Source organism: Arachis hypogaea, chromosome 2 (assembly GCF_003086295.3).
Source record: "Arachis hypogaea cultivar Tifrunner chromosome 2, arahy.Tifrunner.gnm2.J5K5, whole genome shotgun sequence".
NCBI lineage: Eukaryota > Viridiplantae > Streptophyta > Magnoliopsida > Fabales > Fabaceae > Arachis > Arachis hypogaea.
In genome coordinates, this window is record NC_092037.1 from 85,264,875 (window position 1) to 85,336,963 (window position 72,089).

The 72,089-nt window shown below is 31.6% G+C and overlaps 3 protein-coding genes and 1 long non-coding RNA gene across 4 annotated transcripts; 1 reads left to right on the forward strand and 3 right to left on the reverse strand.

The window, feature by feature from the left end:
- Nucleotides 1–10,583: 10,583 nt before the first annotated feature.
- On the forward strand, nucleotides 10,584–11,627 carry LOC112727279 (uncharacterized). The gene is made up of 2 exons (XM_025776962.1): nucleotides 10,584–11,194; nucleotides 11,384–11,627. The coding sequence occupies exons 1-2, from the start codon at nucleotides 10,584–10,586 to the stop codon at nucleotides 11,625–11,627; spliced, it is 855 nt and encodes a 284-aa protein (XP_025632747.1).
- Nucleotides 11,628–20,495: 8,868 nt separating this feature from the next.
- Nucleotides 20,496–28,281, reverse strand: LOC112748697 (protein NRT1/ PTR FAMILY 5.6). Its single transcript, XM_025796940.2, has 4 exons — nucleotides 27,824–28,281; nucleotides 24,030–24,247; nucleotides 22,635–23,188; nucleotides 20,496–21,535 (listed from the first exon to the last, which is right to left on the reverse strand). The coding sequence occupies exons 1-4, from the start codon at nucleotides 28,032–28,034 to the stop codon at nucleotides 20,659–20,661; spliced, it is 1,860 nt and encodes a 619-aa protein (XP_025652725.1). The 5' UTR covers nucleotides 28,035–28,281; the 3' UTR covers nucleotides 20,496–20,658.
- Nucleotides 28,282–46,276: 17,995 nt separating this feature from the next.
- LOC140177916 (uncharacterized) lies at nucleotides 46,277–49,358 on the reverse strand. Its single transcript, XR_011869558.1, has 4 exons — nucleotides 49,178–49,358; nucleotides 49,033–49,087; nucleotides 48,786–48,944; nucleotides 46,277–46,606 (listed from the first exon to the last, which is right to left on the reverse strand). It is a non-coding gene; the product is annotated as an uncharacterized lncRNA (long non-coding RNA).
- A 16,019-nt stretch (nucleotides 49,359–65,377) lies between these two features.
- Nucleotides 65,378–69,947, reverse strand: LOC112727287 (uncharacterized). The gene is made up of 14 exons (XM_025776971.3): nucleotides 69,914–69,947; nucleotides 69,779–69,811; nucleotides 69,189–69,318; nucleotides 69,081–69,116; nucleotides 68,792–68,898; nucleotides 68,103–68,211; nucleotides 67,524–67,595; nucleotides 67,054–67,197; nucleotides 66,884–66,955; nucleotides 66,709–66,780; nucleotides 66,527–66,601; nucleotides 66,157–66,225; nucleotides 65,808–66,045; nucleotides 65,378–65,632 (listed from the first exon to the last, which is right to left on the reverse strand). Exons 6-13 carry the CDS (start codon nucleotides 68,114–68,116, stop codon nucleotides 65,982–65,984), a joined length of 582 nt encoding a protein of 193 aa, XP_025632756.2. The 5' UTR covers nucleotides 68,117–68,211; nucleotides 68,792–68,898; nucleotides 69,081–69,116; nucleotides 69,189–69,318; nucleotides 69,779–69,811; nucleotides 69,914–69,947; the 3' UTR covers nucleotides 65,378–65,632; nucleotides 65,808–65,981.
- Nucleotides 69,948–72,089: the final 2,142 nt, after the last annotated feature.

Sequence of the window (72,089 nt, forward strand, 5' to 3'; positions counted from 1 at the left end):
CAGGTGCGCGCACGCGTGCATAGGCTTGTGCCTTAGGCCCAATGTTCGCACAGTCTAGGCCTAACTCTCGGGTTTTTGGCTGGGGTTGAATTTTTTGCATCCACGCGTACGCGTACAGTGCGCGTCTGCGTGGATGGTCGAAAATGCTCAGGTGCGCATACGCGTTAGGTGCGCGCACGCGTGGACGGTGTTCTGTTTTTCAAAATTTTCCTATGTTTTTGCACCAATCCAAGCATTCCAAACCTCCAAACAGCTACCAAAACGCCCTAGAACCTTATTCAACATACTATACTACTAACTAAACTTGATAAAACAATAAAAACAAGAAATTAAACTAATTCTACCAATATTTACAAAAGATAAAAATGAAAATGAGAATCTACCTATAATGGCAACTCAATTCACTTATTAACAAACTAAAAGAGTATGGAAAGAGTTTACCATGGTGGGGTGTCTCCCACCAAGCACTTTTATTTATTGTCCTTAAGTTGGACTTATGGGGAGCTTCTTATCAAGGTGGCTTGTGCTTGTATTCATCTTGGAACTCCCACCAATGCTTGGTTCTCCATTGTGCCCCAAGATTTCTCATGGATTGAGCCAAGTGTTGATGGAGTTCTTCACAAGCTTGGGGCTCCCAAAGTTGATCCTCTTCTTGTGATTCGGGGTCCCACACTTTGTTTTCACACCCGTCTTGAGGTTGATCATCATTATTAGTCCAACCGGGTGGTGAGTAAGGTGAATTCTCTATGAAGTGCCCAACAATCCTTCTAGACCCATCTATTTGAGCACTACTCCATCCTTTATATCTCATGTTTGATGTATCAACCATGATGAGCCTTGATTTGCAACGCCAACCACAAAACCTTTTTCGCTTACGCTTCATCCCACAAACTTCCCTAAGTTGGCCATCCGTTTCAAGCAAACCATATTCAAGTGGGATAATAAAACTAATAGAAATGAATTTCACCCACTCAAATGAAGGTGTAGATGGCAACCTAGGCAAAGATGCTTCCAAAGATCTTGACAAAGCATAACCAATCCTCGTTCTTCTATTTCTAGTGACTTTCACCTCTTCACAAGATCTCTTAATCTCAATCCTTTGCTCAAAAATTTTATCTAAACCTTTTCCTTTACTCAAATCATAATAGGGAGGGTGAGAAAAATTTACCTCCTTAACGCTTTCAAATCCAACCGGAGAAGGTTCTTCATGTTCAAAGGATTCTTCACCACTAAGACTTGATGCTTGATCTTCATCACCAAGGGAACTCAATCCTTGCTCTATCCCATCCAAGTCTTCATATGGAGTATGTCTTGGAAGGTGTGCATTTTCCTCCCTAGCATCAATTTCAATCATCTTGGAGGGGTTTTCTTCAACTCTATGTTCCCATGGGAGCTCCGCATCTCCTAAGTCTTCTACCACTTCTTCCTTGTCTTCAACAATTAAAGCTTCCTTCAATTGTTCCAATACAAAGCAACTTCCCTCATTTCCCACCGGAATTTCCAATCTCTCCTTCATGCTATGCTCTTCTTGAGCCATGGGAGTTCCTTGAGTGTTCAAGCATTGGGAGGCTAATTGATTTGTTACCGCATCTAAGGCGGCCATGAAATTTTGCACATCCCTTTTCATCTCTTCTTGTCCTTGAACAAGAACACCAAGGGTTTCATCCATTGGAGATTGGGGTGGATGGAAGGATTCCTCATTTTGGGGGAAGGGTTCATAGTAGGAAGATGGTTCTTCTTGGTAGAGTTGTGGTGGTTCTATGTTTTCCACTCTTTCCACTTGTTGCACAACACACTCTATGGTTGCTTGAAATTGATCCAATGCTTCCTTGAGACGATCCCTTGACTCTTGTTCCTCTTGGATAATATGATTAGGATCATGTGGCTCTTGGTTCAATGGATATGAGTATTCTTCCATGGGAGGTTGTGGTGGAAAGTAGTATTCATCTTGTGGTTGAAAATTTTCATATATTGGAGGTGGTTCATCTTGGTAATAATATGGAGGAGGTGACTCTTGAAAGGGTTGATATTGTGGTGGTTCCATATATGGCTCATATGGCTCAAAAGTTGGTTGGTGTGATGGATATGGATTAGGGTCATATGAAGGTGGTTGGTAAGAAGGGGCTTGTGAGTATGGTTGAGAATTATATTGAGGGTATGGATCATAGGCATATGGTGGCGGTTCTTGAAAGTCACAAGGAGATTCACCATAGCCATTTGATTGGTATGCATTATAGAATGGCTCTTCTTCATAGTGCATTGGTGGAGGTTGTTGCCATGAAGATTGATCATATGCATATGGCTCTTCCCACCTTTGATTATCCCATTCTTGATACACAACTTCATTATAGTTCTCATCACCTACAACATAATTATAACTACACTCATAGCCAAAGTGAGAATTCATGATAGCAAGAGAGGGCAAAAACAAAAATAGTAACAAATAAAGAGAACAAACTAAAAACTAACAAAGAAGCAAAAAGCAAACATATTCACAATATTCACATATATACAATAACCAATAACACAACACCATTGCAACTCCCCGGCAACGGCGCCATTTTGACGATTGGATTTTTGACGGTTTAGAATTTCACTAATGAAATCTCGTTGTAAAGTATAGTTTCTAAACCAAACAATAATCCTTTCATACAAAAAGTTATTTGTCACTAGTACAAACCCCTAGAATTTATAAACCGAAGTATTGGACCTCGGGTCGTCTCTCAAAGGACTTGCAGGGTAGTGTTCTTGTTATTGGTTATGGATTTATTTATTTTGGGGTTTTAGATGAGAAAAATGAATAGTAAATGGTAAGAAAACTTTATTAACAAAATGGTCTTGGCAAGATTTGGTTGTCAAGGGTCTTCATCATTATCACTAGCCACAAGTATGGTAGTTGCAAGGATTAATCCCACTTAGTCATCCTTAAATCAATTAACAAAGGAAAGTCAAGTGAGTTATATCAATCCTAGTCCATAAGTCCTAGCTTTCCACTAATTGGATTAATGAAGGCTAGAGTTAATGGCTATCAACTAGCAATCAATTGGACACTAGTGACTCAAGAAATCCTAAGTTACCTTCTCAAGCCAAGAACATAAAATCCTACTCTAACATCCTCTCAAGCATTTCATCAAACACTTGGAGGGTAATGAAAGAAAGCATTTTTATTTGTAAGAATAAAAGGAATCAACAACCAACAATTACAAAGAATTAACAAAACAACAATCAACAACATCACAATCACATGAATTATCTCAAATTGCATTATTAAAAGGAAACAAAAGAACAAGAATATCTCAATTACAAAACCTAGAGACAAAATAAGAGAAATTACAACAAGAGGATAGGGATAGAAAGAAGAACCAAAGTGTAGCAATCACCACTTGAAGGTAGAAGTAGAAGGAGACTTGAATTAAACCTAGAACTATGAGATCCTAATCTAACCCTAATTCCTAATCCTAGAGAGAAGTGAGAGCTTCTCTCTCTAAAACTAACTCTAACTCCTAAAACTAAGCTAATGATCAAAAGTACCTAAAGTATATTGATTTCTCTTCAATACTTGACTTAAATAGCATCAGAAATGAGTTAGATTGGGCCCACATGGCTCCTAAAACCGCTGGGGACGATTTCATTAAAGTGGGCCACGGACAGAATCGGCGCGCGCGCGAAAAGTGCGCGTGCGCGCCCCTGAACGCGAAGCAACATATGGCAAAATTTATATCATTTCGAAGCCCCGGATGTTAGCTTTCCAACCCAACTGGAACCGCATCATTTGGACCTCTGTAGCTCAAGTTATGGTCAATTAAGTGCGAAGAGGTCGGCTTGACAGCTTTCCGGTTCTTTCATTTCTTCATGAGTTCTCCAGCTTTACATGCTTTTTCTTCATTCCCTTGATCCAATCTTTGCCTCCTAAATCTGAAATCACTTAACAAACATATCAAGGCATCTAATAGAATCAAGGTGAATTAAATTTAGCTATTTTAAGACCTAAAAAGCATGTTTTCACTCTTAAGCACAATTAAAGGAGAATATACAAAACCATGCTAATTCATTGGGTAAATGTGGGAAAAAGGTGATAAAATCCCCTAAATTCAATACAAGATAAACCGTCAAATTAGGGTTTGTCAACCTCCCCACACTTAAACCAAGCATGTCCTCATGCTTAAGCCAAGAGAAAGCAAAGGGCATCAACATCTATTCTATGTAAATGAGCTATATGCAACCTAAACTATATGCAACTAAATGCAAAATGGTTTTACCTACTTGGTTAAAAATAAATCAATCCTCCAAGAGCATGTATAAACGGGTAGGGCTAAGGTCATATGACGATTCATGAATCCTACCAATTTAAGTATGAAATGAAGTTCAAGTAGACTTGCAAGAAGAACGCTCATGAAAGCCGGGAATCAAGGAATTGAGCATCGAACCCTCACCGGGAGTGTTTGCACTCTAGTCGCTCGGTGTTTGGGGTTGATTCTCTCAATTCTCCCCTAATCATGCTTTCCAAGATTTGTTTGTCTTCTAACAATCAACAATTATTCAATGCATGCATACATGTATCATGAGGTCTTTTCTTTAGGTTGTAATGGGGCTAGGGTCAAGGTAGGATCATATATGGCTAGTGGACTTAGGATTTGAATCTTTGATTAGCTTAAACCTTCCCACCTAACCTATATAATGACCTATACAATTAAGTACTAAACTAACTACCCATTCCTCACTTTTTCACATACTCATGCATTTCCTTTTTGATTCACATTCCATATGCATTGATTCTTTATTGTTTGAGCTTCACTTTGGGGCATTTTGTCCCCTTTATTGCTTTTCTTTTTCTTTCTTTTTCTATATACATTTTCTTTTCTTTTCTTTTTCTTTTTCTTTTTTTTTCTTTTTTTTAACTTTTATTTCTTTTTTTTTTCAAACTATATACAAGAACATCAATGCATAAGGTCTATACATTTAATCAATACATGAGCATGTACCCAATTCCCCAATATAAAAATACAAAACATAAGTACCATATCTTGAAAAAGATCTTGAAAAGATTTTATATGGATAAGTCACATCCATTTAGTACCCCAATGATCGTAAGATCTTTTGATGTGAAAAAGGATCAATTCCGCTCTAAAGAAGAAAATGAAGATATCCTTGGTCCTGAAGTACCATATCTTAGTGCCATTGGAGCACTAATGTATCTTGCTAATAATACACGACCTGACATATCATTCGCGGTGAATTTACTAGCAAGGTATAGTTCCTCTCCAACCAGAAGACATTGGAGTGGAGTCAAACAAATTTTTCGATATCTTCATGGAACGGTTGATATGGGATTATTTTATCCCTATGGATCCAAATCACAACTAGTTGGCTATGCAGATGCCGGATACTTGTCTGATCCACATAAAGGGAGATCTCAAACAGGATACCTGTTCACATATGGTGGTACAACTATATCTTGGAGGTCCACAAAACAGACGATTGTTGCAACATCCTCTAATCATGCTGAAATACTGGCGATTCATGAAGCTAGTCGCGAGTGTTTTTGGCTGAGGAGTCTGATTCAATATATTTTGTCATCATGTGGACTGATTGATCATAAGATAGCTCCAACTGTCCTGTTTGAAAATAATGCAGCATGCATTGCTCAACTTAAGGGTGGATACATCAAGGGTGATAGAACAAAGCATATTTCTCCCAAATTCTTCTTCACTCATGATCTTCAAAATCAAGGGACAATTGATGTCCAACAGATCCGCTCAAGTGACAATCTGGCAGATTTATTTACAAAGTCACTCCCAAAATCCTCCTTTGAAAGATTAGTACATGAGATTGGGATGCGCCGATTTTGAGACATCAAATGATGTCGGCAAGAGGGGGAGACTGTACTCTTTTTTCCTTGGTCAGGTTTTTTTCCCATTGGATTTTTCTTGACAAGGTTTTTAATGAGGCAGTCCCCATCACAAAGGATATTGTACTCTTTTTCCTTCACTAAAGTTTTTCCCATTGGGTTTTCTTTAGTAAGGTTTTAACGAGGTATAATCCTAAATGGTCATTCAAGGGGGAGTGTTACGATAAGAACAACAATGAATGACCATGGGTGGCTAACATTTTCCATACTAAAGTTCATTATTACCAAAGCCTTTGTATTTAATAACAGTTGAATAAGGTGGCCTCTTTACCTCTATAAATAGAGGCTAAACCTCAGTACGTGATACAACACAAGCAAGTAATAATAAAATCACTTCTCTCTTTATGTTACAATCAAATACTCTTCTCTTTATATTTCTACTATAATTCTTTCTCTTCTTTTATTTTATAAGTATTTTAAATTCTATTTTCTATTACTCTTTACATATAATATTAATAGCAATATTAATCATCTTTATTATATTGAGATTGTAACAATAAACAAATGCGATTCTCTCTCTCTTTATTTTTGATACTTCTTTCTATCTTTGTATATATATATACACAATACAACATATAATATTATTATATATATATAAATTATTATTGAGCTAATTATTTTAATACTAGAGTCTTCTATTTATACATCTTTATTATATATATATCTTTTATTTTACAACAATAATTTCAAAACTAATAAAAAAATTATTTTTAGTAGTCATTTTATTTTTAGTAACAACAAAAGTAATTATTATTAGATTTACTGATAATTAAATATTAACTGTTTTATGTTTTATCGTTAAAAAATTTTATCCATAATTATATAATTATCAATAAAAAATTTTAATAATCGTAAAAAGTATATAAAATAACGACAAATATATATATATAATTACCATAAAAACATAATTTAAATAAGACATGTAACGACTATTATATTTTTATCACTAGAAATAATTTTTATAGTAGTACTAACATACTAACACTCTCACTCTTAGATTCTCTCCCACAAAGAAGAACGACACCCTCCTCCATAATTGATAGTTCCGCTCTTCATCTCCTCCAGCTCGGTTACAACTCACCAGAGAAGAAGAGACAGAATGAGAATGAGAGAGAATGCAGAGAGAGAGAGAGAATAAGATATATAGAAGAGATGGAGCCGTGGGAGGAAGCGATGAAATGAGTCATGAGATGAAGCCGCTGCTGTTGTCGCCTGTTTCTTATATCACTACGGTCATGGTGTCAGTTGTCTATTGATGTTGTTTTATGGTGGTGTTAAAATTATTAATCGTGATATGGGTACTACAAAATTAGTTATCAAATTAGTTATTAAAATATAAATATATATTAAAAATAAATTAAATTATATATATATTTATGTATAAATATATAATAAAATTTTAGTATATAAATAATATTTTTATAAAATTATAGATTTTAAATTTTAAAAAATTTTGGAGTGGGCCAAGCCCGCTAGCTCACTGCTAGGAGAAGTGGTAATGAATTTTATAAAGATTGAAGACAAGAAAGGAAATATATGGTATTGTAGTTTTGTATATGGAAATCCTGTTTTTAGAAAAAGAAAGGAGTTGTGAAAGGATATCACATCAAGTAATAATCATAGAGACATGCCCCAACTGTTTATAAAAGATTTTAATGATGTATTAGCACAAGAGGAGAAGGTGAAACTACACCCGAAGCCACAAAATCAGATAAGGGAGTTTAGAAATTTTGTTGATGCTAATGCTCTAATGGATATAGAGCTGAAAGGAGGAAGATTTACTTAGTTTAGCAACCCGAGGAATGGAGTGATTACCAGGGAGAGAATAGACAGAGCGTTAGCCAATTGGGTTTGGAGAAGTATGTTTTATCATGCCACCTTGACAGCTATGCCAGCCATAAGTTCAGACCATTGCCCACTCATTCTAAATTTAGAGCCGAAAAACAAATCAGGGAAGAGCTTTAAGTTTGAATCGTATTGGGTTGATCACGAAAATTGTGAAAAAGTAGTTACCAAAAGCTGGAGCAAGGAGAAATCAAATGGAGATAATTGGAGTAAGATGTTGGAAAAGATTAAAAACTGCAGAGAGAAACTCAAGACTTGGAGCAAGGTGACCTTCAAAAGGGCAGATAGGAAAATTTAAAGAATGAAAGAGGAACTTAGAAGACTGCAAACATCAAAAATTTCAGAAGAGCAACAGAAAAGGATCCTAGAGCTAAAAGAAGGGATAGCAAAACTATGGAAACAAGAGAAAAAATACTGGGGGCAGTGAGCTAGAATAAAGTGGCTAAGGTGGGGCGACAAGAATACGGCATTCTTCCATGCGACTGCTATTCAGAGAAGAGACAGGAACCGTATAGAAAAATTAAAAGATAGTACGGGACAATGGCTGAATGGAAAATGGAAAATAATGGAACACATTGAGAGCCATTTTCAGAGCCTTTTCAATTCAACAAAAAGGCATGATTTTGAAAAAACCATCAATAAGATTCCAAGAATGGTAACTAAGGAAATGAATGATGAGCTATTAAAAGAAGTTACAGAAGAGGAGATAAGAAAGGCTGTCTTTAGCATGGGAGGTCTTAAGGCACCCGGGCCTGACGGGTTGAGCGGATTGTTTTATTAGAAATATTGGGAGATCATTAAGAACGACGTGTGTGCGATAATGAAGGATTTTTTCAATAGTGGGTATATACCTGAAGAGGTGAGTGAGACTACAGTGGTCTTAATTCCTAAGATCAAGAACCCGGAGAACCTGAACCAGCTGCGACCCATTAGCTGTTGCAATTTTGTCTATAAAATCTTAGCAAAAGTTCTAGTACAGAGAATGAAGAAGATGATAGAAAAAGTGGTATCGCCAACTCAAAGTGCGTTTGTGGGGGTAGATTCATACAAGACAATATTATTATAGTACAAGAGGCGTATCATAGCCTTAACAGAACAGGGAGAAACAGTTTCAATAATTTAGCAATCAAGCTAGACATGAATAAGGCTTACGATAGACTTGAATGGGACTTCCTAGAAAAGGTCCTCACAGCCTTCGGGTTTCAAGCCAGGTGGATGAGGTTGATGATGGCATGTGTTACAAGTGTTACCTATAGATTCAAAATTAATGGAGAGCTATCAAGAAAAATCAAGCCATATAGAAAACTTCGACAGGGCGATCCCTTATCACCGTATTTATTTATAATGGTAGCAGAGGTGTTAACAGTCTTAATGAGTGAGGCATAAAGAGAAGGTAGGATCTCAGGATTTAAAATAGCACCAACAGCACCTACTATCTTTCATCTACTTTTTGCGGATGACTGCATCATTTTGACAGAAGCAAAGGAGGAGGAGATTTTTCAGATCATTACAGTTTTGAATGAATATACTGAAGTTTCAGGTCAGAAAATCAATATAAAAAAATCAGGAATTACTTTCGGATATCAAGTGCCTTTACAGACTAGAGTGAACATCGAGGAGATTCTTGGTATGGCGTCATGGGATACTCCAGGAAAATATTTGGGGCTACCAGCCAACTGGAGAAGATCTCAAAATAGAGCTTTAGCATGGATCGAGGAGAAGGTCATAAATAAGCTTGAAGGTTGGAAAGAAAATCTATTAAGTCAAGCAGGGAAGGAAACTTTAATAAAAGCAGTTGTGCAAGCAATACCGTCTTATGCGATGAATGTGATTAGATTTCTAAAAGGATTTTGTAGAAGGCTGAGCTCAAGAGTGGCGAGATTTTGGTGGGCTTCATCAGGAAAAGAGCGAGGCATACACTGGAAGAGCTGGAAATCTATAACAACAAGTAAAAGAGACGGGGGGCTGGGATTTAAAGATGTTGAGATTCAAAACCTAACTTATTTGACTAAGCAAGCTTGGAGAATTATAAAAGATCCGAATGCAACATGGGTGCAAATCCTAAAGGCTGTCTATTTTCCGAGAGAGAACTTTTGGGATGCGAAGGCTTCAAGAAATGCTTCGTAGGTATGGAAGAGTATTTTACAAGGTAGGGAGCTGCTCCGAAAATAGAAAAAGTGGTGTATAGGAGATGGTACTCATGTTAGCATAAGGAAGGACAATTGGATAGCAGGGAGGAAAAGAGAACTTAATTTGGGGATAGCAGACGACAGGAAAGTAAAGAAGCTACTCAATGAAAGTGGCGAGTGGGACAAAACCAAAATTTACTCAATATTTTCACAAGAGATAGCAAATAGCATAATGAGAACACCAATAAGCGCAATAAAAAGGCATGACACTCTATATTGGTCTTGGAGAGAAGATGGTACGTATACAATCAAAACTGGTTATCAAGCAGCAAGGTTAGAGGTGCAAGAAAAAACTAAAAATGGTCCTTCAACAAGCACTGATAGAAGGGGACTATGGAATAAGATTTGGAATATGAAAGTTCTCCCAAAAATCAGAATGTTTTTATGGAAGGCAGCCTAAGATATCCTGCCCGTAAATACTAACTTATATAAGAAGAAATTGATAGCAAGTCCTATTTGCCAAGTGTGTAACACGGAAATTGAAACTACAGAGCATGCCCTGCTTCTCTGCGAATGGACGCGAGCCACCTGGTTTGGGGCTGAATGTCAATGCACACCCACAGCAGACTCAGTAAAATCGTTCTGGGACTGGTTGATCGAATATTTAGAGAAAATAAAAAAAGGGAGGAGATCATCAAGAGATGAGAATAAGTAGAATAGAATTTCTAGCTTGGGAGGTGTGGAAGACAAGAAATCAGAAAATATTTCAACAACAGAATATTCAACCAGAATGGACAATTAAAAGAGCTAAATTGATAGAGAAGCTATTTTGGAACACAATAGACCAGCAATTTATAGAAAAGAAGAGCGAGAAAAATAGAACAGCACACCTGATCAGATGGAGGGCTCCACCGGAAGACTGGTTAAAGGCTAATGTGGATGCTGCTTTTAGGAAGGAGGATGGAAAAGGAGCAATATCTGTGGTCATTAGGAACAATAATGGAAAAATTGTGTTAGGCTTCTCTGGAAAAATTAGCACATATTCAAGTATAACAGCTGAAGCTATAGCTATTAGGCAAGCCCTTATTATTATTGAAAATTTGAATTTGGGAAAAATATTAATTGAATCAGACAATTTAAAACTAATCCAAACCATAAAATCAAATATCTCCATTGGAGAAACTGAAGCAATACTACAGGATATTAGAGAGCTAATAAAAAGATTACCAAATTGTGGTCTAACTTGGACACCCAGAGAAGGAAACCAGCTTGCTCACGAACTGGAGTATGCAACCACCACGGGAGATGCGACGTATTATCAATATGGAAGCTCAACGTTGATAACAACTCTTGGAAAAGGAAAATCAATAATAAAGTTAGGAACACAATAATTCAAAAACAGCGGGAGCGAAATCTCAACGACAACAACAAATTGAATTGAGACAAGACATGCAATTAATTTGATATAACAAACCTTATTTTGAAGAAATATGAAATGCAGGTTGACTACAAGAGAAAAGGGAGCGGGCTCACTGCAGGAAATGAATTTCAAGGCAAATAGGCTGCAAATCGAAAACACAGCATCATCAAACTACAAATTCAGAGAAGACGAAGCGGAAGCTTCCATGTTTGTGCACCCTCGGCGTTGGAGCTTCATTCGGAGCGCAGGCAGCAGAGGAGACCCAACTGAAAATCACAGTCGCAATTACATATTAATATTGGTTTTGGAGAGAGCAACCGCGTAGCAAGGACTTCAACATACTATTTGCCTAAATGGAGATGTATATCTGCACCGGTAATTGGAGTGCTGAACAGGGAAAGGATAGGAAGCAAAATTGAATGAATTAGGAAATTTAAATTGGGCTGGGATTTGGTTGGGTAAGTTGGGTCTTAATGGCCAATGTCCAAAAAAAAAAAAAAGAGATTGAAATAGGTGGGGCAAAACTGGCTAGCTCTCCTACAAGCGAATTTTTGACGGGACGGAATGTTTGCCATCCTATAAATATGTACACCTTGCAAAGCTAGCATTCCTATGTGAATGTGGCATCTCATCAAAATTGAGTTACTAGCTCGAATTCCAATAATTTTATTGGGTTAAACTATTTAACCGGATTAGGATTAAAGTTCGAGTCATCCGATCCAATTCGGTTAAAAATCAAATTTGAAAAATATGAATTTATGCTTTCATAGTTTGATTTTTATTGGTATGTATTCATTTATTTTAATTATGATATTTAATACATAGGAAATTTTAGGGTACAGATCTAAATTTATAGATGTGCTTACGTGGCAAAACCCATACCACACATCCTAAAGACACATTTTTTATTTAAAACCGTAACTCTTCACAAAGAAAAGCGTTACCTAATGGAAAAAAGTAAATTAGAAGATTTAAGAGAAGAAATAATTAAGTTATCAAAATTAATAGATCAAAAATTAATGATTTTAACTAATGTTAACTGTAATGACACCGAATTCTTAAAATCAATACAAAATGATTTTTTTCAAAATCTTTATTTTACTATAAGTTTTATTGAAGGACTTCAAAAACCTGAAAAAACTTATTTCTCACACGGAATTTCTAAAAAATGTTACCATGGAAATGATTCACCACATCTTTATCATACCTTTAACCCACAATTAAATTCTATAGTAGACATGCTTGAAGAAATATTAGTATCCATAAAATTTCAGAGAAATAAGGAAAAAGAAAATCCCAAAGAAGAAAAATTTCAAAATATAATCAACATAACAGATTTAAAAGTAAAACACCACTAAAATTATGAATATTGAAGAAAAATTAGAAGAAGTTACAATGCTTTTTAAACAATTAAAAATGGCTCAAGAAAATAATGTTATGGAACAAAGATTTCAAATAGAAGAAGAATTAGTAAATTCTGAAAATATAGAAAATGAAGAACACATCCTAGATTATTCAAGTGACGAAGAACCAGCAATTCCAATACAAGTAAAAAATGAAGCTGGAACATCTAAGGATAATCAATCTCAATTTAAATGGGAAACAGGTTTTGATAATTATGCCTTTAAAAAAGGTTTTATATATAAAGATTCAAAATATACAAAAATACCATCAAAATACATCCCTAAAATCCAGGAAATGGAAGGAGATAGAATGCTCGATTTAGACTGTAAAAAGAATGAAAAAGAAATTTTCGAAAACTGGTTGAATTCCTTCTTATTAGAAGCCTTTACTAATCCAAAACTTAGTGAATTGTCTGGAAGAGACATTTGGAATTACATAGGGTTTCATACTAAAGGAACTATAAGAGATTATATGACATCAATAAAAACCAAATAATAGAAGAATTAGAAACAAAAACATCAGCTTATGATAAGATATTATATATAATGATGATTCTATATAAAGAATTTTTTGGAAAAAGTATTATAGATCATAGACAAGAAGTCTATAATAAAGAATATCAAGAAGCAAAAAATCATTTAGCTAATATTCAAATATATGATTTATGTAATGTGGAGTCTTATATATGTGAATATAGAATACATTATTACAAATTAAAAGAAGAGGATAAAAATCATTATCTTAGTATGTATATAACAAAACTTCCATATCCTGCTAATGAATTTATAATGGGAAGATTTATAAGAGAAATAAATAGAGGAACAATTGAAAATAATTTTGGTGGAGCAACCTCTGCAATAAGAGAGGAAATAAAAGAACGTTGTATGCAAGAAGCAACTCAAAAAAGATTTGCAAATATAATTAGAATTTGCTGTCAGGATAATGAAGAGATACCTCAAAAATATGGTCTTAATAAAAATTTTTAAAGAAAAAGAAAATATCAATTTAGAAAAGAAAATACTATCCAAACTGGAGAAAAAGAGATATTTTAGAAAGGAAAATAACAATAAAAATAAAAGACAAAGAAATAACTATTGCCCGAATAAAAAAAAACTGTAAATGTTGGTATTGCCAAGAAGAAGGACACTATGCAAATGAATGCCCGAAAAAGAAGGATAAAAAGGATCTTACTAAACAAATAGAAATTGCTAAGTCTTGTTTCATGGAACCATTAGAAGAATCTGATGACAACTTAGACTATATTTTTGAATATGTCTCGGAAACAGATTCAGAGACTGAGTAATAATGCTACATTTATTACTATAAAAATAACAAAAAAGTGTATAAATGCTTTCATAGATTCTGGAGCAACACAATGCTTTGCTAGTTCAAATATAAAATTTGGTTGGAAAAAATTAAAGAAACCATTAAGAGTTAGAATAGCTGACAAATCAATACATAAAATTGACCAAAAATGGTTGAAATTTTTATTCAAAATTATAGGTTCATTGTTCCATCAATATATATGTTAGATTCTGGAATGGATTTTATCATAGGAAATAACTTTTTAAAGCTATATCATCCATTCATTCAAGAATTAACATATATAGTTTTAAAAGCTCCACACGATTCTTCAATAAATCAAAAATCAAAACGAATAAAAATACCGACTACTACTATAGATAAGATCTTAAAATTTAAAATATTCTCTATATTAGAGACATGTTATTTAAATCTATACTTTCAGATAAATATCCCAAAAAATAATCTTGAAATAAAGATAGAAGAACTTTTGGATGAAATTTGTGCTGAAAATCCTTTAGATATTAAAAATACAAATAACGAATTAGTAAGTATTAAATTAAAAGATCCTACAAAAGAGATAAATGTTCCAAATAAAATTCCTTATTCCGCAAGAGATAGAGAAGAATTTTCATTAGAATGTAGAGATCTTTTGGAAAAAGAAATTATAAGATTAAGTAAAAGTCCTCATGCGACTCCAGCCTTTTATGTCAAAAACAATAATGAAATTAAAAGGGGAAAACGAAGAATGGTTATTAACTATAAGAAGATGAATGAAGCAACTATTGGTGATGCTCACAAACTTCCAAGAAAAGATTCTATTTTAGAAAAAATTAAAGGAGCAACTTGGTTTTCATCTCTTGATGCAAAATCAGGGTATTGACAACTTCATTTAGACGAAGAAACAAAGAAATTAACTGCTTTTACTTGCCCAACAAAAGAATCAACAAGTGTGTTGCTCTATGAATGGAATGTATTACCATTCGGATTAAAACAAGCCCTAGGTATTTATCAAAGATTTATGGAAGAAAATCTAAAAGAGTTAAATGAATTTGTTTTAGTGTACATTGATGATATACTAATTTTTACAAAACAGGATAAAGAAGATCATCTTAAAAAATTATTAATAGTTTTAGAAAGATGTAAAGAAAAAGGATTAGTTCTTAGCAAAAAGAAAGCAAGAATAGCAAAACAAGAAATAGAGTTTCTTGGGTTAATTCTATCCACTCAAGGAAAGCTAAAACTGCAGCCAAATGTCTTAGAAAAGGTAAATTTATTTCCTAATAAAATAGAAGATAAAAAACAATTACAAAAATTTTTAGGGTGTATAAATTATATTTCTGATCAAGAATTTTTAAAGAACATAACAGAATACACTAAAAGCTTATTTCCAAAAATAAGTACTAAAAAAGAATGCAAATGGGATGAAAAAGATAGTATGCAAATTCAAAGGATTAAAGAATTATGTGAAAAACTTCTAGAACTTTATATTCCAGAAGAAAATGACAACTTAATAGTAGAAACAGATGCTTCAGACATAACTTGGTCAGGATGTCTAAAAGCTAAGAAAGCTATAAAAAGTTTGGAACAAGAAAAAGAATCACTAGATTCTAAATATTTCCCAAAGGAATTACTTTGCAGGTATATTTCAGGGACTTTTACTCCAACAGAACAGAGATATACCACTCATGAAAAGGAAACTCTAGCAGCCATTAAATCTCTTAAGAAATGGAAAATTGATTTACTACCCAGAGAATTTACATTAAGGACAGATTCAAGTTACCTAACAGGTTTCATACGATATAATTTAAAAGTTGATTATAATCATGGATGATTGGTAAGATGGCAATTATTTTTGTTACAATATCCAATAAAAATTGAATATATTAAGGGTGACAAAAATGTTATTGCAGATACATTAACAAGAGAATGGAGTTCGTCTACAATGCATTAGATCAAGAAATTCAGAAATACGAACAAGAACTCGAAAAATGCAAGCATTGTCAGCAAATAAGGACACAGATCCAATCCCTCAAGAAGGCCATCGAAGCAATGAAATCAACACAACAAACAAAACCATCAGAGTTTAGCCAGCTAAGCATGGTGGACAAATCAGGTGAAGAAAAAATTCCAGAAAATAAAACAATTGCTGAAATTATCAAAAAATCTACCCAAGATAAAAAATATTATGTAATTTATAATGGCCCCATAAAAGGAGTATATGATGCCGGGGAAAAAGCAGCACCATTCACACATCAATCAAGGATAATTCATAAAGGAGGGTTTTTAACACTGGAAGAAGCAAAGGAATCTTTCAGGGAATATGAAGCTCTTCATCCAGAGCAAACCCTAAAAAGAGCATATAAAGCTCTAATTCAAACCCAGAGAACAGGAATAATAAGAAACATTCTTATAAGGGCTGAAATCAAGGAAAAGAAAAGGGTCTGTAGATCAAATCTCAGAGAAACCCTTAACATAGTCCTGAATTGGACTGAAGAAAAAAGGGCAATCTTGGGATATTACCCTATTGCCAAAGAACAGTTAACAAAGCTGGTTATATTTCCAGATGCTTCCCCATCTGACACCTATCAGTTTTTCCAGTATGGATTAATTGATACAATTTTAATTTTTAATGATTTGAAAATTATTAGTGAGTTTCCTGCAGGATTCGTTGACGCAGTAAAGAGATTTAAAAATATGATTGACAACGTAAATCCAAGGGATATATCCCTAAAATTTACGAACAGTCAACCTATTTTTAATGAAGAAGAAGAATGCTTGGTTCCAGCACACCAAGTAATATTCATGTCCGTCTTCCCAGAAAATTTTCAACCAATTGATCAAGTTCAAGATTTAACAATCTACAGTCATGAAGGAAGACTAGCCAGCACACTAGCAAGGGTCTTCGAAAGAACTCAAAAGATAACAAGGGAATCTCACACAAGAATCAATTATAAAAGCAGAAATACTTTGCTTGTGTCCAGTAAAAGGAATGAAATTGAAGAAAGAGAGATGATACTCTTAGTGAAATTTGAATCAGCATTCTACAACTTATCTGAACTCTTAGAAAAGCTCCCTGAAGGGATAAAGAGGAATCTCTGCTATTTGATAAAAGACAGAGAAGACCACAAGTGCCAGCTATGTGTCTCAGAGTTATCTGAAGAAAGCAATAATGAAACGGAATCAACCCACATGATAAAGGAAGAAGACAACGCATCTGAAGGTCACATGATGAAAGAGGAGGACAGCACATCTGAAGCATCTCTCAACATTATTGCATAGTGACGTAAGCGCTTAGGTCATAGAGCACTAACAATGTAGCTGGTGCAAGATAATAAACAATGACGTAAGCAATGACGTCATAAGAAGGGTAAGGATGGGAATTGTCCATCAGACTCAACTATTATAAATAGGTTGCTTAGGCAATTGTAGAGGGCATCAAACAATAGAAACCAGGAGGCTAAGAGTACTCATATACTAGGAGAGCAAGGAGGAAGCTGCCGAGGCGATTCTATAGTTTGAAGAAGAATTCCCTTAGGAAAAACCATTTCTAAACTCCCCTCTGGAGTTAGTATCTATAATCTCCCCTCTGGAGATAAAAACATCTTATGTAAAATATTCTAAATAAAGGAAGTTTTTCTCCAGAAAGGTACGCCTTTATCCTAATCTCTTAGTTATGAATTATTTAGAAAGCTTAGAATTAACAGAAGAATCTGATTATTATAGTTAACTGCTTTATTAGATAATGAAAAACAGGCTGTTCTAAAAACAGAATTAAATCTCAAATCAAATGAAAATTTTAATAAACAAAATCTTTTAAAAGAAGTTTTTAATAGAAAAAATATAATATACTATGGAAAAATTCAACTTGAAGCCCCTATAAAGATAAAATCCGCCAATGGAGAACTTGAAATAGCTTTGATAAATGATGAAGAATTGGGTAAACAAATTGAAAAAATTAAGGATCAACAAAAAAGATCTAAAATTGGATGGATTCATATTAGTACTATACAAGTCTTAATCAAATCTACATATATGAAAGGAATTAATTCACCAATAAGCTTAGCAATCTGTGATAAAAGAATTACTGATGACCCAATAGATCAAATAATTGGAATTGTTCATGGAAACTTGGCAAACGTAAATGTTAAATTCAATGCCCATCTTGAATATGCTATACCTTTATTAACTGAAAATCTTGGAAGATATATAAGTTTGGCTTATAAATTTCACAGAAAGAATCTAATGGAACAAGACGATGAACCATTTTCAATTACATATGCAATAAATTATGCTTTAACAAATAGCCATCATAGTATAATATTTAAAAACAGAGAAAGAATTTATGTCGATGAATTATTTCAGAAAATTGTAAAGACAGAAATACCAAAATATAAAGCTATTGAAAACCCAGTTCTTTTACTAAAAGAACCATCAGGAAAATTAGTTTCATCGAACTTTCAAATAAGAGAATCCAAAATTAATAGCCCTTTAAGTTTATCTAAGTTAAAGATTAAAGAAGAAAATTCTGAAATAAAAGAATTAACAAAAAAGGTCGAAAAATTAAATGAAACCCTAAACACTAAGTTATGACAATAAATAAAGAGAAAATATATGTAACCTATCAAGACAAGAAACAAGAGCTCTTTGAAAGAGAAAATCGGTTGAATTATTTACAGTTTTCTGAAATAAATCAAAGAGCATTTGAAGCTCTAAAAATAATCTATGACAAATTGAAAGGAGAAGTTGAAGAGTTAGAAAAATTAATAGAATCTCTAGAAAATAGTGATGAATCGATGATAGAATTTGCAGAAATTCTAAGATAAATAATGAAGTATACAAAGATTGAAAGACCAGAAAACAAAATAAAAAGAAAAAGGGCGAAAAAATTAAAAAGTAAAATAAAAGAGTATAAAAGGGAATTAAATAATCTTCGGTTCGAAATTAATGACCTTATAATAAAAAGGATAGAAATAAGAACAAATATAAATAAGTTGGAGCTAAACTTAAAAAATTTATAAATGCCTGGAACACCATATTATGATCTAAAAGAATTAAAGTTGTTGAAAGAAAAAATGGAAAATGAAGTTGAAAAATTAAAAAGATATTTAGAAACAACAGAAAGTGTAGAAATAAAAGAAATTTTTGAGGATTTGAAAAACTATATTAAAGAAAAAGACAAACAGATAAAAGATTTTATATACAATAATCCATGCAAAAAAGAATATTATAAACTAAAACAAGATTGAAAAACTATAAAAATCAGAATTAGTAATAGTAGAAATGGTCAATACATTTGATTATGAAATTGCAAATTATAAAGTATCATCAACCAAATCTATACAAATTATAAACTTATTCGAAACAAAATATGAAGAGTTAATAGAAATTTTTAAAAAGAAATTACATTATAAAAATTGGTATCAGAGCCAAGTTAACGATTAAGGGTAACACTTTCTCTTTAAGCAACACTTTTAGTAATACACTTTTAGATCATAAAAAGACAAAAATCTATATACATCCATCTATACACTAGATGAATCCTTAATACATTGTTTAGTGATAATATAAATCTTTAATGGGTATGTTTAATTTTTTAAATGTGATGAATTAATGTTAAAAAGTTTCATATTTTTCTATTTTTTTTCTCTATTGTCATATAAATTTAGCATAATATATATAGTTTAATATTTTGATTTTAAATTTCATTTAGACCTAATTTTCATCCGGTCTAAATTCAATTTTATTATGTTGTGTTATATTAAGACCAGAAGAAAATCATTGAAGGTTTATAACAAAAATAAATTGGGTTAAGTTACGTAACCAATGATTTTTATGAATAACATGAACAATCACTAATCAAATAAAAATACACTATACTTTTAAATTATCTACCTAAATTTTAATATTAGAATAACCATCTGTATATCTAATAAAATGAACATCCAATATATCTATTATTCACATTATTTAATATTTTTATTGTCTACCTATACTTTTCTAAACTTAAAACGCAAAAAAGGGATAGACAGTACCCAAAATATGCATTATTTCTACTGAGGCAGAGGATATGGTTTATCCTTTAGATAAGTTCCCATTCCCACCCCTGGTTGGTGTAAGAGTGTGAGTAGTGGATAGATAAAACAGAAAAAAAAAAAAAAAAAACTAAACAAGAGGAATTTGGTTAAGTTATCAAAATAATAATGCTATTTGGATTATTTTTTCTAGAACATTTCTAATATGAATTTTACTCATCTTCTATCTTGAAACTTTTTTTGCTCATAGATAAAATACTAACTCTTCTAGAAAGTAATGATTTTTTTCAAGTAAAGTTGTAAACTATTTCAATGAGTTACCAACTAAAGATTATTTAATATACATGAACAACTTTTTGCCATTGCAGACGTATTACTTAGTCTTAATTTATCATTTACTATATATTCTTCCCTTGGTATTAAAATTATTCTTTCAAAAATAACAAAGTAAATGATGAAAACAACATTATTGATATATATCAACAAAGCAACTAACATTCACTATATAGTAGAAATCAAACATCACATATAATAATTTCATCATCAGCATAGCATGCAATCCTAGACATTTTTATACTATAAATATAGAACCAATAATATTGAAACAAACTCAAATTAAACCATTGTCCCTACACCATCACCATTATCACTCTTCTCTTCACCACAATCAGCCACCACAACCTTTTGCACATTTTTATAGGAATACCGGCAAGCGAAGAACACAAACAAGAACAAGTTCAACGTGGTTATCACCGCCAATAGCCCATAAAATTTATCTAACCTACTCGTGTTCAGATCCTTACCGATCCAACTTTTACCTGTCTTACCGGTAACATGATCAACCATTGTTATGAGCCAGCTACTAAGAAAGTTTGCAGCACCAATAACACTTAAATAAAGTGCAATCCCTAAGCTTCTCATTGAATCCGGAACTTGGTCATAGAAATATTCTTGCAACCCTACAAGGGTAAAACCGTCGCCAATTCCAATAATTAGAAACTGTGGCGCCAACCAAAACGCACTCATTGTTAGTGAACCCTTTAAAGGGTTCATCTCAACATAGTGAAGTCTCTTGTTCTCTACAACCGCCGCAATTACCATTGTAACGATAGAGAAAACCATTCCGAAACCAATCCTCTGAAGGATGTTGATTCCTCTCTCGTTCCCCGTTAGCCTTCTTAGCAGAGGTACGAGGATCTTGTCGTAAAAGGCGACGGATATTATCATTCCGATGGCGGCGAGGGTGAACATTGAAGCTGGAGGGATTTGGAAGCCTTTGGCGACGGTTCTGTCCATGATAACACCCTGTTTGATGAAAAACGTGGATGTTTGTGCGGCACATATTCCGAATGGTAATGTGAAAACCCAAATGGGGATCATGTTGATAATTAGCTTCATCTCTTCCACTTTTGTCACACTTGCAAGCTTCCATGGACTTTGTTTCTCTGCTATGTTTCCACCATTTTCAATGATTGCTGCCTTGTCAAGAAATCTGAAACAAATTCAACCACAAATTATTATATCATCATCAACTTATATAGGCTAAAATTTTTATATATGAATAATTTTTATATATGAAGAATTTCACCTCTAGTAATACAATATTAAAAAGAAAAAGTTCACTTAGGCTAAAATTTTTATATATGAATAATTTTAATGTGAAATACAAAAGTATTTGATCATTTTGGTGTTTTACACAGTTGTGGTAGTAGTACAAAACGTCACTGACGTTTTGTAATAAAAAAAATTTTTGATCATAAAAGAACAAAACGTCGCTGACGTTTTGTTAAAAAAATATTATTTTAATTAAAAAAATACAAAACGTCACTGACGTTTTGTAATAAAAAAAATTTTTTGATCATGAAAGAACAAAACGTCGCTGACGTTTTGTTAAAAAAAATATTATTTTGATTAAAAAAATACAAAACGTCACTGACGTTTTGTAAATGGCCATAGTTGTGTTTAACACACAGTTTGGTTCATAATGAAGAATTTCACCTCTAGTAATACAATATTAAAAAGAAAAAGTTCACTTATATACACATAACTCTGCTTAATACTAATAAGTTGCATAAGGATGATATATAAATTTTTTAACACCTAGATTATATAAAATTTAAAACTTATAAAAAATTAGAAAAATTATAATTTTACTCCATTTTTAATAATATTACTCCACACATTATTATTTTTTTTAATTTATCCATGCATAAATTTGTAAAAAAAAAGATGTAATATTATCAAAATAGGAGTTACAGTATCTATTTCCAAAAATTAAAGTATCAAAATAACATAACATTTAAAAGAATTGGCATTAGTTCATTTCATTTAAACTAAAATTGAATATTTTAACTATAAGATTTGACTTCTTATAAAGACTTTTTATTCTAGATTTTTCTATTATAATATTTTATTAAACAGTATTTACAAGTAACTAACGAGATACATATCTAGTACAAATATGACAATATTTTTAATGTAAAAAAGAGAGTGTTGGTTAGCATTAATTTAAATGTTAAAAAAAAAAGAATTGATGACCTAAGATTTGTTGTTTAAATTACAATTGAATAACCATATAGTATACTACTTACTTGAGCTTCTTGGTGTGACCTAAGAACCTTCCATTGTTGTTGTTGTTATTAGACTTGGAAAGCTCATATAATTCATTAGGATTAGAAGGATAAGGAAGCTTCCTTTTGGAAATGGCGGCAACCAAAACTTGCAACATTGGAGTCAAAGGGCTACCCATTGGTGCCCTATAACGATAAGATTTCCTTCCCAACAAGAATATGATCAATGAGAAAGCCATGACCAATGTGAGAATAACATCAGCAGCTCCCCAATTAACATGATCTTGTACATAAACAATTAGGGTTACTCCAAGAATGAGTCCACTACAAAGACCACAGTTCCACCAGTTGAAGAAGGACATTTTCTGCCTCCTTTCGACGACATGGTCGTCGTCGAATTGGTCGGCTCCGAAGCTTTCCAAGGAAGGTTTGTGGCCTCCGGTTCCAACGGATATTAAGTAGATGGCTAGGAAGAAAACCACTTCATGGATCCTCCTTGGTTCCGCGCATGTGTTTCTATCATCACATGGCTTTAAGCCTGGTAAGAACCATGACAGAGAAAGCAGAATCAAACCCTGCATTTTTCATTGTAAACAAGTTAGATTTACTTATTCCTGTTGAATAAGTATACTCACATTTCAAAATCAATTTCGCTAAGTTACCAACAACATTTCTCTTAACTTCTGTGTATAATAAAAATATTTTTTTTATAATTTATTTAATAAAATATTTTTATATATGTATTCTCTAAATGTATTTGTTTATATATATATTTAAAATATAATAATTAATTATTATTAACAATAAATTTAGAGATAGTATATTGGTATCTATATTTTTTTTTAAAAAATTTTTGATTCGGATATAAGAGTACTTTAATAGGGTGTTTTTAGGATTTTAAATTTGACGTGTTTATAAAGTAAAGTAATTTTAAATTTTATTTTATATTTGATATGATTGATTAAATGAGACCAATCTCGTTTTAGAAAAACGATTTTATTTTGATAGAAAATTAATTAAATTTTATCACCTTATATAAAACTTAAAATGAATTAAAATCAATCACATAATGTGATGTGTTTATAAAGTGAGTTAGTTTTAAATTTTATTTTATATTGAATATGATTGATTAAATGAAACCGATTTCATTTAAAAAAATCGCCGTCACTTTAGTAGAGAATCAATTAATTTTTGCCATCTTATATAAAATTTAAAATAAATTAAAATCAATCACATTTAATTTTAAATTATTATTTATAACCTATAATTTTATAAACACTGATATAATATTTTGAGAGATTCAAAATAAATATTGAAGATTATCTAATTAATTTTGAGAAAATCAATTGTACAGAAATGAAATCAAACACATAATTTGAATTGAATGATATATAAATGATTGAGATGATTAGGTACCAGAAGATAAACAATGCAAGAAGCAATGACAGTGGTGTAGCGACCCAAGAAAGCATCAGCAAGAAATCCTCCAAAGAGTGGCATCAAAGTAGTGACACCTGTCCAATAGTTCACATTCCTAACCGCTGTCTTAAGATCTTGATGAATAATCTTTGTCAGGTAAAGGACCAAGCTAGTTGCTATTCCAAAGTAACTCAGCCTCTCACTAAATTCAATTGCTGCAAATTATCAAACATCAAATCAATCATGTCAATAAATTTCTTACTAGATAATGTTACTTTTTAACTTTTTATTTTATTTGACCCCTCTTTGTTGTTAATATACGGTTAATTAGAAAAATACGTTTGTTAATTATACATGTAATAATATATTTTTGGGTAAAGTAGTAAATTAATTTTTTACGTTTTCGCGTAATTCTATTTTTATTTTTAAAGTTTAAAGTGTCTATTTAAATTTAAAAAAAATTATTTAATTTTAATTTAGTTTTACTGTGAAGTCAAAGATAAATAATTAACAAAATATTTTACATGACAGAATAAGGTCGATAATTTAGAGAATAAGTACAAATTCTAGAAACATAAAATCAACTATGGACAATACATGTATTTAACATTTTTTTTAGTTTTATAGAAAATATTTTATTTTAATTATAAAAAATGATAAATAAATGTATTGATACATCTACGGTTAATTTTATGCCTCTGAAGTTTGTACTTATTCTCCAGATTATCGACCTTGTTTTGATACTGCTGTCATATAAGACATTTCGTTAATTATTTATCTTTGACCTTTGGTAAACTAAATTGAAGCTAAATAAAACTTTTTTAAATTCAAATAAAATACTTTAAACCTTAAGAACCAAAACAGAATTACATCCAAACAAAAAAGACCCATTTAATACTTTACCTTATATTTTTTTATCAACTTAAATCAGAATTTTCTCAAAAAAGAAAACAGAAAAAGAAAAATATAATCCATCATTTCCTTTAATTTCTTTCTTCTTTCAATTTGAAGGAATTGCATGTGACACCAATATATATTATGCTACATACACGCGACAATACATACAATTTTATTTTTTAAGGTATTTATAAATCTCCTGTCCAAATGAAATTTAAGCATATTCAAATAATAAAAAATAGAATCATAGCATAAATAGTACAAAATGGGAATCTTAAAAGACAAACAATCATTGTAATGGCAAAATTATTATATTCATAGTAATAGTCTCTACTATCAATACCCATAAGTTGTGTGGCTGATATCATTTATCATCCTTAATGCTTACTAGAATATGTCTTAGTTTTATATAGTGGGAACCCACCACTTTCGGTGGCTGTATTGCTCTTGACCAATCCAATTCATTATTAGAATATATCTGATCATAATATATAACAAATTATTTCCTGGCTCATTATTTTTTTGACATCGAATTGATTTATATATCTTTATTGTTAGATAAAAATATTAAAATTTTAATAATCTAAATTTTATAAACCATGTAATAATAAAAATTGTAAGTCAGTTTATTTATTTTATTTTAAAAAAATTCAAATAACAAACAACAAATGTAAAATATGAATATTGTTAGGTAATTAATATTTTAGTTAATATTAATTATTTCTTTAATTATAAATAATACTAAAAAACTAACAGAATTTATTATTTTTGACCAACAGTTAACTAATAATATTTAAAATGTTGACTAAAATAAATTATTAAACTAAAAATATTAAGTTCATGACTAAAAAATACTGACTAATAATAAAATTGTTAGTCTTTAAACATTTTTCAAAAATGATTTTATATATATTAAATTATAAATTTTAAATTCTAAAATTAATTGGTGTTAGTTAACTAAAAATTAGTTTTCTCAGTGCTAAGTATATGAATTGAAGATAGCAATGAGATCCCTTGAAATTGTCCACAATCTAAATTTTGTGGAGAGAAGTTGACTTTCTTGATGGGATATAGAGAGGTCTCTATTATTGAAATTGCTCTATTCTCATTTGTATGAATCAAATGCAAATGTATTCGAATTCCAACTTCTAAACCTAGTTCAGATGGGATTTGAGATTTAAGTAATAAAAGTATATAGGTTGAAGTTGTTAAGATATAGGGGGGATTAAAGAGGAATCTCAGACAAGACAAAAAGTATTGGTGGAAGCATGAACATAAGTAGTGGGAATATTCACATAAGAATATGAATATATTATTACGTTTTATGAAAAGCTTATGAAATAAAAACACCACTCAATTGTTAACTTAAAGCATACTAATTAATAATATCTGGAAGATTAATTGGCTTAATATATATTATATATTCCAATTTTTAAGCTAGTTTATATACATACATATGAAGCACTAGTTAAGTACTAAGTACTTATTCCATTTTCATTCATGTGTAAGAAATTAACATACACTAAAATAAAGTAAGAATCAAGTGAGAATATCATTTTACTCGTCGTTTATATTCTTTTGTGAAAACTAAACTATTTATCGACCGAACTATTAAACTACAATTATCTATTATGAATACAATTTGTATTAAGTTTTGTATAAATTGAACATATCTTATAGTCTAATAATTCATATTCATGTAGATTTTAAACTCTTATTATACTACTATTAACTTTAATTTAACGGTTAATTTTCTTAAAAAAGACTTCTATAAAAAAATTCTTGATATAATATTTTTTAAATTTATATCGTCAGTGCAATTATACATATGAGAAAAGAATAAAAAGCTAAATTAATCAACAAGATTATATAGGGTTTCGCTAAGATATATACTAGTTAAAAGTTTTTATAAATAATTTTTATTGCCATAAAATTAAAGTAAGAGAGTGAATTAAAACACCATTGTGATGAGTATAGAAATTAGGACCACGACAATTGAATACTTGAAAGAGAATTATATTACAGAATCAAAGAGAAATCAAGAGAAAAATATCATATCACAAGAAAGAGAATTAAACAGATTTCACATAATACTATACTACTCTAGTATATATCCTATCCTATTTATACTAGTTTCTACAACAATAGCCACAAAGCCCAATACAATACACTACACCAGTTTAGACCAATTAGGCTACTTGTTATAGAGTTTCTAAAACTTCTAATGCAATTAATATATCGGTTATGTTAGGAAGAAAAAAAAATCTGTCAGAATTTACTTAATTTAATATTTATTAATTATTATAATAATTAATAAATATTAAATAAAATAAATTTTGACTATTTTTAGTTAATTTATTTTAATTACTAAATATTTCTTTAATATATATAAAGAAATTTTTAATTTTAGTCTTTTAAATTCTTATAAAGAAAATGAAAAAATGATGATTAGATAAACCCTAAAAACAAATAAACAAATTAAATAGCATATGATGACTATTTCAAAATTTGGGAGTGTTAAGAAAATTGATTAGTGATTAGGAAGTTTGAGAACCAAAACGGCATATAATTAATAAGGATCAATAATATTCAAATATTCTCCAAATAATAAGAATAAAAATGGTACGAATTTAATTTTGGTGCATTAATAGTTAAAATGTTTTATATCTTTATCTAATTACATCTATTTTTTTTAATGATTATTTACATAGTTAATATATAAAAAAAACTTTTTGTTAATATGACGTTATATATATAATTAAATGTATGTATAAAACTGTTTTATACTGATAGTATATTAAAATTAAATTTAAAAAAATAATATTAAATTTATATATAAGATACATATATATGTTGAAGAAAATTAAGTTGCATGACAAGTTTATATATCTTACCAATAATGAAGAAAGAAGCTTTCCAAGAACCAGTTGAATCTCGGAGAGGAACCCTTCCCTTATAATCAAGTGAAGAATCATGAACCAATTTCATCTCATGATCAACCTCTCCTCTTTTTGCATCAATTGCGTTCTTCTCCATATGACTTGAATAACAAAGATGGCAAGTAGAAGAAGAAGAGTTATTAACGGAGGAATTATGTTGTTGCATTTGACAACCTTTACCATTTTGGAACCTCCTTATATAGAGGAGCTAGTAGGAGAGGAATGAATGAAAGGATTTTTGCTTTTCTTTTGACTCACTATCACTCATGAGTTAGTATTGGAATAATGAAAAATGTCCCTCTCACATACAAACACATGCAATAATTGTGAGATTTTCTTTTCCTTTCTTCTAAGGACCAAACCAAAAAAAGAATAAGTAGTTGGGATTGCCTATATCTCGTAACATTAATGCTAGAAAGACAATATCTAAAGTTATTTTATATATATAACATTTATAATTATATATTTATTATTATAATGATAATTAATAAATATTAAATAAGAACATTTTAGATTATTTGAGATAATTTTTAATTATCTGCTAAATATTATTAATCTCATAATTGTTGACTTTATATATTGTTTCAAAATTCAAATTTTAGTAAATTTGTGGAGTGAAGTATTAACTAAAAGTAGCAATGAAAGATTATGCCCTACTGAAAAAAAAATTAAATTTTTGGAAGAAAAAATACAATCCTAAAGTACAATGACTTGTAAAAAAAGATAACATCATTCATACAAAATTACCTATTTTTCAGTAAATTTATAAAAAAAAAAAATCAAACTTTTTGTGAGTATATATCCTAAAGAAAATTAACAAAAAATTTTAGATATATCAAATAAATTTTATTAGGGGCGAATGATGTACCACACATATATACTTTTAATATTTTGGTCAAATTATTTTTAACAAATGATGATATAGATGAAATAATGTCATGCAAAGATGCTCAAAACTAAGCACTAGGGAAACGTCATTGTTGAAACGGAATAGCATTCATTCGTGCCCATTTTCTTATAAATGGGACCACAGCACTGTTAGTTCTATACAAGGCACCAATGAGTTTTCGTGTTAGCCATCCAAAACAAACTATGCCTTTAATTTGCTTCATCATGCATATTGAATTTTCTTTTTCACAACAAATTATTGATGGATTTGTATCCTAAAATACATATTATTTTATTTATTTATTGTGAATATATTCATATTAGATTTCATGAAAGTCTAAGAATTAGTCACACATACATGTACAAGTTGAGTTGCATAGGCAAAAAAAAAAAAAAAATATTGATCCGATACACTTTTACTCGTTTTATTTGTAAATTATTGTCCCCCTTTAATTTCTTGTCGACTGAAGAACATAAAGTTATGAGATGACTCGATTTGCAAAGTGACTCTTTTTTTTTTTTTTTTTCTTTCTGTGTAATACTTTTTGAAGACTAATAAAGTTATTATTATTTTTAAGATAGATTCGTTTTTGCGATAAGACAACCTTGTATTATACCGTATATATAGTTTAGGTGATGATGCCTTAAGAACTTCACATAAAAACCAAAAGTACACATAAAAGAGTTTGGATAGAAGTACACACAAAACATTATAAATATTAAAGTATACTTAAAAATTATTTTAATTTTGATGGACAAAAATATCGTATTATTAATAATTTTGTAAGACTTAGGAGTATCTTTATTTTTTGAAATCAATCTTTTGAGTGTACTTGTATATTTATAAATTTTGATATGCATTTTTATTCATGTCAATTTTTTATGTGTATTTTGGTTTATTTATTAAAAAAAGAAGAAGATATTAATAGTGTTAAAGAGGGAGTCAGGGAAATGTCTTAGCTAATCATACGGCATGAGGATTTCAAAAAAAAAAAAAAAAAAAAAAAAACAGAATTAAGAGATTAATTCTAAAAATACATCAACTTTCAACAACTGTTACACAAAAGTAGCACTCAAAACTTAAAATAAATTTGAATAGATTATTTCTAAAACTATCCACAATTCTGCGAATCCGGCAAAATTAAATCTTCAAAAAGTAGAAAAAGCTAAATATTATCCATCACTTACTTGCAATTATATACGAAACTATACATATGTTTGTGATTTATGTTATCAAACTTTCTGATGTTCTCAATTATCATGAGCACATTTTGAAAGCCTCAAATTAACTGCTTTTTATTTTTAATTTAAGAAATTATTAATTAATTCTGACTTATTATATCTTCTATAATTAAATAAAAAAATTAAAAGAATATAATTTTTTTTATATGTTATAAAGAACAACAATATCAGAAAGTACACATACTCGGTATTAAACAAAGAAACTCAATAAATACACCAGAAGAATAGAGCATTAATAAAAAAAATATTTTTGTCTTTTTCTTTTAATGATTTATATTTTTAATAAATTTAATAATTATATATAAAAATACAATTATTTGAAAAGTTATCTTCCATTGTCAAAGTGTAAATGATATCAACACTTTCCTTTTATAGAAATCTCATAAATGTGTTTAGCCTCAATTGGCTAATGGTATTTGTCTACCTTTCTCTCTGAATTTTGTTGCTAATATGTTATTTGCTATACTTTTCATCCCTGAAGTAGTGGACATTGCCTTTTTATTTTTCTTTTAGTCAAAATTAATATTATTCGAAGATATGATAATTTAGGGGGAACAAACTTGTCAAAACAAGATGAAGATAGGAACATGAAGTTTGGTTTCGTTTTTTTTTAAAAGAAAAAATAGTTTATCGAATATGTTGGCTTTTAAAAGATATCTATTTTTTAATTTTTAGTTATTTAAATTTGATAAATCTTATTAAAATAACTTTTAATAAACACAAACATAATAATCATATCTAGTAAAATAATTTTCAAAAGATTATAATAAAAATAAATTCTAACCACCACTATGATCTTTCTTCGTAACAAATTTTAACCACGTTATATAGGTATAAAATATAAAAAAATCTAAACTGAGTTAAATAAATAACAATGAATAAGAAAAATGAATAAATAGAAATTGACCTTATTAAATGATTGTGAAAAAAACCAAACGCATTTACGGATAAGTTTGATGGCGACATCAGCGATGACTACGAATTCACTCTTTTTCTGATTTCAAAAGTTATTGCAGATAGATAAAGGAGACAGCGTATTTACGTAGAAGCTTAATGACGGCAATAATGAGAATATGAATGACAGAAGCAGTGAACTTACTCTCTCTTTGATCTCTGACGCTACAGTGAGCTTATAGTGACAATAGCAAAGAGATGAATGTAGTGGCGGCGAGTAGATCTAGGTTTTAGATCTCACTCTTTTTCCTTTACTCAATTTTTTGTTGGACAAGTTTTTGTTTGGAGTAAAATTTGTTTGGGTTCAATAAGAGTAGATTAGAATCTGACTATTTGTTTGAACAATTGGGCTTAGAAATTTATACTAATATTAATTAATGAAAATTTTATATCATTATCATCATTATATTATTCTACAACGGATAGTATTTAACGCAAAAAATACATACTGACGTGACGTGTTTTAGTGCTAGTATGCACATTTATCTCTTTTCAATTTATTTTAAGAATTTTTTTATAATTATATAAAAATTAATATTTAAATACATAATTAGACTAATTGTTAATCATTAATATTTTCAATTATTCTAATTATATTAATGGTCAATTATTCTAATTTAATTTTTAATCAAATATAAATAGTTATAAATGTGACATTAACATTAATAGCTTTGTTAATTTCTCTATTATGCATGTGCGTATCCTATTAGTATTAAATTAATATTAATATCAATAATTAATTTTTATAATTAATTTCGTACTACTAAAAAGTATATATAGCGTTTCTTTTTGTTTGTTTAACGTTACAACGTGATTATTTTTTGTCATAATCGTTTATAATGTATCACATCTATTAAATACTACATCGAATTATATTTATTGATTCAGGTTCTAAATACATAGATGTAAGAGTTTAACAAAAAGACAATGAACTCTATTTTACTGAAAAATTGTTGGATCTACTCATATATTACGACAAATCTAATGGAAGTGGGTAAAATTAGTTTTCTTAGGAGGAACTTGATTTTTTAATGAGCAATGGCTTTCAATCATCCCCTCTATGCTTTTTACGTCTACCAAAATTTTTTTAAAATGGAGCCTATAATGAGATTGAGTTTTCTCAATTTAGATTCAGTTTTTAAAGAATTTTGTTAGGTTTGTAGATGTAATTTCAAATATTGGTAATGTATTTAAATTTTCTACTTTTAAAATTTTTGTGTGATTTTTTTCTAAAACTACCAGCTTTCTAATGCGTCAATGTAATGTCAGAATAAAGGTCAATTTAGTTTCTCGCTATTTTTATTCTATGCTGTAGTACATAGATAATGAATGATAAATTTTATTTAACAAGAGGATGGTCTAAATTTATATAGATTATAAATATTCAGCTAATGACATTATTTTAATTGGTTATTGTTACGAGAATAATATGTATGTGTGTTTTAGTTGATTAAGTTTTTAAAAAATTTAAATTGTTACCTCAATTTATATATTATATATAATGATTATTTTTAGTTATGTTATTTTTAATTTTTTTTAATATAAAGTTTCTTTTTTTTGTTTTTTAATATTATATTTTGATTTTTTTAAAAAATATGTTACTAATAAATAATTTTTTTATATTATTGCTCAAACAAAAACTAAAGTATGTATAATATTACTAGTTGTACTACAAAATTTTTACTAACACTGTATAAAATAATTAATAATCCTATTAAAATTTATCATAAACTGTAAAGTTAAAAAAATTTAGTTATCCATTGTGATATATTTAGTTGAGTTAAAGTTTCGTTAACGTTAATTAACAAGTGTAATAGTCCGTGTCATGCATGTGATAAGATTGAAATTATGATTTTAAATTCTTTTGTTTAGATTAATTTAAATTATAATAATTTGATTAATAAAAATGTAACATATTATGTATTGTTTGTTTTTTCTTAACCTAGTATTAAATATATTAACTCTAAAATAGTTATTAATTAGTTTTAGTAGTTTATTTTTTTTCAATAAATCAAATATATATACTCAATGTGACCATAAATAATCTAGTAATACTTAGACCCACCAACAAATATTTATATGTTGTTTTACTGTCAAGTAAGAATATATCAAAATCAGCTCAAAATAAATAATAAATTATTAGAGAACTCTAATGTACAAAATTATCTAATAAACAATAAATAATTTAAACCCACTAAAAAATAACTCAACACTTTTCTTTGATACCTGCAAAATATATACCTGAAATAATATTATATCAATGTTAGTATACAGTTTTACAATCATCGACCGTATTTACTATACATGACTCCTTCTTAAAAGTTATTCTACATACATGTGCAGTCGAAAGATAAATTAGTGGACTTTATTTTATTTTTCTAAATTACTATAATTATGCATTATTCATTAAATGCTACTTGTAATATAATTGTAATATTGTAATATAATTATAATAAAGATAGTTTTCTAAAATAAATTTAGAAGAGAGAATAGTGCTTTCATTTTGGAGGGAAAATAAATTCACGAGAAATTGACACTTCACTTTTATTAGTTGATAATGTATTAAATATTGATTTTATATAATTATAATAAAGATATTTTTCTAAATTAGTATAATCATGCATTATTCGTTAAATGTTAATTGTAATATAATTATAATAAAGATATTTTTCTAAAATAAATTTAGAAGAGAAAATAGTGATTTCATTTTAGAGGAAAAATAAATTTATGAGAAATTGACACCTCACTTTTATTAGTTAGAGAAAAAAAATCCAATTTTTAGTAAATTTTTCGTTATTATATATTTTTCTCTAATCATATATCCATTATTTTCTTTTTTTCGTTTCAGCATTTTGAACTTGGGTTTAACTTATCATAGTTCTCACTTCTCAGTTATTCTGTTAGATGTAGTTGATAACTATTGAAATTCATTGATTAACACAGGAGAAAAATATATTATTATATAATAGAATTAATATGAGTATATTTTGTTATTAAATACACAAAGTTAATGTAAAATAAAATTACACATAAAAATAAAGAAAATAAAATTAAAATAGCAAAAACGATAAAAAGATTATTTTTACAATTTTATTTTGTCATTTTTATGTATAGAATATTAGAAAATAATAAACTTTTGAGTAAATTAATTTTGTATTTGTTATATTCAATTTAAATAAGTAATAAATTATATTATTTTAATTTATTCCTTAAATTTATATATCATAAAAATCAAATCAATATACATAATTTTAAATTGCGTGATACTTAAATATCTAATCAAATCAATTAGTTGATATAATTAATATATTATAATGAATTGTATTTAATGAGTTAAACAAAATAAATTAAGAAACACCCTCAGAAACATGCTATGTTGACTCTATCATTAAATGTAAAAAATCAATTTTCATATAATAGAATCGATAATATAATAGACGGCGAGAAAGAGAAAGATAAACATTTTAAATCTTAGGTTGTTTCATTTGGATGTTGTAATGTGGGTTTCACATTATTTTACTTATTCTACTCTATAGATCTTTTTACAACTTTTATTTCAGTATCAATAGAATTTCACTACTTTTTAGTAATAAATTAAAATTTAAAATAAAATTGAAAAAAAGTAAAGAATATAAAATTATTGATTGAAATTTTATTTTATTTTTTGTTATTATAATAAGTATTTTTATTTAACATACCAACACCGTACAAAATTAATCATAAAAAAAGTATAAAATATAAATAAATATATTGAATTAAGAGATAAAATTATATTTGTTATCTCATTTTTACTTTTAGCAACACAATAGAATATCATGTATGTACTCAACATAATTTAAGATGTAAATTATAATTAATTATACTTTTTATTTTAAAATATTTAAAATTAATCTCAATATAAATAAAAATAATTTAATATATTAAATACCTTAATAGAATAATATAAGATAACCATTTTTTGATTAACTTTGTTGTTTTTTTCTGACTACCTTTAAAATTACGATTTTTTTTTAATTTGACCGTGAAATAAAATTAGAGTTGTTGGTCTACACCATTTAAAAAAAAAATAATACTATACAATTACATTTGTATATATAACATGTTCCTAAATTTTTATATATAAAACTTAAGATTCTATATTTCTTTGTTTATGTCATAAATAAGTATTATTTACAATGATTCGTATTAATTTAAAATCTTAAAAACTTTTGTACGTATTAATTTTATATTTAATATTAAAACATGAAATAATTTTATATTTAATATTAAAACATGAAAATTTACTATGTTATTTTACTATTAATGTATGTAGTATTATATTATAAAATTTAAAAATTAAAATGATTATTATATAGCTTAGATGGATTGAACTAAATATAAAAATATAAAATAAAATTGTATTATTAAATTTTAGTAATTTTAATTAGTTTATAATATAAAATAAGATAGAAGTGACTATTTATAATTGAATAAGTTTGGTTGATTAGACTAAAAAAAATCGAAAAACACTCTAAATAAAAAGCCAAATTAACTTTAATATTAAATTCATTAATACGATTTTAATTTTATATAATAGTTAGATAATAGATTAGTAAAAGTAAATGGAAGGATGACTTTAATTAGTATTTGATAAAATATTAATTTAAAATAATTAAAAAAAGTAAAAGTATGATATTATTAAAAATAATACATTTTTATGTTTAAAATATATTTAAATAAAATATTTGTAAAATATAAAATTTAGAATAACATAGCTTCATAAATATTAATCAGTAATCAATTATGAACTAACATAAAATTATAATACACTTTATTGACAAAAGATAATCAACAATTAATATTAATAAATATAAAAATTATCCAAACACTTTAATTAATATATGTATATCTTTGATAGGGTTGAATTTCAATTTCTCTGATGAAGAAAAGACTATAAAGACGACTTTGATACGTTGAAAATCAAAATTCTAAATCATTATTTATATTTGAGTATATTCATTAAATTCTAAAATTTAAATAAAATAGTATTTTTTATTTTATTTTTATTTAATTTTAAATTAAAAATAATAATAACTTTTTTAATTCAATATTTATAACGATAGATAAAATTATTATAATATAAATTATTTAATAAAAAATAAATTAATTTATAATTATAATTAATATATATATTTTACATAATTAGATTAGACACATCGATGATATACTAAGCTCTTATGTATATTCATTGTACAAAAGATAAGACTCCACTATACAGAACACCTAGTCGCCTACTGTTATATATTATATTATATTGTATTCTCTTACTTTATTTTATACTGGAACTATGTAAATATGTATATGTATATAGGGACATATTCAATGGAGGATGAGAACTTCTATTTGCTAAGATTCAAAATGACATAATTCCAGACATTATTGATAAACTGCACCAAGCAAATTCCACTTAAAATAAAGTTACAGATCACTAGATTGAAATGACAATTTCTTTCTAATCAATGCTTTTGCATAGGGGTGTATATGGGCCGGGTCATATTGGATTTGGTTTAACTTAGATCCAATTCGAAATATAGATCAGATTTAATTTTTAGATTCTAACCTGATCTTAAATCCGATGAAATCTATGCACTTTTGGATCAGGTGGAAATTGGGTAAAAATCAAGTGAAAATCGAGTCTTTAGCATGTAAAAATCACCTAATCTCCAACTATTACTTCACAATTCACATAGTAAAATTCACTTAAAAAAATATAACAAGAACCAATTCTTCTATAAAATTAAAGCATAACCATAATCAATACTAATATTGTCTAATAACACCAAATATTTAAATCAACACAATAACACAATATTATGCATTAGTCTAAAGTCTTATGCATTTTAAACATAAAACATTAACTTATAATCTTATAATGACTAATAACACAAAATATTAAGGTTTACAATATTTAAATTTCACATAAGAATAGCCGTCATCTATCACTAATAACACAAAATATTAATTGTGTATGATGACCGGACCACCAGACCGAGTTCAGGTGACCCGAGTTATAGCCCAAATCCGACCCGAAATAATAATTAAGTCTATTTTTGAGACCTCTATTTGACCCTAAATCCAATGAAATCACACTAAATTAACCTCTAAAATACTCGGGGCCAGACTATGTACACCTTTTACATATCAATCTTGCATACAGAAAAATTATCATATTAGAATAAAAAAGATTTAAGCTTGGTTTGATAAGATTTGTGGAGAGCTCTTTGTATTTTTGAAAAGTGTACATAATTTATTTTATGTTTAGCAAATCATAAAAATTATCAATAACGAAAAATATAAAAACTATACATTTGCATTTATAATTTTTAAAAGATAAAAATATTTTTAAAAATATCTAATAAAGTGTTTTAAAAGTTAACTTATATTTACTAAAATAGGAATATTTTAATATAATTTTATATATTAATAAATATCTAAATTTATCTTTATATATATGTGTGTTTATTATGATCCTTTTAAATTTTACTAAATACATTTTTTTGTCAAAGATAAAGAAGATCTTATTCAATTAATAAACTGAGAAGATTTTATGTAATTATTATTACTTATGTTTATTGAAAGTTGTTTTTTTTTTAATTTATGAAATATAGATATTATAATTTTTAAAAAATTATCTTTTAAAAAATAATTTTGATAAATGTACAAGATGTCTCTGATACGGGTTGAGAGATGGATCAGAAAGTTGCGGATCGAGACGGATGCCGAATTATTTGATTGGAGCAATAAGGAGTGGTACCTGGAAAGACACTCGGACGCTCAAGTCAAAATGATCTTATCTTATCTTATTTGGTTAAGATAAGGGAGGTATTTGAATTTGATTGTTGGTTAGAAACTCTAGTGAGCCGGTTCTGTAACACCCTACCATATAGAGTCTTATGCTTAAGTCATAATTCAGAGATGGCAAGGTATTACGACCTCTAAAATAAAAATTTAGTACGTATAGTAGTATGAATGATTGATTATAACTAGGAGCCTTTGTAAAAAAAAAGGGTAAACAAAAATCACAACTCAAAAGCGCAACGCTCCGATCGATAACGTAACGAACAAGGATAAACCAACGCGAGATTATATATATACAAAGGAGTGTCGAAAACAGGAATATCAAGACTCAAGATCCGGCTGCGAAGATAACTGGTCCGAGCATAGCATTATATACATATGATAAAAATAAGGAAACCCCAAAGGAAACCCAAAGGGACACAAATACATAAAAACCTAATCTCCAAAATCTCCCATAAGAGGAGTCATCACAGTTGTATTATTTAATGGAGATACAAGCATCTAAGCAAAACATATAAACCAAAACATAGCCCCGAGAACAAAGGATCTTCGCAAATCTAGAAGTCTTCAGCATGCCTCAGCGGGAAACCTCACGTCCTGCATCTGAAAACCACAAAATCCGCATGGGTGAGAACCAGAGGTCCCCAGCATGGTAACAGCTTCCACATATATAATACATAATAATAGAGGAAAGCCGAAGGCAATCCTAGAACTTCCTCCAGATAATATCAAAGCTTATAAACAAGCTAAACCATAAAAGGGCATCTGACTAAAGATACTTCAGTCTAACTAATACTTCCCTTTCCAATTCCTTCAAACCTCCCAACCACCAGCAGGAGTAAATGTAGCAAATACAGTTATATCAGACAAGAAATATACAAATAGGGACAAATAAGGCAGTTAGACAATTAGCAAGTAATATGCAGTCAAATAGGCAAGCTCAAACAATTCATATAGTATGCATATGATGAATGCCTGTCCCTAGTGGCTGATGATATCATCTGTCGGTTATAGAGCCAACCCGACAAGTCCTGGTAGCTAACCATTGGACTGTCCCTCTGTCACGCATCCCCAACTCGAGTTATACTCGTCATAAACTTGATCATAATCATGATCTATATCCATCACCTTCACTGGTGAATATTTACGGGGGCAAGCTCATCCGGGTCTTTCACAGTGCCCGGCCACACTTATGACATAGGGTCAAAAGAGCTTCGAGTCTCAACCTGGAGCACGTGGTGGCTAGCCACTGCTTCCTCCCAGGGAAACTCTCATCTCCAACAGTGGAAGTGCAACATTCACAATTCATTCAACAGCATATATGCATTTATACATGGCCATAATCATGGCTCCGCCGTAACACGGCAATAATCTAGCCATCCGGCTCACAGTTAAATCCATAACCAGCCACCCGGCTCACGGTTAAATCCATAACCAGCCGTTTCATCAACAATTACAGCCTTTCGGCCCATGGCATAACAAGCACTTCCACCACCATCCTCCGCATCTCACATATTCATGCTTGATCCTCATTGATCATCCATTTTTCCATTGCTTCACTCGCAAGTTGCCACATTCACTAGCCCTTCTTCTCATAGCTAGACATATCATAATGATTTAAGACATAAGTGGTGAGATCGGAGGCTTAGAAGTATGAAATTTGGCTTTTAAAACTCAAAAATCAACTTTGGGGTGAAAACAGGTCAACGCGTACGCGCACGCGTGGATGGCCTCGAAAACTCATCGACGTGTAAGCGTCATGCACGCTAACGCGTGGATTGAAAACTAGCCAAACGACGCGCACGCGTCAACCACGCGTACGCGTGGGTACTCTCGTGCCCCAGGCACAAAATTGGCACAGTTCTGGCATAACTCTCTGGAAAATGGCTGGGCATTGGGTGCAGCACATCGGCGCGCACGCGTGGATGGCGCTTTCGAGAAGAACGGCGCGTACGCGCCAAGTGCGCCTACGCGCGGGGGTCATTCTGCTAAAAATTTTTCTAAGTTAAAAGCTGCAGAATTCACAGTTTCAACCCCCAATCTTCCGACGGACATAACTTCCTCAATTTAAATCGTTTTTCACCCGTTCTTCGAACGGCAGAGACATCCCGGATCCAATTTCATTTCTAAACAGATTTGGTACAAAACAGAGATCCGTAGTCCAAGTTATGTCCCGTCAAAGTATGCCCAAAAACCATATTTTTCATACAAAACCACAACATGCCATTTTCAAAACAAGCCATATTCAACTCTTTTCAAAATCAATCAAAACATGCCATTTTCATCCCTTTTCTTTGAAATCAATCAAAATATATCAATTTCAACATCAAGCCTCCTCAACTCACACATTGACACTTACCACAATTTATCAAAATCACTATCTCATCATTTTAACCCACTTTACCCAAGTGGCTCAAACTCAAATATATTGACATATCATATACTCTTCCTCATGCCAATTCTCAACAACATCAATTCCACTAAATCATCATTGTACACAATCAATATCATACTCACCATCAACATGGTTCAACCCACAATTCAACCATAACCAATCATCAGGCATATATCACAAGATGCATATTTCTCATACATCATACCATCAAGGCATCATTAATCATCATCACATATATGACCACATCATATATATCAACAATTCAACAACATCAACAATTCAATGCCTATCTTAGGGCCTCTAGTCTAAGTATTTCCTACCACATTACATATTAGATACGGGAAACCGAAACCATACCTTAGCCGATTTCCCAAGCTCAACCGGAGCACTTCCAAACCACTTATCCACAAGCTCTCAAGGCCTCAATACCTCCAAGAACAGATTTTTCACCACCAAATCCCTTTTTCAAGCTTTTCAAAATCACCAATCAAGCTCCAATATTCACATATACACAACCTAAGCCACAATCATCATACCCATACACAACATCTCAATACCCAAACATCATAGAACAACAAAATTACACTAGGGTTGAGAATATTACCACACCCAAGGTCCAAAGAGACAAGATTAACCTTCTCCTTCAAGAGAGTTGGGTCCTATAACATCAAAGAGCCCAAAATCTCAACATTTTTGCTCATAAAACTCGAAAACAAGGCTGGAATTTCGAAGAGCAAAACGTGGCTTACCTCAAGATTAATTGTATGGATTTTGTAGAGCTCTCCGCGGTGAACGCGTGGCCGCAAACGGAGCGGCAATCGGAGCTCTAGATCAAAAGTTATGGTGGTTTGAAGATCAAGTGAGAGAAAGAACTTGAGAGAGTGTTCTTCCCTCCATGGCCTCCATTTTCAGCATGTGGGTGTGTTTAGTGAGGAGAGAGAATGCTGAAAACTAGGGTTTTGGTTTAGTTATGTTGGGTCAAGGGCCCACTTTGGGTCCGGTTGGCCCGGTTTGGCCCGTTCGGTCCAATCTTGGTCCGAATTCTATAAAATTGGTACCAAAATTCTTGTCTCAATCTTCTCTATCATATTTAGCCACAAAAATAACATTTTGGGCTTTCTAGAATAAATTCTCATTTATAGGCTAATTAGCCGTTAATTAACCGGGTTTTACATTCTACCCACCTAATTGGGAATTTTGCCCACAAAATTCAAATGTAATTACCTGAGAATAAATGCGGATAATCCGTTCGCATCTCCGACTCAAGTTCCCAAGTGTGTTCCTCAACACCGCCTCGACTCCATGTCACTTTGACTAATGAAACCTCTTTTCCACGCAACCGTTTGATACCAGTATCATCAATTCTGACCGGAGCCACTGGAAGCGTCAAATCTTCCCTTAACTGAATCGACTCAGGTTCTAACACATGGCTAGCATCAGGAGTGTACTTTCGAAGCTGCGACACGTGAAACACGTCGTGTAGATTCGAAAGATGAGGTGGTAGAGCCATCTGATACGCCACCGGTCCAATCCTCTCCAGGATCTGAAATGGACCAATGTATCGAGGATTCAACTTCTTTGCCTTAATCGCCCTACCTACTCCTGTAGTCGGAGTAACCTTAAGGAAAACATGATCTCCTTCCTCAAATTCTAAGGGCTTTCGCCTCTGATCGGCGTAACTCTTTTGACGACTCTGCGCCGTAAGCATCCTATCACGGATTTTCTTAACTTGTTCAGTAGTCTCAGCTATCATTTCCGGCCCCAACAAGCTTTTCTCTCCAGCTTCATACCAACATAGCGGAGATTGACATTTCCTCCCATACAAGGCCTCATACGGAGCCATTCCGATGCTCGAATGATAACTATTATTGTATGCAAACTCCACTAATGGCATATATCGATCCTAACTCGCCGGTTGGTCCAAAACACAAGCTCTCAACATATCCTCTAGTGTTTGGATCGTCCTCTCAGATTGACCATCTGTTTGAGGATGGTAAGCCGTGCTCAAGCTTAATCGGGTTTCAAAAGCTTTCTGAAATGCACCCCAAAACCTTGAAGTGAAACGAGGATCTCTATCAGAGATTATAGTAGCAGGTACACCATGACGTCTCACAATCTCCTTTATGTATAACCGTGCTAACTCCTCAAGGGTGTAAGTCATACGAATGGGTAAAAAGTGAGCTGACTTCGTCAGTCGGTCCACAATCACCCAGATAGCATCAAAACCAGCCCTAGTCCTTGGCAATCCTGACACAAAGTCCATTGCAATACTTTCCCACTTCCATTGCGGAATCTCTAAAGGTTGCAACATCCTGGAAGGTCTTTGATGTTCAATCTTTACCTTTTGACAAGTTAAGCACTTTGATACATATTCCGCCACATCATTCTTCATACCCGGCCACCAAAACATTGCCTTTAAATCATGGTACATCTTAGTACTTCCCGGGTGAATGGAAAATCCGCTTTTGTGTGCCTCCTTTAAAATATCTTGCCTCAAAGTGCCAACATCCGACACAATGATCCTACCCTTGAATCTCCATAACCCATCTTTTTCTTCCGACACTCTCCACTGTTTTCCTTGCTCAATAGCCGGTAACACCTTCCATAACGCTTCATCATTTTGATGAGCCTTTAGGAGTTCGGACTTAAAGTCACTTGAGATTTCTAATCGGCTCAAACACAAGGTTCTGGATACTTCTTGAGCACCAATTTTTAGACTCTCGAATCCCTTGAGCAACGTCTCCTCTTGAAGCATAATCCAAGCCGCATATAATGACTTTCGACTTAACGCATCCGCCACTACGTTCGCCTTTCTCGGATGGTAATGCAACTCAAAGTCGTAGTCCTTCAACAATTCCATCCACCTTCTCTGCCTCATATTAAGCTCTTTCTGATCAAAGAGGTACTTCAAGCTCTTATGATCAGAGAAAACTTGGAACTTAACCCCATAAAGGTAATGCCTCCACACCTTCAAGGCAAACACAACCACAGCGAGTTCCAAATCGTGTGTAGGATAATTCACTTCATGCGGTCTCAACTGTCGTGAGGCATACGCCACCACATTATGATGCTGCATCAGCACGCACCCTAGACCCTTTAATGAGGCATCACAATACACCTCAAATGGCTTATTCGGCTCGGGTAACACTAACACAGGTGCAGTGGTCAACTTTTTCTTCAATGTCTGAAAGCTCTCCTCGCACTCAGGGGTCCAAACAAACGGAGTGTCTTTGCGGGTTAAATTTGTCATTGGCAAAGCTATCTGTGAAAAGCCCTTGATAAACCTTCGGTAATAGCCAGCTAAACCCAGAAAACTCCTTATCTCTGTTACGGTGGTTGGTTGCTTCCAATCCATCACAGCCTCCACCTTAGTTGGATTTACGGCTATTCCCTTCTTACTCACCACGTGACCCAAAAACTTCACCTCACTCTTCCAAAACTCGCACTTAGACAGTTTTGCATAAAGTTTCTTCTCCTTTAGAATTTGCAACACGGTCCTCAAGTGTTCCGCATGCTCTTCTTCAGTCTTGGAATAAATCAGTATGTCATCAATGAAGACAACAACGAATTTATCCAAAAACGGACGGAAAACTCTATTCATGTAGTCCATAAACACTGCAGGAGCGTTCGTCAACCCGAAAGACATTACAGTGTACTCGTAATGACCATAACGAGTCCTGAAAGCGGTCTTAGGGATATCCTCACCCCTCACCCTTATCTGGTGATAACCGGATCGCAAATCGATCTTGGAGAAAACTCCAGCTCCTTGTAACTGATCCATGAGATCATCAATTCTCGGCAATGGGTACTTATTCTTTATCGTAACCTTGTTCAGCTGCCTGTAATCCACACAAAGCCGCATACTCCCATCTTTCTTCTTTACCAGTAACACTGGAGCACCCCATGGAGAGACACTTGGTCGTATAAAATTCTTTTCCAACAAATCCTCTAACTGAGACTTTAGCTCGTTCATCTCTAACGGTGACATCCTATAAGGAGCACTTGAGATTGGTCCCGCCCCGGGCACCAATTCAATAGCAAACTCAACCTCTCGGTTAGGTGGAAACTCATCAATATCATCGGGAAACACTTCCGAAAACTCACACACAACCGAAATCTGTTCCAACCTTTGATCATCACCCGAAACGCCTGCGGTTAACAACATGATACCCTGGCATTTGGTTCCGGAACAGTTCACCATCATCGAATTCAAGTAATAATTATTTACCACGACCGGCCCTTCAGTATCTTCCGGCATAAAGTACACCGACTTTGTAGTACAATCTAGCAGAACATGGTTCTTATATAACCAGTCCAATCCCAAGATAAGATCAAGACCGATCATCGGTAAGCAGATTAAATTATGAACAAAATCACGCTGCTTGAACCTAAAGGAAACTTCCGGGCATCCTAGCCTAGTTACCGTGGCTTCATGGGTAGCATTGTACACTCTTAGATCATAACCTAAAGTTACAATCTTCAGTCCTAACTCATGGGCTTTCTCAAATGCAATGAATGAATGTGATGCTCCCGAATCAAATAAAGCATTTAAAGTTTGACCAGCCATTTTACAGTTACCTCGAATAAGTGTCTCAGATCCCTCAGCTCCTACAGCTGAAGTGGTGAACACCCGACCAGTCTGTTGTGTTTTCCCAGCACTTTGTTTCTGCTTCTCAGGACAATTTGCAGCTTTATGCCCCGCCTTTCCACAATTGTAGCACAAATCCCATCCGGCCTTGCATGGTGCTCCCGGATGGTGACTCCCACATCTAGTACAAGCTTGATCATTCTGAGGCTGCTTCCCAAACTTCTTCCCTTGGGAGCTGTTGTTGTTGGGCCTCCTGAAAGAGCTTCTTCTCTTGAAAGGCGGACCTCTAGGCGCAAAGCTCTTCCCTCGGTTCTGTGGGAATGATCCTTTGTGACTCCCTTTCTCAGCGGTTGCCCTCTTCACACACTCTTCAGCAACCCTACACTTATTTACCAACTCGGAGAAAGTCCTAATCTCCATTGGTCCCACTGAACTAAAAATATCACTCCGGAGTCCTCCTTCATACTTAACACACTTCCATTCTTCATATTCCACCGGAGTCCCTTGGCACATACGAGAGAACCTGAACAGCTCTTCAAACTTGTCAGTATACTCAGATACGGACATGGTACCCTGCTTCAGCTGTAACAATTCAAGCTCCTTGGCCGTCCTAGCAGAAGTCGGAAAGTACTTCTTATAGAACTCTTCTTGGAAGACATTCCAAGTGATATAGTCATCACCCTGCTGCAGAAGACGTCGGATACCTTGCCACCAATGCGACGCTTCACCTGTGAGCATATAGGTAGCAAACTCGACACGCTGTCCTTCAGGTACCACTTGTGCTTGCAGTGCTCGCTCTATAGCTTGAAACCATGTATCAGCCTCAGTCGAACTAGTAGTTCCCTTGAACTTAGGCGGATTAACCTTCAAAAAGTTTGCTAGTGTCATCGGCCCTGAACTTCACTTTCATCATTACCATGGTTGTTCATCTGTTGACCAAGAGCCTCAGCAGTGGCTTGCATAGCAGCAGCCATGTGCTCCAACGCAGTCATAAAGTTCACCGGGTCATTAGGGTTATTCTCCGACGCACGAGCATTCGTACGACCTCTCACACTACCTCTACCGCGTCCACGAGGCGCCATCTGGTTCCTATACACACCAAACAATCGATATTAAGTTGATCAGTCTCAATATCGGAAGTCTAGTGCTTCAAAGTCCCAAATGCATGCTCATGAACGTTTATGCCAATTATATCAAGCAGATATACTAATAGCACATAACACACATACAGAGAATGCACAGAAGCATAGTCAGTCCATCCCTCAGGCTCTACAGGAACGAACTGCTCTGATACCATAATGTAACACCCTACCATACAGAGTCTTATGCTTAAGTCATAATTCAGAGATGGCAAGGTATTACGACCTCTAAAATAAAAATTTAGTACGTATAGTAGTATGAATGATTGATTATAACTAGGAGCCTTTGTAAAAAAAAAGGGTAAACAAAAATCGCAACTCAAAAGCGCAACACTCCGATCGATAACGTAACGAACAAGGATAAACCAACGCGAGATTATATATATACAAAGGAGTGTCAAAAACAGGAATATCAAGACTCAAGATCCGGCTGTGAAGATAACCGGTCCGAGCATAGCAATATATACATATGATAAAAATAAGGAAAACCCCAAAGGAAACCCAAAGGGACACAAATACATAAAAACCTAATCTCCAAAATCTCCCATAAGAGGAGTCATCACAGTTGTATTATTTAATGGAGATACAAGCATCTAAGCAAAACATATAAACCAAAACATAGCCCCGAGAACAAAGGATCTTCGCAAATCTAGAAGTCTCCAGCATGCCTCAGCGGGAAACCTCACGTCCTGCATCTGAAAACCACAAAATCCGCATGGGTGAGAACCAGAGGTCCCCAGCATGGTAACAGCTTCCACATATATAATACATAATAATAGAGGAAAGCCGAAGGCAATCCTAGAACTTCCTCCAGATAATATCAAAGCTTATAAACAAGCTAAACCATAAAATGGCATCTGACTAAAGATACTTCAGTCTAACTAATACTTCCCTTTCCAATTCCTTCAAACCTCCCAACCACCAGCAAGAGTATAATATAGCAAACACAGTTATATCATACAAGAAATATACAAATAGGGACAAATAAGGCAGTTAGACAATTAGCAAGTAATATGCAGTCAAATAGGCAATCTCAAACAATTCATATAGTATGCATATGATGAATGCCTGTCCCTAGTGGCTGATGATATCATCTGTCGGTTATAGAGCCAACCTGACAAGTCCTGGTAGCTAACCATTGGACTGTCCCTCTGTCACGCATCCCCAACTCGAGTTATACTCGTCATAAACTTGATCATAATCATGATCTATATCCATCACCTTCACTGGTGAATATTTACGGGGGCGAGCTCATCCGGGTCTTTCACAGTGCCCGGCCACACTTATGACATAGGGTCAAAAGAGCTTCGAGTCTCAACCTAGAGCACGTGGTGGCTAGCCACTGCTTCCTCCCAGGAAAACTCTCATCTCCAACAGTGGAAGTGCAACATTCACAATTCATTCAACAGCATATATGCATTTATACATGGCCATAATCATGGCTCCGCCGTAACACGGCAATAATCTAGCCATCCGGATCACGGTTAAATCTATAACCAGCCACCCGGCTCACGGTTAAATCCATAACCAGCCGTTTCATCAACAATTACAGCCTTTCGGCCCGTGGCATAACAAGCACTTCCACCACCATCCTCCGCATCTCACATATTCATGCTTGATCCTCATTGATCATCCATTTTTCCCTTGCTTCACTCGCAAGTTGCCACATTCACTAGCCCTTCTTCTTATAGCTAGACATATCATAATGATTTAAGACATAAGTGGTGAGATCGGAGGCTTAGAAGTATGAAATTTGGCTTTTAAAACTCAAAAATCAACTTTGGGGTGAAAACAGGTCCACGCGTACGCGCACTCCACGCGCACGCGTGGATGGCCTCAAAAACTCATCGACGTGTAAGCGTCATGCACGCTAACGCGTGGATTGAAAACTAGCCAAACGACGCGCACGCGTCAACCACGCGTACGCGTGGGTACTCTCGTGCCCCAGGCACAAAACTGGCACAGTTCTGGCATAACTCTCTGGAAAATGGCTGGGCATTGGGTGCAGCACATCGGCGCGCCCGCGCACATCACGCGCACGCGTGGATGGCGCTTTCGAGAAGAACGGCGCGTACGCGCCAAGTGCGCCTACGCGCGGGGGGTCATTCTGCTAAAAATTTTTCTAAGTTAAAAGCTACAGAATTCACAGTTTCAACCCCCAATCTTCCGACGGACATAACTTCCTCAATTTAAATCGTTTTTCACCCGTTCTTCGAACGGCAGAGACATCCCGGATCCAATTTCATTTCTAAACAGATTTGGTACAAAACAGAGATCCGTAGTCCAAGTTATGTCCCGTCAAAGTATGCCCAAAAACCATGTTTTTCATACAAAACCACAACATGCCATTTTCAAAACAAGCCATATTCAACTCTTTTCAAAATCAATCAAAACATGCCATTTTCATCCCTTTTCTTTGAAATCAATCAAAATATATCAATTTCAACATCAAGCCTCCTCAACTCACACATTGACACTTACCACAATTTATCAAAATCACTATCTCATCATTTTAACCCACTTTACCCAAGTGGCTCAAACTCAAATATATTGACATATCATATACTCTTCCTCATGCCAATTCTCAACAACATCAATTCCACTAAATCATCATTGTACACAATCAATATCATACTCACCATCAACATGGTTCAACCCACAATTCAACCATAACCAATCATCAGGCATATATCACAAGATGCATATTTCTCATACATCATACCATCAAGGCATCATTAATCATCATCACATATATGACCACATCATATATATCAACAATTCAACAATATCAACAATTCAATGCCTATCTTAGGGCCTCTAGTCTAAGTATTTCCTACCACATTACATATTAGATACGGGAAACCGAAACCATACCTTAGCCGATTTTCCAAGCTCAACCGGAGCACTTCCAAACCACTTATCCACAAGCTCTCAAGACCTCAATACCTCCAAGAGCAGATTTTTCACCACCAAATCCCTTTTTCAAGCTTTTCAAAATCACCAATCAAGCTCCAATATTCACATATACACAACCTAAGCCATAATCATCATACCCATACACAACATCTCAATACCCAAACATCATAGAATAACAAAATTACACTAGGATTGAGAATCTTACCACACCCAAGGTCCAAAGAGACAAGATTAACCTTCTCCTTCAAGAGAGTTGGGTCCTATAACATCAAAGAGCCTAAAATCTCAACATTTTTGCTCATAAAACTCGAAAACAAGGCTGGAATTTCGAAGAGCAAAACGTGGCTTACCTCAAGATTAATTGTATGGGTTTTGTAGAGCTCTCCGCGGTGAACGCGTGGCCGCAAACGGAGCAGCAATCGGAGCTCTAGATCAAAAGTTATGGTGGTTTGAAGATCAAGTGAGAGAAAGAACTTGAGAGAGTGTTCTTCTCTCCATGGCCTCCATTTTCAGCATGTGAGTGTGTTTAGTGATGAGAGAGAATGCTGAAAACTAGGGTTTTGGTTTAGTTATGTTGGGCCAAAGGTCCACTTTGGGTCCGGTTGGCCCGGTTTGTCCCGTTCGGTCCAATCTTGGTCCGAATTCTATAAAATTGGTACCAAAATTCTCGTCTCAATCTTCTCTATCATATTTAGCCACAAAAATAACATTTTGGACTTTTTAGAATAAATTCTCATTTATAGGCTAATTAGCCGTTAATTAACCGGATTTTACAGGTTCCGGATCTTCTAGAAGGGCGAAACGGGTTAGACCTGATAACCAAATTCAAAGACTGTTCCAGATGTAAGATCCGTGGGCCGGATCCATACAATAAATTACTTTTGAAAAATAAAAATTCCATCATATATTATAGAATTAAATTTCAAATATTTGAATAGAACTACTAATAAAAACGTGTGTGATTCTAAAAATTAAAGAATGTGTAATCAACCCTACCCACAATCTAAACTATAATTGGAAAGATGCTTAGATGGAGCCTTAATTTAAGCTCTATATAAAAATCAAATATGTGGCTGGAATTAAGAGGAAACCCATTGTGGTTGACGCACTTCAACCTTCATTAATGCTAATGCAACCATATCAATAATAAGCTTAATATAAAATTGTGTTATGCTCTAGGTCAACCATATCTTTACATTTTTTTAAGGGCAAAACTGAGTGGATTATTATAATTACCATGACAAAATTCAAACTAATAATGGGTTACCACTTACCACAAGTTACGGTGTTTAATTTATTCAATACATCACGTGATTAACATGTATTTCAATTATATTTATGTTCTCATTTTATCTACTTTGAAATTTAAAGATGCACGTGCTATTAACGTATGCAAATTCATATAAATTTTAGGGTGTTTTTGGACAAAAAGATTTTTGAAACTGATTTAATTTTATTTAAAATAAGTTAAATTATAAATGAATTATTTTATTTAAAATTAATGGTATAAAATAGAAATGGATTTAATTCAAAACTTAATATCATGAAATGATTTTACCTTTTTATCCTTTATTTACCACACAATTTTTCATCATACCAATAATTACAGCCAGTCAGGGTAAACTTGTGGGTGGCTGGTTCGACCAAGGTTGACATGGAAGGCCGGTGGTGGTAAGACGATCTTGATAGTTGACATGCATGTTCAACATTGAATGGCTGCCGCTGGCGGCCAACGTTGACCGACATGTTCGGCTAAGGTTAGACGGCATGGGACGGCTGACAGCGGTTAGTGGTACGTTTGGCTAGGGTTGGCTAAGGATTGCTGTCGGTTGAACAAAATGTTGGTTGGGGTGGCCGAGGCAATTTCGAATTTGAATTCTCTAAATTTTGAATTTTCACTTTAGAGAATAAAGTGTGATTTCTCACTCTTGTATAGCTTTTTTTTCATATATTTTTTTTAGTCTCATTTATAAAATAAATGATGAGAGATCATACTTTATCCTCTAAAATGAACTTCAAAATTTGGAAGATCCAAATCCCACCAAAACTACTAGGTGGCGATTGGGGTGGTTTGCTAAAACCATTTGACAATATATGATCTTTATCATTTCTTACTTTTTCCAGATTTAACTATTTTATTAATGATTAAAGAATATTTTTTTATATTTTTAATGCAATAAATGATTTTAATTTCAGCCAAATTCTATAAAAAAAAATTAAGGGATTTTACGTAAGTTATAATGTATATCCTAAACCAATTCAATTCTTATTTTTTATCTATTCCAAAGAATTTAATTTGGAAATCAAATCAGCTCCAATTTTATTCTTATTCGTGCGCATCCTTAAATATATTCATGTTTGCTGATTAATGAAATCCTATGATATGTTTTTTTACTAGCAGAGGTGAAGGTTAATTATTAAGGTTGTAGTTTACTTAAATTAGTTTTCTAAATATATATTTTTAAATATTTTAGTAATTATATTTGATAAATTAAAATAAAAATATTTTTTATAAGTATATGCTATAAGAATTATGTTTGGTAATGAAGATCGAGAATTATGTTTGGTAAACTTACTTTAAAATCTAAAATTATTTTAATAGATATAAATATAAAAAAAATAAAATGAATGCAAATATTCATTAATATATAAGATTATATTAGATTTTTTATTTTAAAAAATATATAAACTAATTTTAAAAATATCTTCACGTATGTTTCAAAAGTATTCTTAATATTTTGAATGTGAACTCTAATCAAATACAAAATGAGGTACTTATATATTTTAGAAATATATAGCCCGTTTTGTTTAGGGTTGAACTCGTTTTTATTTGAGATGAATGAAATATACGTCAATCTTGAGAGAATTGACAGCAAAAGTTAAGATACCTGCAAAAGTATTCCGATACTCAAGTAAAAAAAGTGAGATGAGTATAATGTTATTCAAAGTGAATAGCATACTTTTCTTTGTTTTGGAATCGTTCTTATAAGATGAATTAGGTTTGAATGTAATATGATGCGTTTTTTTTTTTAAACATGCTCTTCTGATAAAGAAATAAAAGATGAACATAAAGACAAGAATTCAAACTGAAAAAAAGATACATTGAAATTAAAAATAGAAATAAAAAGGATATATTGAAATTGAATATAAAGAGAATCACTCTACTTTCTATCCAATTTCTTTGACGCAACAAGAAAGGGACTCCTCAACCTAACTTGTTAACGCCGTAGTTTAGGAATTGATTCGAAAGGACTCCTCAACCTTCTACCCGATTTTCCAATGCAATAAGAAAGGGACTCCTCAACCTCAATTGTGTACACTATGGTTTCATCACGAAACCAAAAAGGGGTTTTGAAACCTCTAAAAATTATATATTACGACTACAATAGTTAAGGAGATATTTATAATCTCTTATTAGGTTAAAACAAAGAAAAATCCTAAAGTTCATAAACATAAGGCTCAATCTAGCAATTAAATAAACAAAATCAAAATACATTAAATTAAAATATTTTAAAAATATAAATTAATATCTTCTAAATAACACTTGAACTCTTCATATCATGAACATTTAAAGCACATTCATCTTCGTTATTAGGTGGTGAGATTTTCAGCTAACTTTGATTTTGCTAAATATGCCTATTTATATGGATTTGTTGTTGAGTTATAACCAACAGATCACTAAATATTTTAACGAACCAAATCTAAGACTTAATTCGATAAAATTGTTAATTTTTAAGTAACTTATTAAAACTGACTTTTGAAAGATAACTTTTTAAAAATTATGCACTTATATATTTATTAAACCAAACTAAAATTAATTTTTAACAAATACAAACACAAAAAAAAAAATTATGTAAAATAGATTTTAAAATTCAAAATGACCATAGCAAGTATATATAGAGAGAGAATTTTGATTGAAAATAAAATTTGGCATAAATAATTTAATTACTAATAAATTTAAATATTTATTAATATATGAAATTATATTAGACTATTTAATTTTCATATTAATTTTAAAAAGTACTTTTTTAGGTATTTTCAAAAACACTCTTAGCTTTTAAAATTTAGGTTTAATTATTCTATTGGTCTCTATAGTTTTTCGAAATTTTCAATTAAATTCTTATATTTTTTTCTTTTTAATTGGGTTTCTATACCAATTTTTTTTTAATTAGGTCTCTTTTAGTAGTAATTGACTTAATTGTATAGGGACGCAATAAAAATTGATGTAGCTAGAGACTCAAATAAAAGAAAAAAATATAGGGACTCAATTAAAAAAAATTGGTGCACGAACTCAATTAAAAGAAAAAAATTATAGAGACTTAATTAAAAATTTTACAAAATTTTAAGAACCAATAGAATAATTAAACTTAAAATTTATAGGTACAGATACGTAATTATTTTATTTACCAAATACAAAATAAAATAAAATGTTTATGTTTTGACTTATCGAATAAACTTTTCTAAACCAATAAGACTATAGAGCCTCATTTGGTAAAATTTGTTAAAGAGGCACAAACACCTCACTTTATATTTAGTAAAAAAAAATGTGTATTTATATTTATATTTTCAAAAAGTTAATTAAAGATATTTTTAAAACATCTAATGAGATATTTTTTAAAATTAGTTTATATTTATTAAAATTAAAAGTCTAATATAATTTTATATATTAATAAATATCAAGATTTATTTTTAATTATTAAATTATTGATATCAAATTTTATTTATGATTAATTTTTTTATTTATATCTATTATGGTTATTTTAATTAATTTTACCAAATACAATTTTGTCACATTTGTGTTTATCGAAAGTCGCTTTTAATTTGTTTTTATCAAATATATATTATAATTTAAAAGACAATATTAATAAATTATTTTAAAAAATAAAAATTTTACTAAATTAAATTAAGAATAGATATATTTAAGTTGAAGAAGCTCCATGACAATAACGTGAATTATCATAAGGATGCGTGACCTGTGCCACTACAAAATAATTTTGACGGGTTCATCAATTGCTCCAGGAAAAAATATGTTTATTTAATTATATCAATACATTAGTAGCCATCATTTGACCGTCTATTTAAAAGTTAGTCTAAAAGGTAACAAGAAGTAGTGCTAATCTCCACTAATAAATTATCAATTTCAAGTTTGATTCATTTTACCATATTATATATATTATTATTTAGCAAAGCTTAATATTTAGTAAATATTTTATATTTTAATTAATTAAAAAGTTTTAAATTTGAGTTTTATTAGAAATTAAAAATATTTTTTTTATAAGTTATATATGATGAATGAAAGTCATTTTAGAAAATAAAATTTATGCACTAACTACGTACTTTCATATTCTCATCATATATGTAATAAACTAGCAGAAAAAAAAAAATTCGTGCATTATACGGGAGGAGAAAATCTATTGACTACAATAGTCTATTGGTCAAAGAATGACCTGAAATGTTATTTTGTCATATTAAGAAAATATTTCTTACAAAAATTTAATTTTAAAAGTAAAACATCCAATGACAGTATCAATATCACCAAAAACATACTAAGAAGTAAACTACTAATCAAAATTAATCACATTTATATCAAACTTCTACCTTTAGTTGTTTAGCACAAGAAAATATTTACAATAATCCAAAAATAATAATATTCTTATTCATTAACATTTATACATTATAACATAACGGGTTATAATAGGTAATTAATGACTTTTTTGATTAATATAAATAACGAACTCTAAATTTAATAAATATTAATTATTCATGCCACTAATTAAATTTAGAATTAATTTATTTTTTTAGTTCCATTATTCACATTATTCAATAATATTATTGGCTACTTATACTTTTTCATAATAAAAAACTATCTGAATGACATGGCGCTTTATACACATTATTTTAATTTTAAAGGTGTAAATATCATCTTCCTGTATACGATACACCTGACAAAAATTTTTCCATCCAGGTTCAAACTTATATTCATTTTTTCGTGTTTATATTCATTAAAATATCAGAAAGCAAAAAGAGTGAAGAAAAAAAGAAAGAAGAGTAAGGTACAAGTTAAATAGTTATACCATGTATATATCTGACTCATATGTCATATGCACCACTAACTCACCTACTCTCCTTGGCTAAAACTTCTTTTGACATTCTCACACTAGACCAGAACATCAATGTACCTAATCAGTGAGATCAGCTTGACAATTTCCATAGTTAATTTATGTGAAAATTAATGTCGCATCTATAATAAAAAGCTAACACAATAATTCATATGAAACTTAACTTAATTAGGATGGAACATATTGCTATAATATGCATGAATAGTGACAAATTATTATCTTTTCTATAATATTATATTATAATTATAATTATTATCTGAACGATTACAAAGACAAAAAGAGAAAAAAAAAACACATATAAATTATAATCCATAATAATATTAAGAAGACAAAAAAAAGTCAAAACTCATCTTATTTAATATTGATTAATTATTACAATATTTAATGAAATACTAAATAAAATAAATTCTGACTTTTTTTGCTAATATTTTTTATTAGCAAATATTTTCAAATTTGGTAATGTTAAAGAAACAAAAAAAAACAAAAATTTATCTTCTTTAACATTCATTAATTGCTATAACAATTAGCAATTAATGAATATTAAATAACAATAATTAATAAATACTAAATAATAAAATAAATTCTAATTAATTTTGGCTAAATTTTTTTTGTCACCAAATATTTTCAGTTCCAAATTATAAATTATATATAATGGTATGATTTGCATAAATAGTAACTATTTACAAATTTATTTTTTTCAAAACAATGAATCAACTATTATATTCAAATACATCAATCCAGGTTAGCAGTGACCATATATCTGTTTGATCACGCGTTGAAGCATACACTACACAGCAGAAAAATCTTTGTGAAATGTGAAGTGAATCTGCACACCGATGGAAAATCGATTGAAAAAGGAGGAAATGAAAAACAAAAATGGCATATTTGTTGTTCATATATATGAATATATGGGACCACCGTCCATTAAATTGCATGCATTCGATTCTTCCAGAGATAGCCTTCTATCAATAAAAACCAAAACAAGGAAAAAAAATTATGAAAAAAAAAAACATCTACATCAATCTGATCATTGATTCTCACAAGCCCAAATTCTTATCAATTTTTGGGCCCCATCTCATCATCAGAAAAAAGGATTTTCAAAATTGAGTTACAATAATCATCTCAATTATCTTAAAATAATTTGACCATGCATGTTCAAATATAAAATATTTTACTATTAATTAATAAAATGGGTCCTTCTAGTTTAGACGATTATGCAACAAAAGAAATTTTATATTTTAATATGATCAAATGAATTATCCAAGTAAAAGAATGCATTATTTTCGTTACGATTCAACTTCATCTCACAGAATATATGCTTCATTAGGTTGTGAAATATTCAAAGAGTGAAGATTGATGCAACTATGGGAAAAATGAAATATAAGCACACTAAGCACGTGCTCTATTTTGTAATCAATTGAAAGACTAAAGGCTACTTACTTTTAATTTATGGATCTTGTTCTTGTTGTTTGTATGTGTGTGAAAGGATAGATTGCATAATTAACATTCAATGGATGCGGCATTGTAAATCATATTCGAATTGACAATGGTGGGTGAAATTATTTCAAGTCTTTAATTTCTAGACAAATATAAATATGACATGACAACACTCACGATTGCATAATACATTATTAAAACTTTGGTTTAAAAAGAAAAAAAGCACTAAGGCTATATTTTCTTTTGGCTGGGAAAAAAATCTCTTAGAAAATTTTCATATTCGAATGATATTTTTTGTGTATCTTACAAAAAATAAAAAAAAATCAATCTTTTAAAACTTTGTTCTTTTCTTTTTAGATACAGATAGATAATGGAATTGTTTCTCATACAAGCTTAATGTTAAAAATATATTCTAAAAGAAATTAGGTAAATCACGCATATAAATTAAACTAATAATTACTATTGTGCGCATGCCCTAAATTAATTTTTTACTGTATTTCTAAACTCTTATCCTCTACTTACTTCATGTAAATCATATGAGCTACAATAATGTACTATTGACTAGTGTAAATCGTTCTTACCAACAATTGATATTTCGGAAAAAAATTATTAAAGGACTACATATAAATCGTTTTAAGCAAAAACAATTCATCAAAGAAAAAATGCTCATATAAATCGATCTAAGCTAGAACGATTTGTTAGGAAGAAAAGCTCACAAGAAGAGTATTTTACATATATAAATAAAATAATAATAGATAAATAGTTATCCGTAAATATTATATATATAATTAAAAAAAATTGGGTGAAGAATGAAAACTTTCACTAAATTAATCGATATTTGTCTTGCACATATTATTTTGACATTCTCTCTTATAAAAAAAATCCATCTTCACTACTACAAGAAAACCGACAGATAGCAGCGGTTATTTAGCAGCGGTTTTACTAAACCGCTGCTAAATATAATATGCCAGCAGTTCTTGTAGCGGTTTTAGGAGACGCTACCAAATGAGCATATTTTGCAGTGTTTTTTCGGTAACCGCTGCGAAATGTACCGTTTTATAGCGGATTTTATAGCGGTTTGAGGGGACGCTGCTAAATAATGTCATTTTGCAGCGGTTTTTATGTAACCCCTGCTAAATGTCCAGTGGCTGAAAACATTGATATTCGTTTTGCAGCGGTTTTTTCCGAACCGCTGCAAGATTTTTTTAAGTTGAATTTTTTTTGTATAAACATTATTGCCTTCTTATAATTGTTCTAATCCTCGCTATTTTTTTAATGGAAAAATAAGGTTCAAATACTGCAACTTAATTAATGCATTAAATAAATTTTCAATTTTGTGTTAAATAAAAAATAATTCATTACTTAAAAACAAATCTATACATGGATAACTAAAACTGAATTTACGAGTCATATTTTCTCTTGTAGTATCAGCCATTCTGAGTTTGTATTTAACCATAACTGGTACCATAAAAATCAATTAAACGTCCGAATTCACTAACTCAAAACAAAGTTCAATAGAGCATAAAAAACAGAGTTATTAAAGTAGACAAACAAGTTTTGAGTCAAATTTTCCCATCAACATCGTATTGACCTGGCCAGAAATACTCTGTCAAAAAAGCACTGCACGAACGTGATACCGGATCCGATAACTCATCTCCAAACCATGGCAGCTTGTTGAGATCGAAACCCCTTTTTGCAGCATGTACGGCATCTTCTCTGTGTTGGGTGTTTAAAGTTTCATTGTCTTCTTCTGGAACCCTATTAAGCTCAACATCCCTGGAGATGTCATTTCCACCGGAGGAGATAGCATCTAAATCATCTTCTGAATCAGTGTCTACTCCATCTAGAGTGTCAGCAACTATTTCGTCTGAATATTCAGGTGACACTGAATATATGAACATGCAACCAACAACATATTAATCTACTTAAAAGATAATGAATACTTCCTAGTCATTCTAGTTATTAAGGAAATTTTTTTTCGGAATTATGGAAAGAGGACTTTCAAAATTAACAAATACAAAATTAATTATTACCGTCTCCTTCGTCAGTCGTTTGGACAGATTTCTTGGAAAGAAGCTCTCTAATAGCACGTTCTATATACTTCAATTCCTCTTTTGAAGCAATCTCCAACTCAACACCATGCGAGTTATTAAAGCGCATCTGCACCATAATAAAATGTATAGTAGATGGTCTATTTTGTAAAGTATATTGTGTCTCTGTAATTCACTTTCTATGCTAGAAATTTATTGAAATACCTTTAATTCAGCAAGTATGTCTTCAGATGTCCTACCAGCTACAAATGTCACAAAAACATATCCAAATTTCTCCTCGTACCTTGATCCCCATTCATGAAGTTCCTACAAATTTTGGCATGAACGGAATAATAATCACTGGATAAATGTCATAAGCATATAGCAAGTTAAAAGTTTTATTTTTCAAATAATGTTTAACTCAAGTGTTTAAGGGTACAGCTAATGAACATACCTGCACAGTAGCTTCGTTCGCCGTTCCCAAATATTCATTAGAACAAGATCGACCCGATAAAGCCTCCAACCAAGACCTAACATTCAACTTATGTGACCATATGTCTCTGGCAACCGTAATTACATGTTCCAATGAAGAGAATGGAGAGGCCAAAGCCATTTTGTTAGCAAATGTTGTGCTTGCACAGCATGATGAGAAATCTTCCGTTTTCATTTCTCCTGTTACAATACCATTTTATATTAACTATATTTGTCAATGATAACAACATTGTAATTTAAGATAATTTACTCGATGTCATAATTTTCTTTATTGGAGGTTAAGAACAAAAACAATGATGATGAGAACAACAAAGCCTTGACAACTAAATTTTGAAAGCGAAAATCATTGGAAAAAATGAGACACAGGTGGCATTCATGAAAATCAACTTGTAATGAAAACTTAATTCAAATATGAAAACACAGATAGTAATGTAACCAGCAAACTGCATACATCATAAACACTGTTAAACTTATCAAAAACACACAGATACTCTAAAAATGCTACACATGTTTTGTCATATTTTCACTATGGCACATAATCTATGTTATCAGAAACATCTGCTACTGGGTCTTCTATATCATCGTTCCTTGTCAACTGTAAATCACTGATGTCACCTGCTGCTGACATGTTCAACCCGGGCTGAGGAGAAAAAGCAGCTTCAACATCCTCATTCTCTCCTCCCATGTCATACAAGTCTCGTGGTTTTACATGAACCACTATACTCCATTCTTGATCTACTTCATCACGTACATAGTACACAAGCTGAGCTTCTGATGCCAATATGTACGGTTCATCCTCTTTTCGATCACCGGTGTGAATTGGACGAGTGAAATTAACGCTGGTAAGGCCCAGATGGTCTTCTTTCATTCCTCTGCTCGTAGTTGTATCAGGCCAAATACATTTGAACAAAACCACTGTGAAATGGCAGCTGTAGTTCAATTCGATGATGTCCACAATTTTTCCATAATATGGAACACTACCAATAGCCACTCTGTTGTCACGCATGCTGGCATAACTTCTTGTATTGGATGAGACATAAACTCCACTATTTTGTGTTTTCAGCCCGTCTTCTTTTGTGATAGTTCTAAACTTGTACCCATTGACGTTGTATGCCCCAAACCGGCTTGCCTGAAGCATGGGACCACATGCCAGCAACTTCATTTCTTTCGAATGTATGGTACTGTCCATTGGAAGCTAGCACCATAAAATAGAGTTTGTTCATAGTGAAAATTGGGTTTCACAAGAAATAATTCTAGGACACAAATAAGTTGGTCAGCTTAAATTTCTGCGAACCTCACGCTTGAACCGGCGAGAAAATTCTGCATGCACAACACGGTCTATCCTAGAGTGCGACCTTGTTTGATGATGGTTATAGGAGCAACGACAGGGAAGACCTATTGGGAGAGGAGAGGGATGGACCATGAGTCATAAAAAAAAGAATGGAAATTATATGAATGAAGAAGCGCGTTTGGTTGGGGTAAATTATGTTCATTACTTTTTCAAATTTTCCTTTGAAATTACTATCACTGAATTTATATTAGTGTAAATTTGGACCTCACATGTTTGCAGGAAGCAATTGAACTTATTGAGAGCCAAGACCCCTCTAGCAAGAAATTTTCACAGAATGATTCCCTTGCACAAGTGCTTGGCAAGGAGCACCCAGGAAGAGTTCGTGGACTCGGTATTGGTACATGTCCGAGTCGGTGTTTTCGTAACATTCCAGAGCAGTTGGACTACAGTGTGCAGATTGAGGAGTATCAGATGGAGATTGTGAAACTCAAGGCGGAGGCAGCAGAACTCAAGGTGGAGGCAGCAGAACTCAAGGCAGCAGCAGCAGAGAAAAATGCAAAGAGACAGAGAATAGAGACAGAGGCAGCTGAAGGGAAGGCAAAAATACAAACAATGGAGACAGAGGCAGCTGAAGGGAAGGCAAAAATACAGACAATGGAAAATTTGTTGACATACATAATCCAGCAACAAGGAGGTAATTTGCCACCTGAAATAGCTGCGGATTTGGATTTTTTGAGAGGTGCACCAACCTCATCCCATTCAAGATGATGTGTGGGCACTAATGATTTAACTTATCAGTGTAGGAAGCGGAATACCCTTTTATTATTTACTTTCATAATGACTTTTGAGATATTTATTTGTAGTTTTTTATTTTGTTGACTTTATTTGTAGTTTACAATAATGGATGCACTGGATGCAAATTATTATTATAATGATTCACCTTTGCAAAATTAATTATGTTTTATTTCGTGTGTTGTTTTTGGATTGGCTGTTTCTTATTTTAATAAATTAACGCAATTGAGTGGATGAACATATAAAGAATAAAAGAGGTGTTATATTTTATTATAAATTCTGGTTTTTTGAAAAAAAAAAACGTTTTACTCGACATTTTGCAGCTGTTTTAAATCCGCTGCTATATTCATAACAGGGTTAGTAAACGTATGGCATTTTGCAGCGGTTGACCACCGCTGCAATCTCCCTTAAATAATATTTTCACGATTTAGTTGCGGATGAAACCGCTGCAAAATAATTCCGCTACAAACTACCATCTAGCAGCGGTTGTACCAGCGGTTTCTAATAACCGCTGCTAAGGGTTTAGCAGCACACTATCTTTTAGCAGTTTTATCAATCGCTGCTATCCGTTTTGCAGCAGTTAAAAACCGCTGCAAATCCTACACATAACCGCTGCTATCTGCCGGATGTAGTGTAGTGACTCTTCATTCAAAAACATTTTTTACTATAATATTATCAAAAAAAAATTTCTATAAGTCTTTCTTCCTTTATAATTTATAATAGGAGACTTTGAGTTTTGGAATGATTTAGAATGGATATAGAGTTTCGAATAAAGGAGAGAACTATTCCAATGAAAGTTAGAGTTGCTCAACCAATTTCATGACCGGTTACAGATTGTAAAATTATCGGTTGGTAGAGAAGATATAGTTGTATGGAAATATGACAAAAAGAGGTATTTTTTTTCACTAACTCATTTGTGTAGGTGTTGCAGAAAGAAACTACTCTCCCGAAAGACATCACAAATTACAACTTCACTAGTACTATATAGAGAGACTTGGTTCCTCCAAGAGTTGAACTTTTTGTATGGTTCGTTTTAGTAGGCAAGGTCAACACGAAAGAAAGACTGAGTAGACTCGAGATTATTAATCATAATGATAATATCTGTGTTTTGTGTAAAAGGATATAGAATTTGTGCATCATTTGTTTTTTGGTTGAGTTTACGTAGCAGGTGTAGTGCGCTTGATTGACGTGTGCTAATAGAGCTTGAACCATGCAGGGAACTGTTAAAAAGTCTTTTGAGTGTTGGATTGGAGTATCAGGTTGTAAGTCTGAGCAAAAGAAGTGACTGATAGGCTTCTTTGCGATTATCTGAAACATTTTGTTAGTTATTGGAACGGAATAGCGGAGCATTCCAGAGTTCAAAAATAGGTGTTGAAGAAATCAAGATTAGGTCGTTTTTAAGTTACAAAGATTAGTATGGTGTTGGTTGTTGATGGCAATGTCAGAAATGACAACAAATTATATTTTTTATTTATGTTTAATGTCTTGTATTTTGTTGTGCTCTTTATTCTTATATACTCTATTTTAATGTGTTGAGCTCTTTTTATTAAAAACAAAAAAAAGTCTTTCTTCCTTGGTAAATCATTTTGGTTTAGAACGATTTATTTAATTTCTCTCTTTTTTGTTCCTGATAACTCGTTGTTGGTGAGAATGATTTACACTTGGCCAGTAATAAATCATTATAGCTAAAAGAGGATAGAAATTATGTGAAATTAAACTATTCAACACAAACGCGTATTGTTGGTTTAATTTGTAGATATAATTTACCCAAAAAAAATATTTTCAATAATATTATGCTTGAAAATATTATATTCGAGTATTATAAAAAAATTGTTTGCTCTCTGTTACAAATGGTTGTGAAATATTATTTTTCAATATTGTCAAGAATAAATTAAGTTATGTTATTTTATTATACATATTTCTGTTAATAAATTAAATTCTTAATTTTTAAAATAAATTCAACTTTTGTTAAAAAAATCAGTCTTTTTATAAAGGTGATAACAAGGCTAATTTTTGTTCTATCCGATTCCGTCTTACCCTACAATTATTCATATAGAACTCATATCGTTCTTACTCGCAAATAGTAAAAGTCTATATTCTAATCCGTCCCATATTAATTATTAAAATCCAACAAACAAAATTAAATTTTAAAATTTATATAACCATAATTATATACATAATATAAATTAAATTAAAAAATAAAAAATGATACAATATCAAATAATATTATTAACCACAAAATGTTAGCCTCCTAGTATTCTCTAAAAATACCACTCCTTTATCACTCTGTTGATGTAATTATAACTAGGATTTAATTAACTTGTATCTTAAGAATGTATGTTATGATTAATAAATTGAAAATTTTTTTATTAAAAATATAATAAATTAAACTTTCAATGTATTTTTGTATTTATTTAATTTTGTTAATAATAATTTTATTATGTTTCTTTAGCACACATGTTAGTTAAACCTTTATAATTATAATCTTACAAGAAAAAATTTGTTATACTTATCATCATATATAAACGGTTTAGTAGGTATTTGTTTCAAAGTTAAAAAGTATATTTTAGTTTACAATAAATTATTGGATTTTTTTAAATATTTTCAAAATTAATAAATGATGACAATATGTTTAATTTTTACTAAACACATTTTTTATAATAAACTCTCAATATCAATCAAAGAAAGATTTTTTTTATAAGAAATATAAGAATTGAGAGATATAATAGTAATTTTATATTTTAATCTGGAATTTATTCCTTTAACATGATAATATTAAATATCCATTTCTTGGGACAGAATAAAAATTTCAAGTTTTGGTAATAAATTGTTTCTCGGAATAAATTATTCCTAAGAATTAAAATTTTAAATTTTAAATAAATATGAGAAAATATATTTTAATAGACAATTTTTTAAGAATAAATTAAAATTCCTTAAAACAAATGTTTACTTATATAATTATTTGGAACGCAAGACAATGTTTTGCTTTAAGTTTTTCCTTATACTTTTAATTTGTATCTATAGAAATATTTCTCCTAGCTATAACATTAATCAAAGAGGGTAGAATTTTCTTTTTTGTAATTACGCTACTTGTCCACAATCTAAATTTTTAAGAAGCTATAGCACGGATAAAACATTTTCATAATGCATTAGTCAACGATATATATAGTGACAATAAGGACGACAATAAGTGCGTGGTATTATGACAGTTTATTTTGTAGTGTCCCTAAATCTTATCGACACAAAAAGAAAATGTTTTTAACTTTTTATAGGATTTTAGGGTTATATACCTATAGGCTTTTTTTTCCTCTACACCTTTCGTGCTATCATCACTAAAAGTTAACTTTCTTAGTGTCTGGGAGATTTAGAGAGATTCTTAAGTATAATAAAAAACCTAAAATACTTGGACGGATTAAATATAATTGTAATTGTATTATCTTTAAATTAATTTTTACTGTATCTCAATCGTTAAATCAAAACAAGACACTAGAAATTAATTTAATTTCTTATTATTATATACCACTACAAGAAAAACACTGATTATCGTCGAATTGAGCATCGCAGAGTAGTAGCGGATTCACAACTAGAAAATGGATTAATACAGACAGATTTACAGACGGATTTAGTCTTTATTACAGACAGATTTTTAGTTACCGACGAAATTATCGACGGATTTTGTCCCTCTGTAAAAGCCCCGTCGGAAATTATTTACCGATGGATTTTTTTTCCGTCGGAAAATTACAGACGGATTTTTACCAGTTACCGACGGATTTTCCCTCTGTAAATTTTCTACCCATTTCCCAAAGGCGACGCACTTTCAGACGGATTTTTCGTCTGTAATTACAGACGGATTTTCAGATGGATTTTCCGTCTGTAATTACAGACAGATTTTCATATGGATTTTCCGTCTGTAATTATAGACGGATTTTCCGACGGATTTTCCGTCTGTAATTTGAACTTTGGAAAATTATCTTACACTCTAATTACAGACAGAAAATCCGTCTGTAAATCCGTCGGTAAGGTAAAATAGAATTTTTTTATTTTTCTAATTACGAAATAAACTTATTTTCATACAAAATAAATATAAATTTAATACAAATTTTTATCTAATTTGTATTCGAATATTTATAATATTTCAAAAAATAAACAAATTCATCGTATTATCAATCTAAAAGAAAAGTACTATAAACAAGCAAGTCAATATAATTCAAAACATAAAATGTATTGATCATCAACTATAATTCCTAGTATATTGTTCAACCATACTAAAACTATCAGCTATAGTCTTCAGTGTCATCTTCATCCTCATCATCGTCATAGCCCTCATCCGAAGACATTGAGGGTGGCGGCGGTGGCGGTGGTAGTGGAACTGCACTAGAACTTCTTTTGAGAGTCTTTTCCAAAGGAGCCAAGCGTGTATCTAACAACTTACTAATACGCTCATCTGTTTGTTGAGTAACACGCTGAAAAAGCTCTTCATTGAGATTATGAATCTGTTCTCGCAAATCAAGAACAGAATTTTGATTTCTTGGTGCTCTTCCAGATACAGAATTGGCAGAAGTGGTTCCAGACTTGATAGAGCTAGAAAAGAATGACCCTTTTCCAGCAGGGATGGATCCAGACAACATATTGTTCTGAAGTGACCTGTGATAAACCACAGAAGCCAAACATCAAACTAATCTGCAAAGAATTACATTCGTATAAGTGTCTCACTAGAGTCTATATTGCCACTCGCTTCTCCTAAACAGTTTTTATTCAAGAAATCCAAGATGGTGTTATGTAATAATCACATATAATAGGTTGATGAGTATCTTCTTACAGTTCCTGAAGAAGAGGCAGGTTTGAGAAGTTTCGAGGAATAGATCCATTGAGATTGTTATTGGCCAGATTGCTGCAACAGCAAGAGCATTACTACATCAGACTCATGTTGATCATCGCTAGCATGAAAATAAACGAACATTGTTATATATACAAAATATATAAATAAAATTGGCTATATATTGTCTGAAAGTTTATTTGTTGGCAAGTGTCCTGTAAGATGATTCCAGCTAAGATCTCTACAACATGAACTAACAACCACAAATTAGAGGGTAGCCATAAAAAGGAGAAGAAAATTATTTCAATGTCACTAGTCACAATGCAAAATCACCAGAGATAGCTAAACATACAAATAGCTAAGATTTGCTATTGGGCTGAAATCAGGAACAGTTCCTTGTAGATTGCAGTTTCTCAGACTCCTGCCAAGCCAAAGAGTAAACATTAGCCCCAAAAAATAAATAAAAAATAAAAATTGCTCTTATGTTCTTGAAGGTTAAGCTTGTGACTTAATATCCTGCTTGAGCTTGAGCTAGGAGCCCAAAGCATGTGATTTTTTACATACTTCCAAGTTCCAATCCATAACTTCACAAGTAAGCTCTTTGGCGATTAAGCATAAAGATTCAAAGACTCCCCATCTTTTACCACAAATTATATTTAAGAATGATACTATCAAAGGTAGGATATCAGACATTCGGATTGCATGGTTAAAATAATACTTACAGTTTTACAAGCCTGGATAAGTTTGCATAGGTAGAAGGAATTCCATTCCCACTGAAATTATTGTTATCAAGTTGGCTGCAAGGGAAATCAAATAGATGCATATTAACTTCTATAATACACAAAGATGAAAAAGTTGATAACTGCTTCAAATAAAAAAGAAAATATATGGAAGTAGGACATACAGTATTCGCAACCCTTGGAGCATGGAGTATTCTGGTGGAAGATAACCAGATAAGTTGTTGTTGTCCACCAGCCTTTAAAAGTCATTTCAACAAAACAGGCACAGTTAAAACTTAAAAACAATTAATCAGTCCAGAAGGCATCTCAGGAAGCAAAATAAAGAGCTTAAATACTCACAGGTGGATAAGATTAGACAGCTTCGAAAGTTCGGGTGGAAGTTGACCACTAAATGAGTTGTTGTTCATGTGGCTGCAGGGAATATGCAAACAAATCAGATAAGGTGATAAATAAGAAATCCAGCTTCAAGTTCAGTTGGTTGTGCATATGGGCCATCAGGATTCACTCACAGGTGTTTAACATTGGTCATGTTGGCAAATGACACTGGGATTGGACCCGACAATTGGTTTTCGTCGACTTGGAATCTGTTTAATTTTGTAAGGTTGCCCAGCTCATCCGGTAAGCTACCGGATAAATTATTTCCATTCAGAAGCCTGAAAGTACAAAGCATCATATATATATATATATATATATATATATATATATATATATATATATAATTTCAACCAACTCCATAAACCTTGCTTCTAAACTCAGCCAACTAGATTACTCCATACATGTCTATTTATAACAACATCAGGACCAGCAGAAGTCCAAATTTAATTCTGGTTATACACATAGGCAATCATGATTGATCTTTTGAAACAAATCTTAGACAATATCAACAAGGATGACAGATAGAACAACACCTTCTTTGAAAAAAGAGAACTTGATGAGGATCAATTATAATAATTTCATCTTCTTTGGTATAGGTTCTTACAAGAGTTTTAGTGTTGCAATATTCCCAATCTCCTTTGGTATTGTGCCTGTCAGCTTATTCCACATGAAATCCCTTCAATTCAAGCACAAAACAATAAAAGATATTAGCATGATATAACATAACGTATTACTAGAAAACCCCTCTAAAGCTTTTCCTTTCTTTTGCTTTCCAGAAAATAATTCATAAAATTTTAAGCATATAAGTAAAAATATTAAGCATCTGGATATACAAAACTGTATAATAACAAATTAACAAGCAAAAGCTATCAACAGTCTAAAAAATGACATGGATTTCATAGACTATACACAATTTTGATAAGTCTCATGAACCATTTTCCTTCATGCATATGCATGCCCTTTTAATCAACTTGGATTCTATTTGCTAAGTTCTACCTAATTTAAAATTAAAATTATATCTGATACACTTCTATCTAACGTCATTGCTTGACCATTTGAAAAACTAGTGCCATACAAAAGATATTCTTGCTATGAAGCTGGCAATGCCGCTTCTTGGCACTACACTTGTAACTCTCTCTGTGGCGTTCATGGCTGGTATCTACACAGTTATAAGCAAACTTACCTGGCTGGCCACATTTTCTTCTATATGCTCTTTTTGCTCCTCTCATCTTCTGCATCCAAATTCTCATGCTACATTTTCTACTACCCCTTTATCTTTTTAGAATCACTAGCTGAGAAGGAACCAGAGGAGCAAAGGAATTATAACTTGGTGCAAGCAATGGGCAACAAATTGGAGAAAGTAAAAAAAGAACCATAGATAAACTGATAATCTAAATAAAAAACGCAAATACCAAATGTTGAAAAATTGAATTCATTTATAATTTCACAGGGGCAAGACAAGTAGGATATGAATTCAGATATTTTGTGTCACAATCCGTAGAGCTATAACCTGATCTTAATGATTGATAGCAAACTGCGGTACTTAAGCCTGCAGTGGTTATATAATTGCTACCCTAAAGAAAAGAGGCTTACCATATAAAAAGCTGCCATAAAGTACACGTTGAGCATGCAAATGAAAACAAAATTGAAATTTTTTGCTACTAAAACTCGGAATAGCAATTTTTTCACTGATGTGCTTTGCATAGCTTCTCCAGAACTCGGATAATAGAGGAGAGTTGTGTTATGTAATATTATTAATAGAGGATAATAGCTACTAAAACTCCAGAACATTTCCTTTTCCTATTCAGGTGACAATTATGAACATAACAACTCCAAGCATGAGCCCTAAAACTGCAGTTTAGAATAGATTACCGAGCTTCCAGCTCTAAAAGTCTTCTCAACTGTATTCCCTGTAACATAGTTCTTGAGCTTGGTTCTCACAAATGCTGCTCCTTTTCCAGGTTTCACATGAAGAAACTCTAAACCATGCATCATGCAATTTCAAATAAACTAATGTCACATTATGCTCTAAATAATAATAAGCCCATAACTTCACATTATGTCTCTTCGAGTGTACTCTCTACTAGTAATTCTTAGCTTCCAATTTCTGCTTGATGCTTTAGATTTATCATTTTTAAACAGAAATTAATTTGAAACCAACCTTAACGTGGCAGTGACATTATACTTGGGCAGCATCCTGCCACCAAAATAACCAGGTCAGTAACCAATTCCTATTTAACAAATCCATAGAATCAATTAGTGCACTAACCTGATATCTTTCATGAAAAGCTATTTGGACTTTTCCACCAAACTTGATATCATATCGGAATATCTGCTCCTCACTCCTCAGCCAAGTAGGTCATAGACAAAGCTAATTTTATTTTTCATTAATATTTAAGCTGAAAAGAAGGTCATAAAACAGAAGGAGAAAAAAAAGGAACCTTTCAATATTCTATCTTAACATATCACCTAACTACTTCTACAACTTCCAAATCACAGAAGAGAGAATAATACTGCAATAAATAATCCTAATACTGTAATTTCTGCATAGATAAATTTATCTGCTGCAATAAGTGATTAAGAGAAGCTATAATCTAGAAGTTCAATTCCATTCTATATCTATAAGAGTTCAAAGAATTTCACTGTATTGCTAGAACACTGATTAATTAAGAATGTGCAATTCTAGGGTTCCAAAATAATTAACCAAGATGAAGGATTGAAAGCAATGCATTTATCTACACAAAAAAAATCACAAATAGAGTAGAATCGTGGAACAAGCTCAGAACAGGTGATCGAATCCCTAAGCTGGAAATTAGAAACATTTAAATAGAAGAAAGAGAATGGAAAGGGCAAAATTACCATCTGTTTTGAGATACCAGCATGTGATAGAAACTGTAACAGAAACAAGAAGCTCAATCAGCATCAACAACAACAAGAAGATAGAAACTGCGAAGAAAAATTGATAAATCTAAAATTGGCACAGAAAAATTGAACCCTAAACAACAGAATCACAGGGAGGGGGCTCGTGTGACGCAAGGGATGATAGAGAGAGATCGTCCGACGCGAGTGGTCGCGGCAGCGGCGGAAGACGCCAAAAACTCAGAGGAACAACCGAACAATGGCAGCAGAGCGGCGGCGGAGGAGGAGGAGGAACGGAAAAGAGCGTGACGAAGAAGATCCATTGGAAAAAGAGGAATTAATTGCATGAAATTAGAAAGCTGAGATGCGCCGCTGATGGAGGATTTGGAAGGGATGAGTGTAGAGATTTGGAGAAGTACCGTGATTGAAACGAGGAGCTTTTCACTCACAACTCTTATTTTAATATTTTCCGATGGAAAATTTTAAATTACAGACGGATTTTTCGTCTGTAATAATTTAATAAAATGTAGCATTTTGTCTACTTAATTATAGACAGAAAATCCGTTTGTAACCATTCCACGGAAAAAAAAATTAATTTTTTCGACGGAATTATAGACGGATTCTCTTTTCCGTCTGTAATTTATGCTAATCTATTTTTTTGTTTTTCGACAAAAAAATTCCTTTGAAATTCCGTCTGTATTTCAGTGGGATAAAATCCGTCGAAAATATTCGTCTGTAATAACTAGTTTTCTAGTAGTGATTTACCGGCAATAACCACGTCAAATTCGTAAGGTTAAGTAACTACCAGCAGATTTTTTTTCGACGGTAAATCTACTGGTAATATTTGGGAGAAAAATAAATTGTTAGATTAGTACATCATTTACCGTCAGAATAATTGAATTTAGTGAAACGACGTATTTTGGTGACTCGCGATGGTTTGCAGTTAGAATTTTTCGATGGTAAATCAAACGATAAAAGGGGCGTAAACTCAAATCATGAACCTCTTTCCCCTTATTCGAACCTTCACTGCCATCACCACCATCCTCTCTCTCTCTCTCTCTCTCTCTCTCTCTCTCTCTCTCTCTCTCTCTCTCTCGTCACCATTGTCTGCCGCCACTGCCGAGACGATCGTCATTGCCACCCTCTCTCCGTCATCATCAACCCTTTACGCCTACGTCTCCTACTTCCCCTCCTCCTTTCTCTCTCCTTCACCGTCACCATCGTCTGTTGTCACCATCATCTGCCGCCATTGCAACTTTGGCGACCAAGGCTGCAACATCCACTTCTTTCCTTATTTCTTGCTCTGTTCTTCACTATAGGTTCTTGAGCAACTCTTTTCCAATTCCTTTAATTTTAGTTTAATTTAGTTTAGGTTTGAGTTGAATTTCAATTTTAATTTTGAATCAGTTTCAAAGTTAGTTCAATTTAATTTTCTAATCTTAGTGGATTTAGGTCGATTAATTTAGGTTAGATTCAATACATTAGGTTTTGAATTGTTGAAGTGTTTGAAATTCTCTAATTTTGTTATTTCCTGCGTTGATGACTGTTTTGCTGAGATTGTTTGATAATTGTTTAATTTTAGTTTAATTTAATTTAGGTTTGATTAGAATTTCAATTTTAATTTTGAATTAGTTTTAAAGTTAGTTCAGTTTAATTATCTAATCTTAGTGGATTTAGGTTGATTAAGTTAGGTTAGATTCAATAGATTAGGTTTTGAATTGTTGAAGTGTTTGGAATTATCTAATTGTTTAGTTGCTGCATTGATGATTATTTTGCTGAGAAATTGTTGTTGATATTGTTTGATAATTTGATATTTGCAGACATATCGACAGGTAGAAGTGTTGCGGATTAGGCTGCTAGTCGTGGTCGGAGTACAGGGAGGGTTTCTTTCGGTGCCCCAGGGACTTCTGGATCCTCTCCCTTTACTCCGACCACCTCGACGATGCCACATGTTGCGAATTTAACGGACTAGCCGTTCATCATGATCCCTAACCCCAACTATCTTCATTTTAAAATATTCAAATTCAAAAAGTCTTTAGTTATTTATAAAATGAATAATGCTATGCTATAGAACTAATACTATTATAGTCAATTTTAATCAATATTATATCAGGTGTCAAACAAGTTTAGTATGAAATCCACACTATAAAAAAAATTCGAAGATTAAAATGATGTAATTAGTTTTAAAAGTAATATTTTAATAAATTTATGTTTGATGATTTTTATATTTTGTTGAATTATAATTATATATAAAAATAAAAAAGAACAATAAATGTAAAATTTAGTAAAAAAAATTATAATTAGAAAATTA

Coding starts and splice junctions, on each gene's coding strand:
- LOC112748697 (XM_025796940.2), bottom strand. CDS start 28,034: ATGCAACAACATAATTCCTCCGTTAATAACTCTTCTTCTTCTACTTGC. Junction 23,189..24,029: donor CTTGCATTGTTTATCTTCTG/GTACCTAATCAT, acceptor TGAAAAATGCAG/GGTTTGATTCTGCTTTCTCT. Junction 21,536..22,634: donor GGTCACACCAAGAAGCTCAA/GTAAGTAGTATA, acceptor AATTTGTTTCAG/ATTTCTTGACAAGGCAGCAA.
- LOC112727279 (XM_025776962.1), top strand. CDS start 10,584: ATGAGAATAAGTAGAATAGAATTTCTAGCTTGGGAGGTGTGGAAGACA. Junction 11,195..11,383: donor ACCACCACGGGAGATGCGAC/GTATTATCAATA, acceptor TATGAAATGCAG/GTTGACTACAAGAGAAAAGG.
- LOC112727287 (XM_025776971.3), bottom strand. Junction 67,198..67,523: donor ATTGCAACACTAAAACTCTT/GTAAGAACCTAT, acceptor TTGTACTTTCAG/GCTTCTGAATGGAAATAATT. Junction 66,602..66,708: donor CTCCAAGGGTTGCGAATACT/GTATGTCCTACT, acceptor TTTCCCTTGCAG/CCAACTTGATAACAATAATT.